Raw genomic sequence first — 72,089 nt, forward strand, 5'->3', positions numbered from 1 at the left:
TAAGAAAGGCCTTGGTCTTCTTATTTGGTTGTTGTAGTATTTGTTACTTCCATAGTTTGATGGTATAAAAAATGGTTCCTTCTTAGCCCAATATATTCCCTCACATGGAGCCACCACTGACAAATACATCCATGGTTTTAACCCATATCAGATCTTTGCAAGTCCAACCAAATTCACCAACTGCATCGTTTCAATGGTTTTTATTTATTTATTTATTTATTTGCATCCATGACTATCAGGCAGTAGGTCCACCATTTTGAAAAAAGAAAAAAAAAACACTATTCTTAGAATGATTGGATAGATATTTCCATTAATGAAGGAGGTTCCAAGTTTGGAACTGCTTTTCTTAATGTAACTATTGAAAGAAAAAAAAATCACCACTTTATCACTCGATAAAAACTAATTAATTCCTTGCAGAAAATTGAATGACATTTTAGAACAATTAGCAACATGGGTTACAACAGGTTTTTGTACAACGGAAGCAATTGCATAGCTTTGGACATTTAGGACAATAGCATTTCCACTTGCAAGAACAGCAGTTTGTGCATGAAGGGGGTCGAAATTTGCAACAGCACGACATCTTTCCGCAGCAACACTGCCATTTTGGAACTTTGCAGCAGCTAAAACATGAACTGCAGTTACAAGAGCTGCAGTCGCACGAAGTGCATTTACATGCATTGCAATCAGATGAGGTGCAGCATTTGTAGGACATGCAGTTGCACGAGCTGCAATCACATAGACTACATTTCCAGCACTCTGGGCATTTCAGATAGCAACAGCACCCAGAATTACGGCAACAGCTGGTGCAGGCCATGTTAAAGCAGGGTAATCCACTGCAAAAAGAATGAAATTCATGTCATTAAGCGAGAGGTATAGGAAAAGTAAAATAATTTGATTCAAACATATACATGCAATTACATGTCCATATAATAACTATAAACATGCAACCAAGCCTTTGGGGATAGAATCTAATTTTCAGGTATATGTATAACGGAGAAAAGCACAAGAAATTGGTACCAAAGCCATTTCCAAAAGCCACATGATTTTTGATTCTTCCTGCTTGTATGGACAAAATATAAAAAAAAAAAAGGGTAAGCTTAAATTATCTTCTAAACCTTACATAATAAAGAAATGACGATAGTTTTAGTAGTTACAGCTGTATAAGAGGATCCGAGTTTGCCATTACAAAATCTGTAACCCTGAGAAAAAAAGAAAAAATAAATAAATATAAAATACATTATCTGGCTACCACACAAGACTATCAATAACTAAGCAAAATATCCAAAATGCATAGATAACCATTCAAGGTAATTGCAAACTGTGCATACTCTTTGCAGTATCTTGAAGCAGGTTGGAAACCTTCAATAGATTTTAACTCCTCCTGTTCAAAAGTGAAACCCTAATTACCAACAATTTAAAGACATTCATAAGAAAATTTTGCCAATATACAAATAGATATTTGGGGTTTATTTACATACCAAGATAAAAATTTATTTGACAAAATGTCATAGGTCTGCTGCAACCCACTATGCTTCTATCAAAAATGAACTAACAATCTAAAACTGCCAGTTTTAAGCTAATTCAAAGATTAACATTGATACATGGGCAACATTTTGGTAGATTAGGGTATTTGATGAATCATCAAACTATTCTGTTTCTAAACAGGGAAATTGATGGCAATCATGTTATGTTTTTATCAAATAACCAATACATAATCCTCTAGATTTATGTGCGGATCCAGAGGCAAGCTCCACCATCCAAGTGGATTGGTGACCTCAACCTGGTAGCTTTCTAAACTTAAACATTCTGCCAACAGTTTAATTTGTCAGGAACAGCAGTCTCCGCCAAAATTTACCATGTTAGAGAAAAAAACATTTTCCTAGCTGAATGAACACAACTACACTAGGTTTGTTTATATTTTTTTTTTCATGTTTTGAATTTAATTTTAATCACTATAACCAAAGATATACAATGCCATTGACTCGCAAAGTGCAACACTTCCTTTTTATGGAACTTGGAAATGAGATTGTTAATTTCTGTGTTGAAATCATAGCAAATTATAACATTTCAAATTCATGTTTTCATCCTAATCAATTCACAACAACAACAATAACATTAAGCAATTTATGCATATACTAATTTAGAGCTAAACAGAAAGCAATCCCGGATTAAAATTTAAAACACACCTCAAGAAAACTAATCTCTCTCTCAAGCATCTGAACTTTAGCCCTTTCCCTTCGCTTCCCATACAAATCCGGATACTTTGGAGGTGATTTCGGAGATGGTGGGTGGAGAGGCTGAACAAAGGAAGAACCACCTGACCTTGCAGCCATTAATTTCCTGGTGCAAACTCAGATTCTCCGGTCACAGCCGGAGAACAAAGAAAATGTCGGCTTTGTTTTTTTTTTTTTTTTTTCACAATATCACCCACCCCCTTTTTCACTCCCCAATAAAACAAAACAAAGTAGTACTAGAAGTAGCAAGTAAAACACAAGAAGGAAAGTAGTCACATTTCTTGTATAGCAAAAGAGTTAAATAAGAGACGACCAAGAAGCGGCAAGTAATGTTGGGTGTGGAAGCTAATACAAAAGAAAGAAAGAAAGAAAGAAAGAAAAAAAGGTTATTTTGTTTGGGGTGTGGCAGTGACAGTGGCAGATGCAGTAATTAACGTTTCTGACAAGGATAGTTACGACCCAGAGCTAAAACGACCAAGCAGAAGCTGTACAAGAAATGAATGTAAATGAAGGCTTATGGTGGTGACCAGGGATTTAAATATTACCGAAATAGCGGCCGTTATATAGCGGTAGCGGCACCGTTCGAAACCGTTACTGCCGAAACCTGCTATACCTGCAATACACAATAAGTAATGTAAAATTCACGACCGCGATACCTGTAATGACCGCAATAGCATCCGTTATGTCCGCAACCGCGATAAACGCAATGCAACCGAAAACGCGACCGCGACCACAATTTAAATCCCTGGTGGTGACTTGTGAGGGTGAATAGAGTTGGCTTTTAAGTTTTAAAAACCCAAACCAAAATATTTAAATTTGCAGAAGAAGAGATTAAATGAGGATTTAAATGGGAGAGATAAAGATAATGAGAGGGTGAAAAGGGAGTCATCATTGTTAGATGAACAAAGATGTGATCTTTCGTCTAGACACAACCTTTGTGCATGGTAATGAATAATAATAGTAAAGGTAAAGACGGCAGTGACAAAAGCCTGCAACTTTTGGTACGAACCCATTTCTTTATAAAAGCTAAAGTTTCAGTCTTTCATTCTCAGATGGATTTGGGGTGGTGAAAATGTGCTTTACCATAACTTAACTTCTGCTAAAAATATTAAAAATAAAGAAATGAGTTAGATTACTTAAAACAATGTCTCAGCTGGTGTAGATAGGTCTGATCGGTCTCTCAAGTGGGTGGGGGGGGGATTGCAGAAGTGCAGAAGGCAGAGAAGCGGAAAGCACGATGTTGTACCTCAGATCGCACGTGACATCTGCGTAGGAGTGAGAAATGAGTTGAAATTCAGTCTTTTTTTAATGTATAAAAGAAGTGTCCTTTTTCGTGCTATTGCATCCTTCAACGGCTAATCAGCCCTTACTTTGGAAAGTAAAATTTAAACTGAGTGGGGAACAAAAACTAATTTACTCCACTATTTAGAAACCTAAAATATTAATATTAATATTTTTTCATTCATCGGAAAGAAAAATTACCTTTTGCTAAAGATGTTGAAATTTGGGAAATTTTACACCTTTCAATTACTTCAATTTAGGGCAGTAAATTCGCTGATTGAAAAGAATATTTAGTATTTTTAAAAAAAATTAAACTAAAAACGAAGATAATCAAATTCAACTCATTTGGATGATTTTAATTCATCGATTTTTTTAAAAAAAATAGATAATTTTTTCACTATTTTTATCAAATATTTATTTTTATATTAAAAAATTATAAAAATTTATAATTAAGAGTAAACTACATCAACTGTTCCTAAATTTTGTTTAAAATTATATTTCAGTCATCCAATTTTAAAAGTTAGATAATAGGCACTAACTTATCAAATCATTATCTTTCTGTCACTCAGCTGTTAACTCTTGTTAAAAAATTAACATTGTACATTAATTTAAAGGGTTAATAGTTAATTTAGTCCTTGAGTTGTAGTTAAAAAATTATTTTGATATTTTTAATATTTTATTAACAATAATTGTAAAAAGTTAAAAAATAATTAAAAAGTTATATAAAAAATCTCAAATCCCTAAATTTTATTTATTTTCTATAATTGATGAACACCTTCAATGACATCAACAACTTCGTATTGTTTTACCAGAAATTGTTTTTTTTTTCCTCTAAGCTTTAAAAGTCAATTTCTCAATGCAATATTTGGATTCCACTATTTGACCGATTATTGTTGCTCAAGTTTGCAAGAAACAAATTTTAGGCTTGCAACACAACTTTCATTATTGAGAATAGTAAAAACTTCTACCATCAATATTTCTCTGCAGGATTTTCCTAATAATTTTCAGTTTTAAAATTTTGGATTTTTAAAATTTATAATACAAAAGTTCTCTTCTTCTTTTCCAAATCATTCTTCTTCCGAGTTTCAAGACATTATTTTATTTTTAATGATCTGAGAAGAGTGAAGCCTATGCCAATCTGCATGAGAAAAGAGAAAAAAAAAAGATGAAAATAAGGAGAGTGCAAAACAACAAATCAAATAAAAAAAAACTAATTGGATCAAAGTGAATGGATATTTAGTGTTTTTTTTTTTATGAAAGTTCAATGACAGCAAGTTTTTATGAGTTTGGATGCGAAAAAACTGATTATAAAATTCTTGATTTTTCTTTGTAATAATTGATTTTTTATATGATTTTTTTATGTATTTTAAAGATTTTTAATTTTTTTTACAATTATTATTAAGAAAGGTCTAAGAATATGAAAATGATTTTTTAACTCTAGCTCAAGGACCAGTTATTAACCTTTTGAATTAAGGTGTAACATTACCTTTTTAATAGAAGTTAACAATTGAGTGACAAAATGTAACAATTTGATAACGTTAATGATTATTATGTAATTTTTGAAAGTTAAGTAATTGAAATATAATTTTAAATAAAGTTTAGGATAATTAATGCAATTTACCCTAAATTTAATTAAATTTGGTTTGAGTGAGGATAATAGCATTTTGTTTTTGAACGGTGATAATAGCATTTTTGTATCTTGTGAATAAAATATTAAATCAAATCAAATAATAATCGAATTGAATCAAACCGTACAATCGAAATATAAAAGGTAAAAAATGGTAATTAATTACGTGCGTTTATTATGAAATATAGTAAATTAAGTGTCTATTTGGATATGTCGATGGAATTTTAGTTTGATTAGTATGGGCATTGTTATTAATACAGGAAGACATGGGCTCATAATAAAAAAGTAGTTGATTTTACTAAACTCCTTTTCATCAAATGTTGGTCCTTAACCGAATTCATCATCATCTGAATTTGAATCTATATCATTAAGATTATCAATATCTCTTTCTTCATATACTTTTCAAAGTGGATCATCCCAAATCCACGTATGAATGAAGTTATGAAGTATGCAACATGCTTGTACAATCAAACTTTATCTTTTATATGTTATATTAAGGTAATGTTGTTAGTATGAGAAATCTTTTTTTAGAACAAAAATATCTTCTCAACCACATTTGAAACTTTAAATGTCTCAAATTGAAGAGTTCTTGAACTATCTCTAGTGCTTGTGTCTAGCTCCATTCACTCAAATGCTATCGTACCTCACGATATGATGCAAGAAAACTTTATATATTTGCATAATTAACATCTATTATACAATATTTGAGTTCACGATATAAATAGTCTATAACTTTAATCATAAAAACTTATATAAACTTAATTTGGAGAAATAATTATGCTAGGTTATAACTTTTGTATAATATATAAAATTAAGTAAAAATAATAATATGACATTTATAATATATAACCTATACAAATATATATATTATAAATAAAATGTCCAACAACTTTCATAACATTTCTTTTAAAGTAATATAAATTATGACAAAAAAATTATAGTTTTTTTAACGAATAAACATCTTATTTTTATAATATACAGCATAGATACATAATAAGTTATGTCTGTACTTTTTTATCATAAATTTATAAATAAATATATCATAACATTTTTATAATATGTAAATTATTTTTTATAATAAAATTTTTGGCCATAACTTTAAAAAATTAAAATTAAAATAATATAATTTTTTATTATAATACACATAAACTATTTTTATAATATAATTTTTTAGGATTTATAATATAACTATTTAAAAAATAATTTTTTTCTTTTTCACAATGATCTCATCACATAAGATGATGGGTTTATTTTATGTATGACACGTGTAATATTTTTTTTAAAAAGAAAATAAAATATAATGTGTCATCCTTATGTGAATTTACAAAATAATTTAAAAGTCACCTTATTTATTTAATATATTATATTTTGATAATAAAACCAATTTTGTGACTATTAAAGGAAGATGAATAAAGTTAGAATAATGATGTAAAGTAAATATTCAAGTATTATTTTTTAGGGTGTGGAAACTGGAAAGTATTCAACTATTTCTTTTGGAGTGAAAGTTTCAGACTTTATGCTTGGGCACAATCACTGAGAAATAATTATTTTTTACATCATGTCCGTTCTTTGCGGTACAATCGCTGAATTTATGTCCTAAAACAGTGCACAGCTTTACATTAACTTTTCAAGTAAGGAAATTAGGAGAAATGAAAGGATTAGCGTGGTGGGCAATATGACACCTAACACAAGAAGCTGATATGATATGATGAGTACGTGGCACATGAAGCTGATGTGGCAGAATATGCTGATGATGTAGTCAAAACATGTGGCAAAAGATCAATGCTGGCATGTGAAGTTGGATACTGACATAGCCATTGCACGTGACTTGAAATGTTTGACGTGGAGTGGAAAAACGCGATCATGAGTGCTTTGGCAAGAATGCTGGCAGGTAATAACATCTGGCTTTCAAGATGACAAACTGTTGGATTATGTTTTTGACATCGATTCTAGGGACGAATTTGAAAATTTTCTAAATGTGAAAGAATTTTCTTTTATAGACATACTCTTCTCTCATGTATTATAATCTGAGGCTATGTTTACCAAGAATCTACACTAACACTATGTTTGATTCATTGAAATGAAATAGAGTTGTAATAGAATATAACTGTAATAGAATAAATTGTAATATAATAGAGTTATAATCAGTAATTCAATTGTTTAGTTGAATAGAATTAAATATTGCTGTAATAATATTTTTGTGTTTGATCGAATGTAATAGAGGTTATAATAGCATAGGAAAAAAGCTTAAATGACCAGAACAACCTTAGCAGAATTTTTTTTAAATAGATGATTATTGTTATTGTTATTAAATTTTAATAAAAATAAAAATAAGAAATTTACTCATATTTTTATATAATTATTATTAAATATAATTTAATAATATATAATTTAATAACATTTTAAATATAATTTTTTAGAATTGAATGACCAAAATATAAACTTACTAATAATTTAATAACTTGAGTGTAATTTACCCACAAAATCTCGCCAAATACCCAAGCCCACCCACCAAAATCCTAAAATGCACCGGGCACCATCACTTTCCTCCCCCATTATTTTTTCCCTTTCACTCAAATTTTCCATCAACAAGAATAAACTAAGGCCCAACAGCCTAATCTAGGAAAAAGCTCTAGAAGGCACTGATGCTTCAACCAATAAAACAAAAGCAGTAAACTCTCCTGAAAAGCAACAATCAATAATTAATTTCCTTCGATTATCTAAATAGTCCCTTACCCAAGCTTCTTCAACCTTTCATTTCTTGCAAAAATGCTCTTTCCAGATCCTACATCCACCCAAAACTCACCTCCCTTAAATCAGGAAACATATGTTTAGAAAGCCTCCCCTTTTGATCCATTTCCACTTCTTCTCTAGTAAAATCAGGAACTCCATCTCGTAGGCATTGATGTATCCCTCGTTTTAATCCTTCAACAACCAACAAATGGGCAACACCATTGCAACATTTTTATTTTATCTAAAATGATAAAATATTTATCCTTCTATTCTTTTTTACTTGTTATGCTTAGAAATTTTGGATCCCAAAATTCCTAAAGAGCAACCATCTGTGGCTTTCTTTTCTGCCTTAAAGACCAAACAGTAACAAATATGAAGAAACAAGCAAGCTACTTACTTAAAAATTTAAGCAGATTTGGTTCCTTTAGGTGTTCTTGTAGATGGGTTGTTGTTCTTTTCTTTGTATTTTTTTTTGAGAGTTTGAGATTGAGATGATTGTCTCTTTTTTTAAAGATAAATGTTATAATTTTTTTTTATTTTTTTCTACTATTGTTTACTTGCTGCAATATTGAAATTAATGTGTTTCTATTTTTGATCTATTTTCTTTGTTTAATTTTGGAGTTTTAGATGATTTTCTTCATGGGTAAATTGGGTAAAAAAAAAGGAAATCTATTACGAGAATTGCCGAATAACCCATTCAAAGGTAGGTGTGTGTAATGGTGATTATGGGACTTTGCCGCTTAGTTCCGAAATGACCATTCGGTTGAATGGTTATTAAGCGAACCAAACGCCTGCCTCACTGTGGCGAGGTGAATACACCTGGAATGGCTTAGCCATTCAGGTGAACCAAACACGGTGTAATTATATCTATCAAATTTTCATAGTTTCTTTTAACTCTTTATCAATTAATGTCTATTTACTTATATACTATTCTTTTTGTTGATTATATTAATAAAGTATAACCCATTTAGTATGAAGCTAAACATTTTTGTTCATTTGTTTACGATATTATTTTATGGTTACAACATGCTCTTTAAATTATTAACAAACTCTAGAGAATTTAAAAGATTCTTACCGATTATACTCTTATCTTTTAGCTATGTTAACTTATAGCTATGTCTTCTATGAATCGAGGTATCTATTACACTATTCTTTACCATATCATTTCATTATTATAAAATTTAAATTTGTTATGCCCTTATTTAGACAAGGACCACATAGTACCACATATAACAACAATTGACCTATAACGACTTCATCATTTGGCCGATCACACAAGTAGGCCTACCTTCTATATTGTCCGCTACATGGTACAAACAAACAAAGAGGTACCTCTATATATGCCCTTAGAGCATGAGAGACAAGACCTCTTATTCTCCAAGAAGAAAACTTAAATATCATTCTCCAGCCTTCTCCTTACTTTATTTTCCTCTTCTCTCTCTCCTCCTTCAAAATCCTACTCCAGCTTTTCGCCTGTCATAGGTGAACCAACCATCCTATCTCCAATACCTTCTCCTCTTTATCTCCTCTCTTGTTGAAACTTTGTATCAACAAAATTATATAATGATGGCAATACGATATAATAATATAATTCGGTAAAACCAATCCTATATCTTTAATTTGGTAAAACATATGATCACACTTTAAAACTACTTGTACAATGAATTAGCCATATATTGTACGGTCTAATGTCATTTATGCAAATAAAAATATTATAATTCTATTTTAACTATTATAGTATGATAATTAATATTTATTTCGATTTTGCCCTTAGTAAACACTATCACAAATCTAAGTCGAATATTTGGGTATCCAACCACCACACCAAATATGCTCAAAGCACTGACTATAAAGTCTATAAAATGTACTCTAGGGTGTGCAAAGCACAAACTATAACCATGTAACACCCCTTACCCGTACCCGAGGCCGGAATAAGGTACGAGGCGTTACCGGACAAACATACAAACATTAAACTAAAATACGGGACATAAAATTTCATTCATATTTCAAAACGTTCATTCACTTACACATAGTCCCTTATTTGAGTCTACGAAGCCCAAAACATACTTTAGAAAGGGTTCGGGACTAAACCGAGAACTTACGAAAATCTTGGAAATTTCATGCTTTAAGGCTCCACATGCCGGTGTCCCAAAGTCGTGTTCCATACACGGCTGAGACACATGGTCGTGTTTCTGCCTGTGTGGAATATACCTAGGCTATTTTCCAAGCTTTGGTCAACTTTAATCTCTTACACACTTATACAAAATCAAAAGCATATAACATAGTATTCATTTAATGATTAAATATTCTCAATTAAACCACAAACATAGCATTTGTATGTCATCATACATGTGTCTCTCATACTCATTTTACCTTGTTTATTATAGTACCACTTATACATTTATACCAAGATTATCATCTTACCAAATATCTTCAGCTTAATCATCAAGCATTCATATTTAAAACTAGATCATATCTTTATAAAATACCACAATTCAGATGCACAAAATAACATGTTTGCCTGAAACAGTGAGACTAGTCATATATATATACATGTCATGATACATATCATTCTCTTTCTGTTTTCTTATAAACACATATCATTTATTTCATTATATCAATATTTCATATACCATAGTTTCCATGTATTCCACATATATTTATTTTCCTCCTCCTCCTCTCCATTCCACATCCTTAATGTATATAGCATTCTTGTAAGTACGATTTCACAATTTACTAATAAATGCTCACATCAAACTATCCACACGAGTCATAGTCACTTACTTATTTATAATTCGAGTTACAGAGCTCCAAATTAAGATCTGTAAATTTCCCCTGAAACTAGACTCACATATCTTTCCACCATAAAATTTTCATAATTTTTGGTTTAGCCAATTAGTACATTTTATCCATTAAAATTTCCCCTATTTCACTTTCTGGTAGTTCTGACCTCTCTTCACTAAAAATTAATTATCTCATAGTACAGAATTTGGATAATATTTTTGTTGATTTATCTTGAAAATAGACTCATTAGGGATTTTAAAAATATAAGTTTAAGCCTCTAATTATTTTATCCAAATTTTTGTGATTTTCCCAAGTCAGAACAGGGGATCACGTAATCATTCTGAACCAGTCTCACAAAAACATAAATATCTCAAAATATAGAACTCCTTTTCTTTCTCTGTTTCTTTTATATGAAAATAGACGCATTAAGCTTTAATTTGATATCTTATTTAGTCTCTGATTCAATTTATACTATTTTTGGTGATTTTTCAAAATCACATCACTGCTACTATCCAAAACAGTTTTATTGCTAATTCACTCTTTCACACTTTCTTTGTATTAACCTCATTTTAACATACATATCACAAATCATTTTCACCACATTTCATACATCACAAGTATAGGCCCATGATCACAAGGTCACCATGAAATCATCCTCATGTATAACTTACTTGTTTATAACCTTACCACATCCTGGTCACTTAATGAACACATCATTCACATAACCAAGTTCCTGCACTTATTCATCACAAAACTCACAAAGCAATACATAGAGAGTCTCCCGTTGAACACTTCGGATCAATCCTCGATACTTGGTGGTTTCAGCACATAGCTCCACCCATCATATAGTTCGGCTCTCTTGTACACAAGGTGAACACTCAGTACCACCCATGTGACCTAGCCAATTTATCTCGTAGCTCTCTTGTCTACATGGTGTCCTTCACCTTGAACCACGCATGCGACCTAGCTACATATATCCCGTAGCTCTCTTGTCTACATGGTGTACACATAGTATCACCCATGCGACCTAGCTACATCATAATGTCTTGTAGCTCTCTTGTACACATGATGTGCACTCAGCACCATACATGTAACCTAGCTACATACTATCTGTATCATCCAATCTTTCCAAAGGTTCAACCGGGATTTCTCTCTCTTTTCCAACAATTTCACTAATCAAGTAATTATCCACAAACATATTTCCAATATAATTATAAAATATCATAATACAAGTAATATTGATGTATTACTTACATATAAACTTACATCTCATTTAATATCAAGGCAATAACATTAAATTACACATTGCCTTATTAAAAATCATATGAACTTACAATTTCCCATAATATCCATAATCATAGAAATCACATTTATGTATGAAAATTCAATGCACTTCATGTACCATAGACATATTTTTAAATCAATTCATAAACTTGGCACCATAATCATTTAATTTAACATAATTCAATTAATTCACTAAATTTAACTTTCAAATATAAATTACAGCATTATTGCTGTATTATTATCATACCAACTTACATACTTTCAACACCTCGGAAATTATAATAAATATATCAATTTTACATTGAAACATGCATAAATTAATGCTTATTATACATATGAACTTACCTCGATACTAAAACGACCATTTTACCAACTTTCCCAATTTTCGATTTTTCTCTCATTCTAGGTTCAAATATCGTTTTCTGGGATCTAAAACATCATATTTTACTTATTTAATTAATGTACTATTCAAAACAGTCCTTAACTCAAGCTTTGGAAAAATTACAATTTTGCCCCTAAACTTTTGCATATTTACACTTTTGCCCCTAGGCTCGGGAATTAAATTTCATCCCTTATTCTTATGTTTTATGACATGTTGATCACTTTTCCATTCTATGGAAACATCAAATTCTGACTCTAACATATACTTATGACTATTAGGTATTTTACCGATTAAGCCCTTTTACTCGTTTTCACTCAAAACAGAGTAGCAAAAGTTGTCTGACATAATTTAAAATCTCATATTCTATCATAAAACAACAAAATACACACATTTCACCTATGGGTATTTTACCAAATATGAACCCTAGCTTAAATTATTGCTAGAATAAGCTTAATCAAATTACCGGGATTCAAAAAACGTAAAGAACTTGAAAAACGGGGTTAGAACGGACTTACTATTGAGCTTGGAAAGCTTGAAAACCCTAGCCATGGCTTCCCCCATGCTAATTTCGGCCTCCATGAAAAAGATGAGTCAATTTTGGCTTTATTTTCCCTTTTTATTTCTTTTAATTACCAAATGACCAAAATGCCCTTCCTTACTAAACTTTCAAAAATTCCATCCATGTCCAATTTTTTTCCATCACTTAGAAATTGGTCAAATTGCTATTTAAGACCTCCCAATTAATATTTCAAAGCAGTTTTATACTAGAAACTTCTAGAATGCAGGTTTTGCAACTTATTCAATTTAGTCCCTAACTTCAAATTGAGCACTTTATGCATGGAATTTCTTCACGAAATTTTCACACAATCATGCAATCATATCATAGACCTCAAAATAATCATAAAGTAATTATTTCTATCTCGTAGTTTGTGGTCCTGAAACCTCTGTTCCAACTAGACCCAATTTTGGGCTATTACAAACCATCCTAATACCAATGCGCAAAGTGAAATTAGTATGGTATTCCCAGGAATGCTACGTAGCCCATATTACAAATCGCAGTAAAGATACAATATTATTATATCCTATGGTATGCCCAATAACTAACTAGTTTCCAAACATGGCTTGTAAGGGATTAAAGAAACTTTAACGATAATTTCATCTCTTTCATGACATGAAACAACTATATTCGCATAAGCTCTTTAATTTAACATCGAAAATCACTCGGTCTTCCTATTTCGAGTGTAACAACTTAATTTTTATTGGTGTTAAAAACGGTGGTTTCAAAACTCTATTTTCGATGTTCGAGCCCGTAAATATTAATATTAATATTTATGGGGTTAATATAGAAATATATTGAATTTCATTGATTTGACAGTTAATTAAGATATAGAGACTAAATTGTAAAAATCTTATCACTATATATTTTTAATTAGTTAAAAGTTTAAAATGGTAAATAAACCATTTTATAATGAATGCTGGTGGATAATAAAGACATCCTCCACTAAGTTGGCTTAATGATGGATTAAATAAAGCTAATCAAGTTTAAATTAATGTAATTGAATGTTGAACTAAGTATATAAGTTAAAATAAAGAAAAAAAAAGTGTCATCTTCTTCCTCATATTGTTCTTGCCAAATTTTGGATGAAAGAAAACCCTTTGGGAGCTTTCAAACTTAGTCCCTCAATTGGTAAGCAATATAAAGTCATTTTCTTGTAATTTTTATGTTCTTGAGATCATGGGAGCATGTATCAATTTATAAAACTGTTAAAGTTTTTAAAAGTTGTCATTGATTAATTCTTGATGAAATTGATGTTAAATGGTTAGAATTTAAGCTTAGATGTGGAAAAGGACTAGATTGTATAGTGTAATTGTTAATTTTTGAACATAAGGACTAAAGTGTTTAAATTTTCAAAATTTGATATGAAAATTATGAATTATAGATGTTATAGGCTCATCTAAAGATTTAATTGAGATCAGTTTCAAAATCAAAGTTCAAAATTGAAAGATATGACAATTTCGATTTTAAGGACTAAATTGAATAAAATACAAAACTTTAAAGGCACTCGAAAGTGAAATTGAACTGATCCATGGATAAAATAGGTTATTATAAACTTTTGGGAATTAATAAATTAAATTAAATTATCGTTTAGATTGGGAATTGAACCAAATTGAAGATAATTGGGGAAAACGCAAAATTATCGATTAGTCATTGCAATTCAACTTGTTTGTTATTTTGACCAAGTAAGTATATATGGTTGATTGTATTTAAATTTTTCTATATTTTAATTATGAATTTGTGTATATTTGATAGTAATTTGAATTGTTTACAATTTGGCACAAAAGGTGAAATATGAATTAAATTGTAAAAAAATGATAAATTGATTATGATGAATTGCAACTTGATATATTTAATGAATTGATAGTAATTATGACTAAAAAGATCATATTTGTGTGAATTTTATTGATTATCGAGATAGAGGATTAAATTGAATAAAATTAAAAATAATATAACTTGGTGAAATGGTAATATTGGCTTGGAATTGAGATGAATCATGCTATGTTATGAATGAAATGATATTTTGATTGAGGAATTGATGATATTGAGATAGATAGAATGAGAATCGAACTTATAATGAAATTGGATTAGTTACCCTATTAACTGTTCGAGTAGAGTTGGATATAATTGGTATGCCATAAGGTCAGAGTACTGAATAAAATCATCATTGCTAGGCAATTTGGGGTGGTAGACATTATGTATTAAAACATCATTTTTAGGCAACTCGGCGTAACAGATTGGTTTATTTGAGAAAACCATTGATGTTAGGCAATTTGATGTGGTATTAAGTATCGATATAGCGTCATTATTATCGAGTAACCCGGGGTGATGGATCCGGGTATCCGTTCGAGTCTAAGTCATGTTAATAGGGATATAAAATGTAAAGTTGATAATGGTATATCAATTGAATTAATACAGTGAAATAATGTTTAAAAGAATAGTTATAATACATGAATTTCGATAGTATACAAAAAATTATGCAAACTGGATATACAAGTCTAGAGGATTGATACGAGAACGTGACGAATCAATCAATTCAATTCAGAAAGTGATATGAATATGATATTGAACTGATTAAATATTGATTAATTATGTGAATGGCATTGCAATGTTGATTATAAGTGAATTACATTATTATATGTTTGAATTACTTTATGATACGGTTATATATTGAACTCACCTTGTTGACATGTGGTTTCCATGTTTAGGCAAACTTGTCAAGCTAGTAGCTTATCATATTAAATTGTAAATTGAGACAAGTTGTTGTTTAATGTCTATGAATTTACTAAGCATTCGATATGCTTACCCCATTATTTTCCCCTTTTTCTTATAGATTTCCTACTTGTGGAACGTGTTAAGTAGATCGTCAAGAAGCTCACACTAACTTGTTGTTGATTCGATAGTCTTTTAAACATTTTAAAGTCCGATTATATGTCATGTACATAGGTGTTTGTATATGTTAACTTGAAACGATGATTTTTGCTTGCAACCTTTATAATGCTTGATTATGGTAAAGTTGGATGAGTGATTTGTTGGATCCGTGCCCTAAGTGTAGTATTTTCATCTAAGTATACTTACAATTTTTTTGAACAGATTGATTAATAAAAATTATTCATGAACTACCTTAATAATATGTATATTTTACTCACATGGTTTTTGCACGCAAAGTAAAACGGAAGCAACTGTTGCTTACTAGTTGTCTAATGTTTAATTAATACTAAGTGATATTACATGGTCGAATTGTAATACGAAAAGATAGCTTTTATTAGTAGAAGAATCTAAACATGTCCTAGTTTAATCAGAAATGAGCAAACCAATTGAAAGACTAAAATATCATATATCAAGTCCAATTAGGAAGATGTTTTATATTGGGCATCGGAGCGAATGACTCATAGAAGATAGAGACATGGATGTCACTGATTGGATTGACAATACATCAGACAGAACCCAATTAGAATAGATTCTGAATCCGTTTATAGATTTATTCACTTGTGACATTCATAGTGTGACATACCTAAATCCTGAGTGGATGACGGACTATATATGTGTGGCTCGAATGTAAGTAAAAGCCTGAGTTTGAATAGATAAGGAACTGAAAGCTACTGTGTTGGGTGTATGACTTTTGGAGTATGTAGTGTCATTCACAATAGTGGAATTCGTAGCCCAAGACATAGGTAAATGATATCCTTTTATTGATATTGCATGGTTGATGAAAAGTAAATGAGGCCACAGGTCGTTCGTCTTTGTGATGAATGAGTTGATTACTATTTGATAGTAATTGACTTCTAATGAAGGAAAATGTAACGGTTACCATGAGATAAAATAAGATTAGGTTGGGAGAGCATATATTATCCCTAAGAGATCAATGATATCCTATGAGGGTAACACACTTATGACAAGGTCATTGGATGAACGCTGAGTAGTTGTTTTCATAATGGTATGTCATTAGGGAGAGTTTAGTCACGATACTATTGTGGAATGACTTTTGTGACTAAATGAATTTATATTTAATAGGTAAAAAATTGAAACTTAATTATAAATCATTTGAGCCTTAATTACATATGTTCAATCGGTCTCTCCGCTAGCTCGTTGAAACTAGAAATGAATTGCATGTTTAAATAAAAATGAACAGAATAAATAGAAAAGGAGAAATGTTAAACATTCAGGAATGATTATGTTTTCTCCGAAATGAAATCATTTGGAAATGAATGTAGGTTTTCAAAAATGGAAATGGAAATGAAAATGAAAATGAATATAAAAATGAGAAATGATTCATTTGCAAATGTATATGGATTACTAAAAAATGATTGGAAGAATGAGTTTTTACTTTTTAGCAGTTTTAAAGCCCAAAAATGAAAATAAACCATTCGTTCACAGTGAACAAGTTGAGTTGTGAAATATTAAATATTTTTTCTTAGAAATTTTACCAAGGGTAAAATCGTCATAATTTTATCGAAGGTGAAATTAAGATGAAGAAATTATTTAATTGAAAAATTAATGTTTATTTTAGAAAATATAAAATATGTATTAGGTTGGATTAAAGATCTAGAAAGCATATATAATTGGACCCAATACAATGAAATACCAAAATCCCCATCATAATACATATGAGGGAAAGCACACCCTATTAGCCCTCTCTCTCTCCTAGTTGGACTAGGAAGTTGTATTTCTATTCGAAATAAACATCTACAATTCAACAAGGGTTCTGTCTTCTCTTCCTATAAATAGATGACATCAGCAGAGTTATTTAAACAACAATGAGAGATTACTCTATCAAAAAACAGAGAGAATTTATTCTCAGCTATTAAATATATTTTAAAGAATAATAATTCTACCAGTTTTTATTAAAAAAGAGAGAATTTTTGTTTTCACCCTAAAAAAAAAAAGAAAACTTTTTCTAGTTTTGTGTTTTGATTCAATTGATTCGAGCCTACACTTGAAGCAGTTCGTAGTACGAGAATAGCGAAGAAAATCGTTTGGTTGAAAGTTGGAAAACATCAAGGATCCGTTTATCCAAAAACACAGGTATGATTACGGTCTAAAGTTTATTGCTATAAATATCACAAACTGGGTCAGATTTCAAATTTTTAATTTTTCGTTGTGCAAGAAAATCATTTCAAACAAGATTTTTTTCCAACATGATTATAGTTGAAAAAGTTGAAATAGTGTGTTTAAAAGTATTATAGCTTAAGTAAGGTTGGCTTTTGAACGAATGACTAGTTGATTTAAAATGCATATGGTTGAATGTGATTAGGTTGGTATGATGTTTCCATCAGCATATGAATGTCTTATGGAATAACATGATTCAAAATGGTTAGGCATAATTAAATTTGAAAAATGAATGACTTAGTTGGTATGCTTGAATAACATTGAAATGGATAAGTATGATTGATGAATTTGAATTGAATATCTTATAAGAAAGTTAAGTTGAATGTTTAAGCTTATTTGGTACGGTTTGGATATGTTTTCGAACCATTTGAAATTGATGTTTGATGTATAAAATGTTAGGTGTGATGGAAGCATTAAAATTGGTATAAAATGACTTAAATTGTACCAAAAACAGAGTCCATGTCACGACATTGAGCAATGGTCGTTGCTATCAGCTTTGGGCTTCAGGCCACGGTATGACAAGAAACCCTGTTGCCACAACGAGACCAAATCAGTATGTCACGTTACGACGAGGAAATCCTTATGCCATGACATTGGTATGCTTGAATAACATTGAAATGGATAAGTATGATTGATGAATTTGAATTGAATATCTTATAAGAAAGTTAAGTTGAATGTTTAAGCTTATTTGGTACGGTTTGGATATGTTTTCAAACCATTTGAAATTGATGTTTGATGTATGAAATGTTAGGTGTGATGGAAGCATTGAAATTGGTATAAAATAACTTAAATTGTACCAAAAACAGAGTCCACGTCACGACATTGAGCAATGGTCGTTGCTATCAGCTTTGGGCTTCAGGCCACGGTATGACAAGAAACCCTGTTGCCACAACGAGACCAAATTAGTATGTCACGTTACGACGAGGAAATCCTTATGCCGTGACATTGGTATGCTTGAATAACATTGAAATGGATAAGTATGATTGATGAATTTGAATTGAATATCTTATAAGAAAGTTAAGTTGAATGTTTAAGCTTATTTGGTACGGTTTGGATATGTTTTCAAACCATTTGAAATTGATGTTTGATGTATAAAATGTTAGGTGTGATGGAAGCATTGAAATTGGTATAAAATGACTTAAATTGTACCAAAAACAGAGTCCACGTCACGACATTGAGCAATGGTCGTCACTATCAGCTTTGGGCTTCAAGCCACGGTATGACAAGAAACCCTGTTGCCACAACGAGACCAAATCAGTATGTCACGTTACGACGAGAAAATCCTTATGCCGTGACATTGACCCAAAATTTTGAAACTTTACAATTTAGTCCTATTTCATGCTCGGGCCATCAAAAGAGCTTTCGTAAGCTCGATTGAGACTCAGAAAAGATTGTATATCATAATGTGAATGTGTTTATTATATGATTGGATAATTGAATGAGTATTTTGCTACATAATTAATGGTATGTGGTCCGACAATGAATGTGGCATCATGTAACTCGAACCCAATGATCAGGTCAGGCGAGGGGTGTTACATTAAGTGATCATGGTGGGTAAGGGCAATTCACACTAATTGGGGTGTGGAGAGTCATTACTAGTGGAGGGACTGTAACACCCATTGCCTAAACCAATCATTGAGTTAGAGCTACAAGATGTCACATCCATTGTCAGAGCTACTTCCATCAAAATACAGTAAATATATCAATCAAATAAACATTTATAACTTAAACTCATTCACAATATGATACTCAAACTTTTCTGAGTCTAAATCAAGCTTACGAAAGCTTTTTTATTGACTCGAGCATGAAGAAGGACCAATTATTCTCAAAGTTTTGAAAATTTAGGGTCGATGTTATGACGTCACTTTCTCCATGTTGTGGCGTTGCCAAAACAGTATGTCACATCACGATGTCGGACCACTTGTGATCGAGACGAGAGACCTATTTGGTGCAAAAATAGGCTATTTGGTGTTTTTTCCAAACCCACTTTGTAAATAAGTCAAAAGAATGCACTTAAAAAAATTCATATATATTCAAAACATATCAAATTCAAACAAATCATAACATACAAACATCCACCTAAACATCCAAACTAATCTGCCACATTTGGCACCAATACATCTCAACCTACTAACACCATTGCAAGCCATTCCAACATTCATTTCCTTAAGGCAGTTCATGCTCAATAATATATCTCTAAGTGCCAAACATATATTGTAACACCCCGTACCCGAGACCGTTTTCGGAGTCGAATACGAGGTATTTACGGACTTATTTCATTGTAAAACACAGTTCATTTAAAATTTCCAGACAAGCTGGCTAACTGCGTCACTGTCACCTTAAAAATCATATCTCGAGTTCCAAAACTTGAAAACCAATTCCGTAAATTTTTCCTGAAACTAGACTCATATTTCCATCTACAATTTTTTTTCTAGAATTTTTGGTCGGGCCAATTAGTACAGTTTATTAGTTAAAGTCTCCCCTATTTTAGGGTTCGACTACTCTGACCTTAATGCATTACGACTTAGATAACTCTCTGTACAGGGCTTCAATACTTATGCTGTTTGTTTCTAAAGAAACTAGACTCGAAAAGGAATCTATACATATATTCTAAGACTTCTAATTATCTCTGGTTAATTTATAATTAATTTCCAAAGTCGGAACAGGGAATCCAGAAACCGTTCTGGCCCTGTTTCACGAAAACTTAAATATCTCTTAACATACGACTCATATGATTGTTTCGTTTCTTCCACATGAAAGTAGATTCATCAAGGTTCGATTACATAATTTATTCACTATTTAATTCCATTCCTAATATTTTTAGTTATTTTTCAAATCCACACCACTGCTGCTGTCAGCATCTGTTTTTAAGGTAAACTTTACCTATTTCATGGTTTTCCATGAATCAACTAGAGTTTGTCATACATAGCATCAAAATAATCATAATTAACCATTCCCAATGGCTAATCGTTACCAAAAATTTCCATACCTCTCAATGAACAACATACAAAACGATTATAATGCTATGCTCAAAGTGTATATAAGCCATTTTCGCATGGCTATCCAAATTTATACAAAACCAAAGGGTACATGACCAACAACAAAAAGGGTAGTCCTATACATGCCATTTTCAAAGTTCAACCAAAAGTGTACCAAAAGGGCTTTGATAGTGTGGACGACTTCGACTTTGACAATCCCGAGTCCGATAGCTGACGAACCAAAATCTATAAAACAGAGATTCAAAGAACGGAGTAAGCATTGAATGCTTAGTAAGTTTTGAGCAATGAAATTTGGCACAACTGAAGTATAGCATTCATATAACTAAACGGATAATTTCATATACACATATTCTCAAAAATCAGTCCTACTTCACATTTCCAACCCTTATATTCATACATAAGGGATCAACTTAACCAAAGGCCGGAAGCTCATTAATCGACTGAGCGAATAATATTTAAACAAAATCACTACTCCAATGCATATACGAAACGTAGCTCATCGTTGGGATTTTACGAGCGTATTAATTGAAATTATTACAGCAAGATCGCTCATTCCCAAACCAAGTACCTTCGGGGTTTAGCCGGATATAGCTACTCGCTCAAATGCCTTCGGGACTTAGCCCGGTTATAGTAACTCGCACAATTGCCTTCGGGACTTAGCCCGGTTATAGTAACTCGCACAGGACTTAGCCCGGTTATAGTAACTTGCACAAATGCCTTCGGGCTTAGCCCGGAATTAGTCACTAGCACAAATGCCTTCGGGACTTAGCCCGGTTATCATCTGAATATTCATGCACATATCGAGGAATCATGACACATCTATATTTCAATTTCATAACTAGAATTCAAACACAAGTCACTTATCAAGCATTATCATTTTCGGCTCAATAGCTACATACAAGAGCATGATTTTGATTTACTTATAACATGATCTAATCGAATCATAATCTAAGCTCCATTACTCAAAGACTTACCTCGGATGTGGTCGAACGATTTCGGCGGCTATTCGATCACTTTTTCCTTTCCCTTATCCAACTTTGGTCCTCTAAGCTCTTGAGCTAATTCAAACAAATTTAACTTATTAAAGTCTCATTATGCTAGCTTATGGCCGAATATGACAATGAATTTGATAGGTCATATGGCCACCTTTAGCTCAAATACAAAATGGTCATGCGCATTTTTAATCACATTAAGCACTTTAATACCATTAATCTAACATTTCCTCATGTGCACCTTTATGACCGAATACACATATCATTAACCCAATATCAAATAACTAAGCACTTTAACAAATTCTCTTTAACTATACACACATTCGGCAATGACAAAGACCATTTAGCAAACCTTTAAACTTCTACTTCTCACCTCATGCCGAACCATCAAAATGAACTAATTATAATTACATAGGTACTACCAAAGCCGAAACCTATGCATACTATTATTCCTTATGCCCAAACCAAAGACCACATTCGGCACTTTCATCCACCATTCTACCAAGCATGTAATATTCAAACACAACCAAACTCACATTCGGCCCTAGCTCATAACAAGGTAGCCGATTCTTTTCCCTTAGTATCTAGTGCTCACCTATGATTCTTTTTATAGTTCAAACACTCATCTATCATCATTCACCTAACTTAACATGAAACAACAAAACTCACCATTTCTCATCCAAATAACATGAACAACAACCATTTGTTGAACATTTTCTCATGACCGACTTGCTCATGTTACCAACAAGATTCCAAATTTGAACATGGGCTAACTAAGGGACTTAGTAACTAGCTTAATACATTCAACAATTTCAAAAGCTACCATGAATTACATACCTTATTCAAGACTAGGAGGAGTGGCCGAATATTTTACTTCCCTTTCCCCCTTCTTCTTGGCATTTTCGGCCAAGGATGTTAGAAGATGAACATTTTTTTCTTTTTTTTTTCTTCCTTCAATTCACGGCATGGAGGGGGGGCATGGATGAGACAACTTTGTTTTCATCACCCCTCTCTTTTCATTACTTTATTACTAACCTCTTATTTTATTCTTTCTAACATAACACACTAACACAACATGTTTACAACATGTTTCACCCCATAGCATGGCCGGCCACTAGCTCTAATTTTGAGTAATTTGACATGCAAACCCATCATTTTCATAACATGCATTAATAGGCCACTTTACATTTGCCTAGCACATTTCTAGATTTTCTCACATAAGTCCTATTTAATAAAATTCACTTACAATTAACAAAATTCAAACATGAAATTTTCACACATGCATATATACATATAATAAGCATCAACTATGACGGTTAATTATTTTTATGACTCGGTTTAGTGGTCCCGAAACCACTTTCCGACTAGGGTCAATTTAGGGCTGTCACATATATAACACAACATGCTACCAAAATATGCATATATATATGTACACAACTTGAAATATATATCACAAGCTCATTATAAATTATGGATTTAAACTAAACTTAACATTATAAAGCAACATAACAATTCCTAGGCCACATATAATCAAGCTCAAAACAAACAAAAGACTACCAAATTGAGAGAAAAATAGTGTGAACTTTGGTATGATCCAATCAACATGCTCCACAATCAACAACTATAGAAGAAAGAAGACAACGATAAGCATAATGAATACCTCATAAGTTTATTCAAAACACAACTTAACTTTTCCTAAATTTATATAAATTTAATCAATAGAAACACAAAGATGCATAACATGATATTAAATGGCATCTTTAACAGAGGTGAATCTAGGGGGCTGGTAGGGGGCCCCGGCCCCCTCTAAAATAGAAAATTGCTATTTAGGCCTTTTAAAAATTTTTAAAAATTTAATTTAGTAAAGGCAAATTTGTACTTTGTCGCTCTAATGTAAAAAATTGATTTGATCCTTTAAAATTTATAAAGATTTAGACTATTAAAAATTAAAATTTCATTTTGGCCCTTCCTAAAATTTTGTTTTTTTAGTTTGACTCCTGATCCCTAAGCATTCTTGTACAAATTCACAAAACAACCACAAGTTAGTACATTTGCATAATAAAATCAAAATGCTCAAATCACATATACATACCACCATACAATTAGTTCTATGTTATTCCAACTTATATATTTTATAATCGTATCAACTAAATTCATAATCAATCTTACCAATCATGTCTCTTCTGATTTATTTCCATTTTCGCCTATATGACAATAGTAAACTAACTTTGAGAACACGGGATCGATTTGCTCACACAAGATGTAAGTTTCATGTCTACTCACACAACCTATAGGTCGGGATTATTGATATAAATGTTATTCGAAGCTGCTTGCACAAGATGTAGAGAATCCACAACATATGCTAAATCTTAGCCATCGATAACTAAGCCATCGATAACTAAGCTCTTGACTAGCACCCAAACTATATCATTTTGGTCTGATCGCACAAGTTGTAGGTCAGGATTTTTCATATATAAGTGTTATTCAATGCTACTCGCACAAGTGGTTGAGTATCCACAACATATGCTACATTTTAGCCATTGATAACTAAGCCCATGACTAGCACCTAATTCCTATACTAACCGTAATGGTTTGTCATTAGTACCTTAGTTATTTACTAAATGCATCTGAGCCTTATTCTATACTTGTGCCATTTTAATATCTGTAACATCATTATATATATATACAATTTCATATTATTCAATCATATATATAATTTTCACACTCTTTCGATGTTATATACTTATTAAAACTGTCCTATTTTCATACTTTACAATTTAGTCCATATAATGTCAAAAGTAACTATATTTAATTCCAATTAAATATATAAGCAAGTGATAAGTGTCAAAAGTAGCATATTTTAATCCCGTTATTAATGCGTTTTTGGATGATTAATCAATGCAAAATGGTGAATTTTATGTTTCTAATCATTTAAATTATTTAAATTTATGTTTTTATACTTAAGAAAGAATTTGGGAGCAAAATGAGTGAAAATGGAGCGAAAATCAGAAAATTGGAGCAAATTTCAAAAGCCACATGAGCTGGGCACACATCCTTGTAAGCCACACGAGTGTGTGCCAGACCATGTCAATTTCGTTATTCACAACCCAAATACATGAAAAAAATACAATTTTTAGGTTTTTTGGGCATTCGAAAACTTATAAGTACCAAATATAAGAAGTGAGGAAAAGAACCGTTAGAAAATATTGAAAAAATAACTTGGAAAGCACCATTGAAGTAGGCCCTGAAGCAGAATTCCACCAAGATTGAAGATTTCCTTTTGATTTCTTTGAAGTTTATTATGAGTTTCTCTATTTCATGTGGTTATACTGTCTTTGAGATGTTTTGATTCGCGATTATGAACTAATTTTCTAAATACCTAGGGGAGATAAACCCTATGATGAATTCTGTCTTTTGATTTCTGTTTTACGCAATAAATACTTGAATCCTTTTTTCAGTTATGTGTGCTAAATTCTTGATTTAATATTTCAGATTATTATTTCATGTTTGATGTGCTTAATTCAGAGGAGGAATAGATCTAACATAATTGAGTGAAGTTACATGTAATCCTAGAAATAAGATGACATAAATCTACCGGATTAGAGTCAAATGTAATAGGGGAATCCATAGATCGAGTTAATGCGATAATAGAAGTTTTAATTAATAAAGAAATTTCAATTAATCAACTTAGAGTCAATTGCTATCAGTCTTGAAGAGAGATATTAGCATAATTTAGGGATTTTTGTGGATTAAGATATTAAGTGAATAAATTGTTTAATTCAGATTGATAATGAAAGATGCAGTCTAAGTGGATTCTTTCCTGGATATTGTTTTGCTCCTTAGTTGTTAATCGATTATTTTCTTGATTTGTTCTTTGTCGTGTTCTTAGTTAATTAATTTAGCTAATTTTAGTATTAATCAATCATTCCAATTTATCGGTTAAATAATAGAAAGACGGTAATTACTAGTACTTTTAGTCTTCGTGGGAACGATATCTTGCTCACCGTAGCTATACTATTTATCGATAAGTGCACTTGTCTTTGTCATATTTTTAGTTGGTTTCGTGGACATCAGCAAGAATATATATTATGTAAGTAATAGAAATCAACATAATAAGTTCCATATGAACTTACTTGACAAAAACAACAACAAACACGATGTCGAGGAGTAATTCGTAACTTTCCATTTTCACGAATATCCTCCAATTGGTTCAATTCTTGATCTATATGATAATTCATTTCAATTTATCAATTCCAAATACTTTATAAAATTCTACTTTATGCATATGACAGTTTAATTTTATTATTCAAATGTTCCCTAAAATTTTTCATTTTATTCAATTTAGTCCCTAAAATTGAAATTGCTATAATTTTCTTTGATTTAGAAACTTATCCCAATTCCATCCTCCTACAACCCTCTATTATAAAAAATTGAAGAAGTTTCATACTAATTTTGAAATATTTACACTTTAGTCCCTAAGTTCAAAACTAACAATTTTCACTTTACAAATTAGTCATTTTTCATATTTAAGCTTAAAATCTAGAAATTTAGTACCAAAAGTTTCAAGAAGTCAACAATGGCAACTTTTGAAAATTTTAACAATTTTGTAAAATAGTACACATGTCAGCTAAATCAAGCTCTTGAGATATCAAAAACATAAAAATTATAAAAAAAACATGCTTCAAATCACCTACCAATTGAAGGAAATAAAATTTGGAAACTTGGAATCCTTGTTTTTCTTTTCTTTCATGAATGGGAGAAGATGAGCATGAAAATTTTTACATTTTCTTTTTATTTTTCCTATATATACTTGATTAAAAACTAATTAACTTTACTTAACTTAATTAAACATACATTACTTAATCTTAATTATAAACAAATCAAACAAAGGGGATTCCATCATGGAATCCCACTATCTACTATTATCAATTGGTTTAATATCTCCATTTGTCCATTAACAATTTAAAAATTTATAGCGATTGAACTTTTACCACTTTTACGATTTAGTCTTTATACCTTAATTAACTACCCTATTGAAAAAATTAAATGATCAAACATTAATTGAAATTTATATTAACCTCATAAACATTAAATAATAATATTTACAAGCTCAATCATCGAAAATACAATTCTAAAACCTCCATTTTCGATACCATTGAAAAACATGTTATTATAGGGGCAAAAAGGTAATCTAATAGAATTTGGGTAGACTAAGGTCAAGTATCTAGGTTTACCTTTACATATTGTGGGGTATTTATAAGAGATAAGGAAGGCTCATCATGGGCCCCTATCCATCAAGCTTAAGCATCATAGTAGGGTGATGAGTGTCAACCTAGAGTATTGTTGGACTTGACTTGAAAGGACCAGATGGAGGGAGACATTGGATGTGATGGTTTGATGAGTGTATGTAGGGGTCTTCTTAATATATCTTCTTTGGAGTGAGTCCTAGAAAGGTGGAGCTTGAGCAAAGGTGAAAAGTGGTTTTAATGACAAAGCTTGCGGGACGTGATCATCATGGGGTTGCATTATCATGATCCAAGTTAAGTTGTCTAAATTGGACCTCTTGGATTTGGGTTTTAAATTAGTAGGTCTTTCATACTTAATTTGAGATGAATATGAAGGTATAATATAATTTTTAAAGGATTGATAGCTTTTGAAAAGTAGTAGTTTTTAAAGAGAGTGAGAAAGTCCTTTGCATGATGAGGAAAGTTTTTATAAAAATAAAATCTATTAAAATTTTAATTACAGTGTCCTGATATATAACCATTGTTTAATAAAATATGAGACAATTTTAGTAAAAAAATCTCATCAATTTCTCTTAATTTCAAAATTGAGTAAATTAGTCTATTTCAAAAAATTGGAGTAATATAATCCCTGTCAAATTTGAAAGTAACTAATGACAATTAATAATGGGTTAATGTATTCCGTCAATTTTACATAATTTTGATTGGTATAGTAACAAATTTAGCCTTTGATGTTTACAGATTTTGTCATTTTTGCCTTAATTCCAAAAATTTCAACACATTCACCCTCAACATTTACACAAATATTGCGGGATAAATTTGTTAAATTAGGACCAAATTGACAGAATGTGTAAACTTTGAGGGTTAAATTTATTATTATACCAATCAAAATCATGTACAATTGATGGAAAACATTAACGTTACGATTAATTGTCCTTAGTTACACACTTTTGAAATTAATGGAAATTAAATTAATTTAATTTTTCAGAGAGAACAATTTACTCAATTTTAAAATTAAGAGGGAGTGGAGAGATCTTTTTACGGACATTTTTATCCGTTAGTATAGATAGATTATTGTTGAATCGATAAGTCCAAAGTATTCGGCCTGCTCCTTGTTTGGGCTATTGCCCATAGGCTGCCTCTGATCTGATCATATTCAGCGGCAGCTGGACACTGTTTTGGTCTGTGTGCTCTTTTTACTGCTAAACCATCAAAGGACTCTTAAGGGTTCAATGAACTCAAAAGGTCGTCAATTTGACCATTCAAAACCATGTTTTTAAAACAAATTTATAACTAGCCTTAATGTTGGCAGATTACATAAAAATCAGAATTTATGCTCCAAATGCTCATTTTGTTTTCCAAACCCTTTAGTTTGAAGGTATCAAATTCTAATCTTTGTGCCAAATCACGTTGAATATTAGTCAGCTCCATAGCTTAGAAGCCAAGTTATAACAAACATCATCACTAAAATTCTAACCGGAGTCAGTAGCAACAAGTCAATCTTTTCTCGGTCTAATTGTGCTTCCACTCCCTATACTCTTTAAACTTTCCAAATCTAGTCTCTATGCTTTAGGTTCATTAAAAAAATTAAATTCCTTCTATTAAAATTAAATATATTTTATCTATTGGACTTTAATTTTTAAATTAGATACTTGAATATTAAAATGTCACATATTTGAATTTAACTTAAGTTATTAAAATTTCTTTTAACTTTTAGACCAAACCAGTAGATGGAGTACATTCAAAAGCCAAAGATCTAAATATAATAAGGCTCCAAAGTGAAATTTCTAAAAGTTAAAAGAAAATTAACACTTTTGGGTTGAAAAGTTAACTATTTGGCTTGAAGAAAACCAATGCTAAACGCACCCTAAAAGCATATGGATGAAAGTTTGTAAAGATCAAAAAAAGTACAGGGACTTGGGGGCATAATTAACCCTTTATCTGAACTGTATCAAAGTAACAAGAAATTGGTGGCTTTGAAGCGATTGACAAAACCATTTATTGCCACGTATGCGGATTAGCATCTTTTACAGACCATTTTTTATAGTCTAATATTTATTCTCATGCATATGCAATATTATAGTGAGCCAAACGTTATTCTAAACCAACTTCAAAAAGGAGACCTTTAAATTAGTTGACAGAAATAATGGTCCCATAAAGCTCCTCTTCATCAATAATTGAAGACTTCGTTAAAAGATTTTAGCATTCAAGAGATCTGGCCAACCACCTGCCAAATTTTTCAAAAACCCTTTTTGAAATTCTTCACTCTTGACTCAAATTACATGCAAAACGATTCCTTCATGTAGAAAAAAGAACAATATAAATATATATAACAAAACGTGCTCCACAATGTTTGCCAATACGTATTCTTACATCTATATATATATTATACGTATAGCAATAGTCAAACAACTTTGCCTAATCTTTCAAAATAGAGAAAAAAAAAACCATTTTTACATGTATATAAGCACGGATTGTCTCAGACTCGAGTAACATCAACTTAGCCTAATCCTTGAGAGATAGAAAGAGAGAAATCCATGGCCGGGAAAGCCAATACAATGCCGGTTATCAGTAAGCTGTATTGTTCTTCATCTCAGGTGGTGCTTGCAGTTAGGAGGAGGCCGCATGTGGTGAACGGAGGCGGGTTCGTGGTGATGGATTGTAGCCAGATGGTTGTTTTCAGGGTCGACGGTTGTGGGGTTCTGGGTACTAAAGGGGAGCTGGTCTTGAGAGATGGAAATGGGGATGCTTTGCTTCTCATACGTCGAAAGGTAAAAATTGTATATTTTTTGTTAACTTTAAAACATGGATTTGAAGTTCCTTTGTATACCATCAAATTATGATAAATTCTTCAAGGCATGATCTATAGTGTGTGTGCATGCATATGAATGAATCAGTTTAAATGAATGAGCCTTGAATTTCCTCGAGTGTTTTGTATAAAAACAACTTGCATTTGCATGTTAGATGGAAAGATAAAAAGGAACATGATATGCAAAAGGATAAAGCAGGATAACATGGAATAGAAAACTGGTCATCATGATTATAACTGTGTCCTAAAGTAGTCTCCAATAGGGATGGCAAATTGGTTCAAGTAACTTTGTACAATAGAGAAGCTGGTGGGATGAGATTTATCCATGTATTAAAACTATTAAGTACCGCTAGGGGAGAAATCAGAAAACTTTTTAATGGCTGAAATTAAATTATAATTTTTATGATAATAAAAATGTAATTTCATTATTTTAATAGTTTACGTTTTTATATTTTTAAAAAAGTAAATTAAATTTTTATATTTTTAGAAGGGCAAAGTATAATTTTAACTTTACTAATTTAAAATTTTAAAATTTTAGGTGTCTAGTACATGCCAGCCCTCTATTTACACGGTGTGCATTGCGATTATATTAACAAACTAAAATCATATTTTGTCTCTCATTAAGTCCCCAGGTGATGATTCTTTCTAGGCTAATTGTGCCCGAAGTCCCTGTATCTTCTTTCTTTTTGATACATTATAACTTGCGGGAAGGAATTTTATGAGCAGGGTTGAAAGTGGCAACATAGAGCTTGATTTAGGTTGTTGGCTAATCCCTCTACTTTTAGTTTGAAGAATTGGTTCCCTTTACTTGTGTAATTTTAAAATCAAAGTCCAATTGATAACATTGTTAATTTTCGTTAAATTTGAATATGTAACATTATAATATTAGAAAAAGGTTTAATTTAAAAATTAAAATCCAATTGATTTGAAAAGAAGTCAATTAACAGTGTTATCAATAGGAATTTGATTTTTAACTTAAAACAAATAGAGAGATTGAATTCCTAGAATTAAAAACAGGGGAATAAGCTTGAAAAGTATAGAGACTGGGGACAGAATTGAACTTTTATTTTCAAATTTTTTAGCACTATGATGCATAGTGATTTTTTATAACCGAGTAGACATGGGATATATACCCACAAGCATAGGCAGGCAGGCAGATAAGCACAAACTGTATTGCTATGGGCTAAATTAGAGCCTAATTGTTGTTGATTCCTATATTCCAGGGAGGGATGGTTGAGGCACTAAGCATACATAAAAAATGGAAAGGCTACAGTTTCGACTACGAAGGATCACAAAAGTTGGTTTTCACTTTAAAGGAGCCGGCCCGTTCATGCCTAGCCAATAACAATGCCATCAGAATCTCCACTGAACCAAAAAGCAGCAGCAAGCAGTGTTAGTATGAAATCAATGGTTATTTCCCTGACAGAAAATGCAGCATCATTGATTCCACAGGCAACGTTGTCGCTCAGGTAGTATACTTCATTTAATATAACATGGTATCAAGTTTAGTTTTGTTCTAAATCATAAGTTTACGTACAGGTTGGAGTAAAGAAGGAAGTAGAGGAGTTGATGGCAAGTAAAGATGTTTATCAAGTAGTGGTAAGACCTGGGATTGATCAAGCTTTTGTTTTTGGAGTCATTGCTGTTCTTGATTACATTTACGGTGAATCTACCAGGTGCTGATTGAGGAATTTCTGTAAACCCCCAAACTAGAAGTTAATTTTGTTTGTTTGGGTTCCATTTGGATGACTAGATTTGGAATGAATTAAGCTGCAAATTCGTCTTTATTTTAGGATCTGTAATCCTTAGCATGTATATAAAACAATAACTTTAGAATAATATTAAAGATTTGTGGCTATCTTTTCTGTTTGTTTTTCTCCGCTTATATTAGTAGAGCCTAGGAATGCACCAACAATAAATTTAATGAAGAATCCTATGCTATTCGCTTATTCCCCAACAAACTTGACAAAGAAGTAATAAAAATGAAGAACTAGATGAATGTTGATGATGTAGGGTTGGATGGTAAATGGCTTCATCTTTGAACGGAAACAATTCTGTCTCTCTTTACATTCCAAATTTAATCAAAAAAAAAAAAAAATTGGGATTCCATCAAATTTTGAAAATGTAAAGGAGTGAAAGCTAAACTTTCTGATGGAAAAAGAAGCTTCCTTTTAGAACATAAGACAGATGTTTATGAAATTCTCACAGAAAGCAAATAGCAAATGAATACCCTTGATTCCTTCCATCAATCAAACGCAAACTTCCTTTTTTTTCTCAAACAAGAAAACCCAAAGAAGAATATCTCCTCAACAAAATCAATGGAGTTCATGAACAAGGTAATCAGATCGGCGAAATTTACAAGGATAATTGATTTATAACAAGGCAAAACACAATTACTATACGATTCAAGAACAGGGAACTCTGGTAGAGAACACAAATTACAGAAAAATACTATGCTAGCTTTTTGGGACAAAAAAGCGGGGGCAGCGTTAAGCGCAGGCGCAAACGTTCTCCGCCACCACGGTCTCGTCATCGGCGGACCTGAAAACCAAGTACCCAACAGCCAGTCCCAAAACAATAGCCAAGAAAATGCCTCCGTTGAAAGTCATGATGGCCAACATCAGGAGATACCCTATAGCCGAATTGATCCCGAAGAGCAAGGCCGTCGCGAATTTAGCGGAGCGGCGGTATTTGGGGAGGAGAGGAACGGAAGCGCCGGCAGAGGAAGGCGGGGATGGGTTGGAGGAAGCAAGAGATCTGAAACGGAGGCGTCGATCTTCCATGTACTGGTAAAAGGAAGAGAAGAGAAAACAAGCGAGCAAAGTGAGGAGGTAACTCAGCCATGAATCAGTCTTCCAGAAATCGATGAGCAGAGTCACGTCCTTTCCCCAGTACAAGGTCATGTGCATCATCTTCTTCGATTGAATGAACCCTCAAACACACACACAAAAAGGAAAAATGGAAAGCAGTTTTTTTAATTGTCGGGTTAAGACAGAAAATCTTAAAAAAGAATTTGACAGATTGCTTTGGTTTTATCAGGAAATCCCAATTTTGGGAACCAATCCAGTTCTGGGATTTGGAGTATGGACTTACGATTATGCCCTTAATAGGATGTGCTTGGCCTTGGGGAAATGGAATAACTGTTGAAAAGAATGGAGCTGCAAGTGGCCCTGAGACCGATTCAATTCTCATCTAACAAATGCAAGAGACAATTGATTGAAATTTATAATTAGATTAAAATTGGAATCCAACATCTAAAGATATGCATAGCATTTGGAATAAAGAGAGTGCAACTTACGTAACTCTTTAAAACCAATGCCACGCTATACAAGTACACGAGGCGAAGCAAAAGTTATCCCCTACTGACTGAACTTTGTTGTTAGGTTTAGCATTAAAAGTCAATGAAGATACTTTCCCAGTCATAAATTTGTCAACCTAAACCTATAGGTAAAACACCATTGGATGTGCTCACCCCAACAATGAAAAATGTCAAGTTGTGATCCCTAGTGTCTTGATTGGGCACAGATCCTTGGGTTTTTTCAGGACAACACAATGAGAGGCCAAAATCTAGAAATCCCATTGTACAAAACAAATTACTATCTCTAGGAATTATGTACAAAGAAGGTTAGTTATATCACACACCAAACACTAATGAGATACCCAAACTAGCAAGGGTATTGAATTAGATCCTCCCCAACATCCTAACATTGTAATTTTCACACAAGTGAAGCATTTAACATCAAATCACCCAATGAGTTGCCCTATGCAAACATTGTCCTAACCAGGATTGATGGGTTAATCCCAAATATCACACCTAATGCCACCAACAAAGAAACAAGTTTATTTGCAACAATATAAAGCCAGACCATTTCGTAAAAGTTTTATCAAAAAACCCAAGGAAGCTAAAGTCAAAGAGGTGGTTGGTCACATGCAGTATGTATTGATGCAGGAACTCCTAACATACCTCCAAATGTAACATCAATGAAGTATAAAAGTTCGTTACTCCAATGAATTGCATCATCTTGAATCTTCCATAAAAAGTTAGAAAAATTAGTGTAAATGTAGCACTAGCTACAACATGCCCATTTGACATTTTTTCCTATTCTAGGAATTGTCATTTGTCAATGTGATGGTCGTGAAACTAACTAAAAATTCGACTAAGGCAAGCGCACCTATCGAACAGTAGTATAGTTATGGTCAGACCGGGAATATCGTATCCATGAGGACTAAAAGTACTAGTAATTACTATCTTTTTATTATCTAACCTAAGAATTAAATAATGCTTTTAAACTAAAACTAATTATCTAATTAACTAAGATTACGACAGAGATTAAAGTTAGAAAATACTTTTTAGAAGACCGATGAAGAAGACAATACCCAAGGAAAAATCCACCTAGACTTCACTTATTACTTCTGAATTAGACGATTTATTCACTTGACTTAATCCGTAGAAATCCCTAGTTTATTTTATTATCTTTCTCGAGACTAAAAACAACTGACTCTAGGTTGATTAATCGAAATCTCTTTCTAATTAAAACCTCTATTGTCACATTAACTCGATCTATGGATTCCCTTATTAGATTTGACTCTAATTCGGTAGATTTATGTCGTCCTATCTCTAGGATTGCATGCAGCTCCACTCAATTATGAATGATCTACTCCTAAACAGAGACTTTTGCTCCACTGAATAAGGACATCAAAAACCTGAATTAATATCCTAGAATATTAAAGTAAGAATTAGACTCACAATTAAGAATAAAAACAAGTATTTATCATATAATTCAAATAGTAATAAGATCCGTCCTAGGTTTCATCTCCCTTAGGTATTTAGGGAGTTTAGTTCATAATAATGGAAAACATCTCAAGATTGGAAAAATAACAAAACATAAAAAACCCAAAGAACTTCTAAGGAAATTGAATGGAGATCTTCAGTCTTGAAGTAGATCTTGCTTCTGAGCTGATTCCGATGGCTATCCTTGAGTATTTTCTACCTTCTACTCTACGTGCCCCTTTTTTAATCCTCTTCTAGGGTGTTTATATAGACTTTAGAATGCTTTAAAACCCTCAAAATTAGCCTTTTTCGAGTAGAATTAGAGTTGGACTCGATAGGGACACGGCCATGTGCCACGCTCGTGTGAAGGTCCTCAGGCCGTGTGCAATTCTGACTTGGTTTTTAGTCAAAACAGCCATGACACACGGGCGTGTGGCCTGCCCGTGTGATGTGAAAATGCCTAGGTCATGTGAAACACTGAATTAGGTCCAATTTGTCTGTTTTTGTCCTGTTTCATGCTCTTTTTGCTATCCTAAGCTCTTCTGAATATAAAACATAAAATTAAAGGATTAGGAGCATCAAATTCAATAAATCTTATGCTAAATCATCCAAAAATATACCAAGCATTGGATAAAAATATGTATATATTATGGTTTATCAAATATCCCCACACTTAAGCATTTGCTTGTCCTCAAGCAAAATCCTTAACTCTCAATTAAAATAAATTCTTTTCAACTTATAATTCTCATCAATACTGTATCGAAGTAAACCACAAGTAATTATATATTAATAATTCGATTAAAAGAACATCAAAGTTTCAAACAATCCAAGTTGAGCATTTTAATCATAAAATCATAGGTATCCCCCTTTATCTAAGTAATCACCTCTAATTCCAAATTGTCAAGAGTTGGCATCCTCACTAAAGATTCACTCAAATCACTCGAAGTGTTTAAAGTTCAATACTTAAGAACTCAATAGTAAAAAATGAAAAGCTATTACCATAAGCTTGTATGAAAATCAAATCTCCACCACTACAAATGAGATGATACACGAATCAAAAGGTCTTTAACAGGGTTGTAATGGGGCTTGGGTTAAAGGTGTCGATAAAGGCTGAAAAGGGGGGGGTTAGAATCGAGATTAGTTTAATAAATTACCAGACTTAGAAAAATAAAGCTAATTACTGAATTACAACCAAGTGCGAAAACCATTCGGAACTAAGGAAGTGAGCTTTTTCTCACTATAATAACGTTAACTTATCCAAGCTCTTTATAATATGAAAATAAATATACTTTTTTTAATAAGAACAAGTATGGAAAGTATATAATAATGAATAATTCAGCAACTAAAATGAACGAAAATAGTTAAGTAACTAATCAAATCAACTCTCGATAAAAATGGAGTCAATAAAAAGGAAAATTCTTAACGGATCAAAAAAGGTTAATTGCGGGTTAGCATTAAGGGGAAGATCAAGAAACAATGATTAATGCTCAAAGGGATTCACTAGGGGTCAATTATGTGGGTAGGCTTTTTATGGGGTAAATGGGTTAAAACCTAAGTGCTTTTATCATCTCAGTATATCAACTCAAAGGTGTGGTCTTGACATGTATAATAAATGCAAGTTCTAGAATAGCAAATCAATGTTGACACACTCATAAAAAAATCAGTGACCAAGAAAGATATATGCTCTAAAAGGCTCAAAATCTCATGAAAATTATGGGTATTTGATGTCAATCTTGTATACTCAAAACTTCAAGATAATACCTCAATTTAGGGAAACAAACTAGCAATTTTAATTCTTAAAAGTCAACTTATCATACTTGATTCTCTAATGCCTTTAAAGTTTGAACAATCAATGCACAATTCCCTATGATTAAATTCAAAACATATTAATAAAAATTATAAATCAATCAGGATTCACTTTAATAATAGTATGAGGAAATTATTTGAGAACGAGATAAAAATTCAGGGATTTTCTAATAAACATATAAATAACCTCTCCACACTTAAGATGTACATTGTCCTCAATGTACAAAGATAGATAATAATAATATGAGCATAATATCAAAAGAGAGGGAGAGAAGCGAAACTGCCATGAATTTTTTGATGAAATCCTTGTTATATTGAAAGCTAGAGTTGCAGATAAGGCTAATGAAAGGCATGATTCTAAGATACGAATAAGAAAATAAACACAATTATGGAAGCGAATTAAGGGATTACTTGATAATAACCATAAAGATAAACATAATTCAAAATATAAAACATATGTCTTAAGAAAATAAATAAATAAAATAAAAATAAAAATAAATGAAATAAATGGACTCAAAAGTCCTTATCAAAAGATGGATCCTGAGGTGGTGGTGGTGGAGGTGAGATGTGGAAATGCTGGCAAATCTGTTGCAGAGTCGCCTCGATGTTGTTGAACCTCGCAAAACACTATTGCTCGAAATGAGTGAGTCACTCGGATATATCAGTCAAAGTGGTAGCAAGAGGTTAATAACTCGGTAGTAGTGGTGGTGGTTGTGGGTCCACGTGAGGGGGAGGGACTTGCGGTGGCGGCTAGTTGGGAAAATTTAGAGAAGAAGACAAAAAATAAAATTTTAGGTTTTTTTGGGGGTAAATGGGACACGGTAGTGTGAAGCCTGTGTTGGGCCACAGAGCCGTGTCATACACCCGTGTGGCTCAGGCTTAGCCCGTGTTTATCGTGAAAATTAAATGCTCATTCATCACACGGCCTGTGACATGCCAGTGTTGTCCTGCCGCGTGGTTCACACGGCCGTGTGCTATGTCCTTCGCTTCTCCCACACCCGTGTGGCATCCCACACACCCATGTGTCAGAACACACGGCCCTGTGGTTCACCCGTGTATCTCTCTGACCTGTTTAAAATTTGAAAATTTAGCTCCAGTTTTCACACGGCCTAGAACACGCCCATATGTCCAGGCCGTGTGGTCCACACGACTGTGAGAGCTCGAGTTTATGGTCATGTGTATGTCAATACTTGAGAATTTTTAGCCCTGTTTCCACACGGCCAAGGACACGCCCGTGTGTCCAAGCCGTGTGGGTCACTATACCTTTAAAAAAACACAGAAAATAGATAAAATAAACGGGTTAGTGGTGTTAGTGTTCAGATTGCCTCTCGAGAAGCGCTTATTTATAGTCTAAGCTCGACTTACCTCATATTTGTACGGTCACGGTGGTTCGAGGAGTTGAAACTCCTCATTCCTACTATTAATCTTATCAAAATAAGGTTTTAGACGATTACTATTTACCTTAAAAGTGCCGAATTTGGAATGAGTTACCTTGACTGTACCGTATAGGATAACGTTAAGTACTGAAAAAGGGATTGCTCCATTAGGATCAGCAGTGGCAATACGAGGGTCTGCTTCATCTAACAATACTTTCTCTCCAACCTTAAGTTGATTCGATTCACCTTTGAGTTCATCATGACACTGCTTTGGTTCATTATGTATCCCCAGTTTCTCTTTAACTGTTGTTCACCATTTATCTAGTTCATCGATTTGTAATGTTTGTTCATCATGGATGATCCCATTGTTGGTAATAGATCGTGGCTCGTTTATGCTTTTTCGAAGTGTTCCCTGTAAAGAAGGTTGAACCACATGATTAGTCTCATTAACATGTTTTATAGAATCATCTTCATGACTTGATGTCTTGACCAAATCACGAGCTTGGAGCGTGATCGTATCTTCTCCTACATAGAGTGTGAGTTCACCTGTACCAATATCAATGATAGTTCTAACAGTTGCTAAAAAGGGGCGTCCTAAAATTAAAGGGACATAACTATCCTCTTCCATGTCTAGAACAACAAAGTCAATTGGGAATATAAATTTATCAATTTTTACGAGCACATTTTCAACAACAACCCTAGGAAATCTAATGGTTTTATCTGCTAATCGAATGCTCATCTTAGTTTGTTTGGGTTACCAAGACCTATTTATGTAAACATTTTATAGGGCATAAAATTAATGCTTGCCGCTAAATCAGCGAAAGCATTGTTAACATTCAAACTATAATTAAGTAAGGAATCGTAAAACTCCCTGGATCTTTCAACTTGTTGGGTAGCTTATTCTATAAAATGGATGAGCAAACTACATTTAATTCCACATGTGACACATCATCCAACTTTCGTTTATTAGCCAAGAGCTCCTTTAAAACTGTGTTTGGCATCTGCGAAAGAGCCTCAATAAATGGTAAGTTAATATGTAATTTTTTTAATAATTTAAGGAATTTACCAAATTTTTCATCCGTGTGGTCTTTCCTTGTTGCATTGGGGTATGGCACACGAGGTTTATACTCTTTGCTTACATCAGCCTTATTGTTATCTACCAAATTGTCTTACCTCGATTTCGATTCATCTTCAACTAACATTTCATCATTGTGCACAATAATGGCATGAAGTTGCTCCATTGGGTTAGTTTTAGTGTTACTTGATAGGCCACCTTGTGGTCGTTCAGAGATCAACTTAGCAAGCTGTCCTATTTGAGTTTCGAGCCCTTGAATCGATGCTTGCTGATTTTTAAGCGCTGTTTCAGTATTCTGAAAACAAGTTTCTGACACCGAGATGAATTTTGTAAGCATCTCTTCAAGGTTCGTTTCTTCTCTTGTTGGTAAGGTGGTTGTTGAAAACCTGGAGGATGTTGTGGCCTTTGATTTCCTTGACCACCCCATGAGAAATTGGGATGGTTCCTCTAACCTGCATTATAAGTGTTACTATACGGGTTATTTTGAGTTCTAGAATTATTACCCATATAGTGGACTTGTTCCTCCTCGGTGCTAGGGTTTAAGGATGGATAATCTGTATTGTGCATTCCTACCCCATTTGAATCACACCTCATCACTGGATATACCTGAGTAGAACCATACAAACCATCATTCTTTTTATTTAAAAGTTCTACCTGGTTAGATAGTATAGTGACTACGTCAAGGTTGAAAACACCAGCTGCTTTTGTCGGCTTTCATCTCATGACATGCCACTGATAATTATTCAGTTACATCTCTTCTATGAAATAATAAGCCTATTCAGTTGTTTTATTATTGATAGTTCCACCAGCAGCTGCGTCAATCATTTGTCTAGTCGAGGGATTCAAACCGTTGTGGAAAGTTTGAACTTGTAGCCAAAGAGGCAACCCATGGTGAGGGCACCTTCTCAATAAGTCTCTGTATTGCTCCCATGCGTCATAAAGAGTTTCTAAATCCATCTGCACAAAAGAAGAGATATCATTCCTTAGTTTAGCCATTTTAGCCGGCGGAAAATATTTAAGTAAAATTTTTTTAGTCATTTGTTCCCAAGTGGTGATTGACCCTTGTGGTAACGAGTTCAACCACTATTTAGCCTTATTCCTTAATGAAAAGGGAAACAACCGAAGGTGAATGGCATCGTCAGAAACACCATTAATCTTAAAGGTGTCGCAGAATTCCAGGAAATTTGCTAAATGAGTGTTTGGATCCTCATTCTACAAACCTTCAAACTGAACAAATTGTTGTATCATTTGAATCGTGTTAGGTTTCAGTTCAAAATTATTTGCAGCAACAGCAGGTCTGACTATACTAGATTTAGTTCCTGTTAAAGTAGGTTTAGCATAATCATACATAGTGCGAGGAGCGGGATTCTGATCTACTGGATTTGCAGCAACCACAGGAGGTAGCGGATTATTCTGATTTTCGACCATCTCCTCGGTAGTAGTGTGAATATCGCCCTCTCGCTCTTCCTCTATGTATTGTAGGTTTCGACTTATTTCTCTTCGGTTTCTACGAGCTGTGCTCTCGATCTCACTATCAAAAAGCAAAGGTCCTGACGGGTTTCTTCTAGTCATAAACTATAAAAACCTGCCAGAAGTAGCTAAAAGAAAATTTAGTAATTAAAACAAAAAAAATAAATTGTAATAAAAAAATGGCTAAAGTAATAAAAATTAAACGTTCTTAATATCTTAATCACTAGCAACGGTGCCAAAAACTTGATGGTTGTGAAACTAAATAAAAGTTCGACTAAGGCAAGCGCACCTATCGAACAGTAGTATAGTTATGGTGAGGCTGGAAATATCATATCCACAAGGACTAAAAGTACTAGTAATTACTATCTTTTTATTATCTAACCTAAGAATTAAAGAATGTTTTTAAACTAAAACTAATTATCTAATTAACTAAGATTACGACATAGATTAAAGTTGGAAAACACTTTTTAGAAGATCGATGAAAAAGATAATACCCAAGGAAGAATCCACCTAGACTTCACTTATTACTTCTGAATTAGACGATTTGTTCACTTGAATTAATCCGTAAAAATCCCTAGTTTATTTTATTATCTCTCTAGAGACTAAAAACAACTGACTCTAGGTTGATTAATCGAAATCTCTTTCTAATTAAAACCTCTATTGTTGCATTAACTCGATCTATGGATTCCCTTATTAGATTTGACTCTAATCCGGCAGATTTATGTCGTCCTATCTCTAGAATTGCATGCAACTCCACTCAATTATGAATGACCTACTCCTAAACAGGGACTTTTTCTCCACTGAATAAGCACATCAAAAGCCTGAATTAATATCCTGGAATATTAAAGCAAGAATTAGACTCACAATTAAGAATAAGAACAAGTATTTATCATATAATTCAAATAGTAATAAGATCTATTCTAGGTTTGATCTCACTTAGATATTTAGGGAGTTTAGTTCATAATAATAGAAAACATCTCAAGATTGAAAAAATAACAAAACATAAAGAACCCAAAGAACTTCTAAGGAAATTGAATGGAGATCTTCAGTCTTGAAGTAAATCCTGCTTCTGAGCTGATTCTGATGACTATCCTTGAGTATTTTCTGCCTTCTACTCTGCGTGCCCCCTTTTTAATCCTCTTCTAGGGTGTTTATATAGACTTCAGAATGCTTCAGAACCCTCAAAATCAGCCTTTTCCGAGTAGAATTAGACTTGGATTTTACAGGGACACGACCGTGTGCCACGCCCGTGTGAAGGTCCTCAGGCCGTGTGCAATTCTAAATTGGTTTTTAGTCGACACGGCCATGACACACGGGCGTGTGGTTTACTCGTGTGAAAATGCCTAGGCCGTGTGGAAAACTGAATTAGGCCCAATTTGTCCCTTTTTGGCCCCGTTTCATGCTCTTTTTGCTATCCTAAGCTCTCCTGAGTATAAAACATGAAATTAAAGGATTAGGAGCATCAAATTCACTAAATCTTATGCTAAATCATCCAAAAATATGCCAAGCATGGGATAAAAATGTGTATATATTATGGTTTATCACAATGGTCTTGGAACAATCACTCTAGGAATGAAAAAAACTGATAACAAGAAAAGAAAGATTGTTCTTTCAGTATTTCCTCATCATTTTAATCTCATATAGGTTTTGTATAATGTAGAGGGTTCTTTGATGGAGAGAAGAGACATTGCAAACAAGTGAATGTGATGTATCGAAAGAAGGCAGAGAGGATGACTAAAGCAAATCCAGTAACACTGAGCGCTTCGATAAATGGTGGTTGGTAAAGTGGAGAAAAGAACATGTGGCTGACGATAAGGCTAAACAAAGAAAATAGGTTAAGAGAATTTTAGAGAGAGCTTTGAGAGTTAGAATGCCAAAGTGCCAAAAGTTCTTTCACTAGTTTTGAAAGGCTCCTATTTATAGTGTTTCAAGAATAAGACTTACAAAGCTAGCAATTAACGAGAATAATAACCCATATTTTTTAGTAACAAACGCATTAATAGTTTATTATTATATTATTATTATGAAAGGATTTTGTTGTTGATGCTAATAATAAGTAGTGAACAAAATTTCACTATGTTTTGAGAAGAAAGGAGAAACACTCAATATTACAAGAAGAGGTTAAGAGGAAAACCTCTGAACTACCTCTATATTTGATCCATCAAACTAAGCTCTCCGAAACATCCCAAAAAGTGAAGATAACCCAAGAGCCTTATCATATTCCAGGGTAACTTCAACTTCTTTTACTTTGGTGAAGTGGTACCATATGAAACATCTTTCGTGGAACATCTCTTAAAAAATAAGATGATGTGTGACACCTCACACTAGACCTGGTCATCAAATGCGAATATGAGACGTCACATTACGTTACCGAAGCAACTTTGACTAACTCGACCCAATATTACAAAGTTTAACACGTAATTATCATACAATTCAAATCAATCGACGTTCATAATCTTTCAAATAAACATATTATAGATGTCTACCAACTTTATTTAATAAGTCTTAGAATTGTTCGAGATAAAAAACAGAGACAAAACCTGATTTCAAACTGAAATTTCAACAGAGTGTCTCAAGATAGGGCATTCATTTCTCAAGACCTATTGATTTTTATTCTTGCTTCGATGTTGGAATATCTCAAGGCATTTAAGCTTATATCTTGAGACTTGATCACTTATGTCTCGGGACCTATCTCGAGACATAGTTCCCTTACTTTAGACTCTAACTTCGATGCATCAAGATAAAATAGTTATTATCTCGATACCTAAAACAAAGCAAAATTATCTTAAGTTCGATGTTTACTTGTCTCGAGACAAATGATTGTTGGGAAATATGCCCATATTGTAGTAAACATGTAATTGTTTTCTATGTATTTGAACGATGAATATATAAAGTTAATTTCACATTTCACTATTATGTCTTTTGTGTTTTTATCGTTCATGTTTTACATGCATATGAAATTGTAACAAGAAAATATTAGCTCATTAATTGTCTAAGTTCAAATTGATGATAAGTGGCACTGTAACAACGTTTACATTGCAAGAAAGACAATTTACTTTAGTAGATAATCTAAGCGAGTCCATAATCTCGTAAAAGAACCAAAGTGAGCATTTGATTCAAATATTTAGAAGGATTATTATGTCATTTACAATTCCAATTTGGGAGATGACTAGTCTTGGCTATTGGAGTAGTTGACTCTACGGGTAGAAGCATAAATTATTCATTGAAAGGATGATACATTGGATTGGACCCAAGATGAATTAATTCTGAATCCTTTTGTGAATTAATTTACTTGTGATGTTCATGGTGTGATATACCCAAATTTTGATTTAGTCACTGACCATACGTATGTAACTCATGTGCTTTGATATGAGTAGAGGTTTATGCTCTAAAGATGATCAAGCCTATAGTCAGTATGTTGGGTACATGACTTGTGTATGACATGACTTTATTAGTAGCAATGGAATTCATAGCTCGATTAAAGATTTAACAATACCCTCTTATTGTTATTGTATGGATTGATAAATATGAATGTGGTCACAGGTTGCTTATTCTTGAACAAACAATTTATCATAGTTATTTGTTGACAGTGATCATATTAATCATTAAGAAAATACAATAGTGACAATGACATAAAACAAGATTGTATTGAGTGAATTGATTTAACTTAGAGGAATCAAGGATATCATATGAGTTCAACACACACATGACTAGGTCATTGGACAAAGTAGTTGGATGAATTATTTTCCTAAAGAGTATACAATAAGGAGTTTTCAATCATGGTACTTCTTGTGGACTGACTCCATGATTAAGTAATATCGAATTATCAGAATGATGCTTTTAGACATAATTGTAATTACTCTAGTCTAATTGTATATGTCTAATTGATCTCTCTGTTAGCTCAACAAAAGCTCGACAAATTGCATTTGAATCAGAAGAAAATTCTACGACTTTGGAAATAATTTAATTAATTCAATTTATTCGATGTGGAATTAAATTAGGCGGTCGTGAGAATTGTTCAACTAGAATTTGATTAAAAAATTTTCTTAAAAAATTAAGTTGGAAAATCTAAGTGATTTTTGAGAAAATTAATTTTGATCAAGTAAAGTTAAATTAATCAAATTAATTAAATTAATATGATATTTTTAGAAATTAATTTTCAAGTCAAACAATTGACTCAATTGGTAGTTAAACTTGAAAATTGGACCTGAGATCGAAAATTGGGACCAAGAACCCAAAATCAAGATCGAGACCCAAAAACTAGTCGAACAATGCCTTGTATTTGAAACTGAGCTAACAATCTAGCCAATGGCTCGACCGGATCGAACCTGTAGCAGCCGAACATGCTCGAGGTGTCGTAAGGTGTTGTGCCTGCACCATAGTGCACTGCGGTGCCGAGACTACAACAGCGACATTTCAGTGGCCGATGGATGGTCGATGGCGGTGGTTCTTCGGTGGTTGAGCAGTAAAAGAATTGCACTTCTACTTGGACTCTACTAGATAATTTGATTTTAGATTAGCTATTCCAAAAATAATATTATTTTAATAAATTTAATGTTAAATTAAATTATACTTATCATGATAGTATTTTTTTAAAATTTAATATTAATGTGATTTTCTTAATATTAAATTAAATAAAATATTTATTTTGTAGATAAGTATTCTATTAATTTGATAGATTTAATATTAAATTTAATCTAATATTTGTCTTGATAAGTATTTTATTAATTTAATATTAAAGTGATTAAGTTTAATCATAGTTGAACTCTCTAAACTGTCCCTATATCGATCATTATTTTACACACATTCAAGAGAAAGTTGTAGAGAGAATTTTCTGAAGAAATTATTTTAGAAAATTTATATATATATTTTATTTACAACTTAACCCTAAAATTTAGAGAAATTGCGAAAGTACACCACTAGTAATTTTGTGGAAAAAATTTTAATTCGAAGTGAGCCAACACTCGACAGACGTGAGCTTGAAGATAGCAAATAAGACCACTCGATCGAAGCATTCATCCTAGATGAATCGAAAAGGTATAATTTTGATTAAGTATTTATTACTTTAGATATTACAACCAAGTTCTTGTTTTGAAAAAAAAAATTAACTTTGATTTCTCCATAAATCTATTTTCCGTTACGTTTTCCAAACCTGATTTTCCAACAAGGATCACTTATCTCAAGATATGACAACGTCTGTCTCGAGACATGCTCAACATGTCTCAATTCCTAAACCTAGAAATGCACAATTTAGTTAATTTTGTTCATAGTGACTCGAGACCAAATGGTCAAATTACCTATGTTTCACTTAGTAACTTGTTAAAAAGGTCTCTAACACATTTATATCTTATTCCAACCGTGATACCAATTTCATCAATCATCAAATTTATCTCCCTGAACACATTCAACACATATGACTACCATTCAATTCATTGTATCATCATATAGATAGACAATAATAAGATAGGCTAAAACATACATATAAACATTTTAAAAAACTAAATTCAACTTTAGGACATTCAAATGTCCATTAAGTACCAAAGCAAATCAAAAGACCCAAAAATGAAAATTATCATATGATACAATCTAGGTACATGCCTTTAAACTTTTACAAGCCAAAGAACATACAAACTTGGTCTGAGCTTAGCTGTTGAGTCTTGGATGCTTTGCAAGTCCTTTAATCTATCAAAACCTGTTAGGACCTGTACACGAAAATAAACAAATTCGTACATTTAGTATTTTATACTCAGTGGTGCAAATATAATACGAATTCAAGATATAATAAAGTAAACAAATAACAAACATATATGTATAGCATTGATAAAAATATCTTCGTTGAATTTTTCATCAATAAACCAATATATATAAATATCAAGCCAAGTGGAGTTACATCATCATTTGTTTTCATATCAATGTACCAATGAATCATGCTACCCTCAGGGTATTATGGCCTACACTATCCATTGTTTTCACATGTATAGCTAGCTACATTTTATTCATTCATATGTCTTCCAATATCATACTTTATTTCATTGGTGCACCCTCACAGAATACATATCTTTTCTTATATTCATTATTCAATATCCATTTCAATAGATCATAGTTTCATATCATTGTAAAATTGTACAAGTAACATATCAAATCAGCATCAAATTCTCATTTCTTATTCTATTTGCCCTTATTAACCTATTGTAGTCCCTAGAATGGATACACAAATCTATATGTTAATATAAGTCCATAACCTTTTGGGAATTGGGGCTACTCAACCTGTATGTCAATATATGTCCACGACTCTTTGGGAATTGAGACTACCCACAACCCTCTAGGAATTGGGGTTGCTCACGATCCTCTAAGAATTGGAGCTAAAACAAAGTCATTAATATCTATGACCCTATGGCATGCCAACTATGCCTCTACTATGTTTAACATCGTTTAACAATACATTTTTATCATTTGTTACTATCACTACTCAATATGACGTATTCGTCATCATATCACGAATCAATATTCTATTTCATAGTATCATCAATGTACCATATATTACATGCCAATAATATATATTCATATTATCATGATATCATGCTAATAATATGTATTTGTCATCATATCATGTCCTCCATTTTCGCCTTTTATCCTTGACAATTTGGCTTCGTCTCAAATACGTTCAATAATTCGTTTACAGAAATGCTATTAGTTCACATTCAATAAGGCATAGTCAACAACCATGAATAATTACATGCTTTTACAATGAAGTCCCTTTTTAACCTTAGTATCTGAAATGCTCGTATCTTGATATATACTCGATTGAATTAAAACTTGATGTCATATTTATTCTTTAGGGATCTTAAACTATCTATCCACATCTTTAATAGTTAACAACTTATATTGTATTCATTTTGATCTATAATACTAAAAAATTGTTTCCTTTACAATCTGTAACACCCTTTACTCGTATTCAATGCCGGAATAGGGTATGAGGCATTACCAGACTTACAAAACAAGTAATCACACAATTCTGCGTCATAAATTTGAGTCCAAATTAAAACCATTTACATTCATTCATAGAGTCCCTAATACGAGCCTATGAGACCCAAAACATGCTTTGGAAGTAGTTCGGGACTAAATTGAGAACTTTAAAAATTTTTACCGAACTTATAAAATTTTTGCTATGTACAGGGGTCACACGCCCGTGTGGTTTGGGACACGCCCTGTGGATAGGCTGTATGGTCACACACACCCGTGTCCCTAACCCGTGTAACTCTCTGACTTGTAAGCCATGAACAAATTGGAGTCACACGGCCTAGTCACACGCTCATACGACTGAGACACACGCTCGTGTCTCTGCTCGTGTGCTCAATTCTGAGCATTCTGTTTCCCATTTTAAGGATGCAGGGGAGACATGGCCGGGCCATATGCCCATGCGTCAGGCAGTGTGTGACACACGCCTGTGTGCTTGCCCGTGTGGAAAAAATTAAGCCATTTCCTAGCCTCATTTGTCGCCCAAATTTACCATTTCCCTGCACTAAAACATACCAAACACAATCCAACCATTTTAAACATCCATCTCAAGCAAATTTCATCATATACATGGCATTCCAACAGATGCATACATGTTTATAATTTTACCATATACTAAACTATTTGTTAGACACACTTAAACAACTACTTAATATATGTGAAGGTAGCATAGCATGACATTACAAGTGTATCAAAATAACCATTTCTAGCCATTCCAATGGCTAGGTTACAAACATCATTATCAAGCCACAATGGCCAATTAAGCTTATACATGCCATTATACCAAAAGGAGATTTCTATATTTACCAAAATGAGATATTGGATAGTGTGATGATTGCTCTAATCGACTTCCAACCTTCGCGAGCTTTGAGCACTATAAAACAGGTAAAATTAAACGGAGTAAGCATTTTATGCTTAGTAAGTTCATATAACAAAAAATAAACTTATCGATCACATTTATTAAAACAAGAATACATATTACACATTCCATCAATTTTGGGTAAGTTACCTAAATACACAATCACTTATTCAAAAAAGTTAGTCACATAATTTCATAAGAATATCAAGTAAAACATAAATGAGCTCATCACATTACAAGTTCCATAAATTTTCACTTTTTCATGTTTTAAGATTCCTTTTCTATTGAACTATCGAAATCTCAATGGATGTTTGGGTGATATACACATGTGAGAAAGTACCCATTAGGGTACATAATAAGAAGGCACACTCTTAAGTCGCACATTTTACAATAGGATTACCAGTCCAGGCTAAATCCTATCAGTAGTATTTGCTCCAAAGAGCTTAATGTGGATTACATGTCCGGGCTAAATCCAATTTATAACCTAAACTCAAGAGGGCTTACATTAGAATTACCTGTCCGAGCTAAATTCTATTTGCAACTTATGCATTATTATACCTAAGCCATCGAGATTCAACATCCAACCGGAACATGATAATTTATCCATACTACACAACCTAAAACTATATCATTATGTATATATTATCTCATACATATCAACACCATTTTACAATTCAAATCAAGAATATTAACATACATTTTTAAGTTATACGAACTTACCTTGAAAATGGTTTGTATTTGAATATCAACTAATCCGAAACCTTTTGCTTTCCCCGATCTAGTTCTGTTGTTGGTCTATCCGGATCTATATGGATAATTTTAACTATTAATCTATCACATTTCAACTACATTTGCATTCTATTACGTCCTAGACAAAATTACTATTTTGTCCCTATTCTTTTCAAAAATTTTGATTTTATCCCTAGGCTCGTAAAATGAAATTCATGAAATTTGACCCTCTTTCCAAGCCTAGCCGAAATTTAATAACAATTTTTACAGCACATACATTCCACAAATTTCAACATTTTCCATGGGTTTTACTACTTTTTCATTTTAGTCCCTAAATCAATTTTTATCAAAAATTACTTTGTGAAAGTTGTTTATCTATGAATAACCTTTCATTTTTTACCATAAATTTCTAATTTTTAGCATATTCATCCATGACCCAAATTCTAAACCTTGATAACTTTTCAAATTAATCTCATAAATAGAGAGATTAGACTATCCCGATTCCAAAAATATAAAATTCATTAAAAACGGGACTTGATTGCATACCTTATTGAGCTTGAAAAGTTTTCATCCTTTCTCCTAGGGTTTCCATAGAAATTTTGGGGATGAAGATGAATATAAAAGATGATAATTCTTTTTAATTATTTGTCATCTTTTAATTTTAGTGATTTCCAATTTAGTCCTTAGCCATTTCTAATTTTTCCATGGATAAGTCATTAAAATCTCTATTAATTCTTCATCAATGTCTAATTACCAAATAAGGACATTAAGTTTTGAATTCCATAGCTATTTGATACCTATAGCTACTAGAATCTAACTTTTTCATTTTATGCAATTTAGTCCTTTACCTAATTGACTACACAATCGATAAAATTTCCGCATCAAAATTTTCATGTGATCTTCCTATCATGATTCTGACCATAAAATAATATAAAATAAAATAAAATATATTTTTATCATTGACTCGAATTTGTGGTCTTGAAACCATTATTTCGATTTCACTAAAATTTGGACTGTTACACAATCACTAAATTTTAGCTCAATCACAACCTCACCCATTTCAATTCAAACATGAATAACATATAATCTAAAATTAACAACTAATCTTCATGATTTCTAACAAAATTTCTCTAAATTCTTTACCATGGAAACTTTGTTAAGCCTTATCAATTCCACAATCTAATACTTGGGTCAAGATTATCAACATCACTAATTAAGATTTCCATGAAATTTCAAGTAAAAACTTACCTTTCTTGCAAATTGGATGAACAACAATGGTGAGAAAACCTTTGAAAATTTCCTTTTTTTCTTCTTTGCTATACACGAAATAGAGAAATAAACTAGCTTAATGTTTCCTTTCTCTTCCCACTAACCTATATATATTAACTTTTTTTATTTTTTTATTTCTTAATGTATATATATATATCAATCCCCATAATTAAACACTAATAATCTTAATGGAAATCTACAGTGGTGGTTATCAAATAAGGCCATATCAAATTGCTACTTAAGCCCCTATCTATTTATGACCTCATTTTTTAATTTCTTCAATTTAATCTTTATACTATTTAATATTCTATTTAATTAATTATTAAATAATTTATTTTATAATCCAATTAATAATTTTTATTTTCTAATTCCTGTGCTTGCTTCGTAACTGCTCGATTAATAATTTATTTTTTTCCAGATAGTCCACTTTAATAAATTTGATCCCTAAACTGACTTTTTCAATGTCGACGAAGATTGGGTTGTTACATGATGGTTGTTCTTGGATGAGAGTTGTTCCTGAATATTGATTACTTAGACTTGTTCCAAACATGAGTTATTCTCAACATAGTTGTTCTCAATGTAGAGGTCGTTCCTAACAAGAGTTGTTTTGTGGTGATGCTTTTATTGATAGAGCTTGTTCTAAATGATAACTCTTCTGAAAAATACATAACTTTTATAAGTCCTTGAATATTTATGGTAGAAGTCCTTGAATAAGTGATTTATAAATAAATAGTAGTATAAGAAATTGTGATCGTTTTTAGAGAAAACCATCGGACATGAAAACACAGAGGATTCTTAGTAGGAATATGTGGATAAGTTAAAAATTCGATATCGAGTTCAGGGATTAAATTGAATAAGTTAGAAAAGTATAGAGACTAAAGTGCAATTATCCTATTTTATTTTGATGGAAATGACTTAACGTCAATTTTACCATTACTTAAAAAAAATCAATGGTTTCATGATGGCTATTAATTGAATTTTTAGTAAGTAATAATATTTTAATAATTAAAATTATAATATATAAAAAAGAGAAAAAGATAACATCTTTCTCTCTTTTTCACGTCAAACAAAGAGGGAAAGAAAAAAAAATTTGCTTCCATTATTTTCCTTCAAATTCAAGTATAATGTATGATTTTTTTTCATTTTTTTTTAGATTTTAATCTTTGAAGTTTGCTTTACATATATATATACCAATAGTTTTTTTTTTATCAAGTATTTTGAAAGTTGTCATTAAAGGATATTGATGGAAGATTAGAAAACTTAAGTGAAGTAGGTATATTTTTGGATAGGAAATGATTAGAAGATGAATTCTAGCTTGTTGGAAGTGTGAAAAAGAAATAAAAATGGATGGAAAGTTTACTTAATATATTTGGCCAAGTTAAAGAGGAAGTAGAGAACATTAGCCACTTTATGTAATATTGTGCTAAATGATAGCTTGTAAAGTAGTGAGTACTCTAGTGAAGACGAAATTGAAAATGGATAATCGAATCGAAAGATATGCGAATTTCAGACTAGAAAACTTAAGTTGCCAATAGGAATAATCATGCATATTTAAGTTTGTTTTTATTAGTTTAGTTTTAAAAGGGATAAATGATGTTGTTTCGTATTGAATTGCTCCTATTGTAGCTAAAAACGAAGCGAACACCTTGAAGGAGAAAGACGAAGAAAAGGAGTAAAGCGATTAAAACTTCGATTTGTTGTCAATATCTTATTTTCATTACATAAAACTTTAGAATATATAGTTTATTATGACTAGTTATATTAATTTTATTTTATTTTTATGATTTTTGGATGAGTTTGAATAATTTAGTTAATATTTATAAAATTATGTTTCGAGATGAATACTATGTTTTTCATATGATCAAATTAGAAAATTTCTGGTTATGATTTAGATTTGAATATTATGATTTTAGATGATTGAGCAAGAAAATGATTAATATGTTTTGAATTGGAAGCCTAATTTTACATTAGGCGATATGTGATTTGAACATGAAACGGAATTGAAAAGAGAATTATATGAAAATGGAATTGAAATGCATCATGAAATTTGGTTTTTGTCCCGTTTCACTAAGTTAGACTAAATCAGATATAGTTGGCATGCCATAGAGTCTTTATATTAGAGAATTTAGATCTCTCAAATTCCCAGAGGGTCGAGGAAGAAAATGTCAAGTTAGTCAATTGTTATTATTGTTAGCCCCAATTCCCAGAGGGTTGTGGGCAGTCCCAATTCCCAAAGGGTCGTGGACTACTCTAATAGCCATCGTTGCCGAACAACTCGGGGTGGCAGATTTGTGTATCTGGCTATGAGTCTAAACTTTAGTACGGGGTCTAAATTAAAAGAAAAGTAAAAACAAAACTTGAATTTATTTGAATTTCCATATTGTGCAAATTAAATTAATTACGCGATTTTGATTTTAATTAAAAAGCTTACTTTCTTTATTCGATTAGTCAATATCAAAATATTAAGGTTTATTAATGTTAAAATTTTCTTTTATTGTGATGTTATTAATGATATTTATAATCATGTTTTAGTTTATTTCTATCAATTAATTTGTGTCTAATACTTATGTAATGATTTATATGATATTAGCACCACTGAGCATAAAAATTGCTCAGCATACGGTTTGTCTATTTTTCCGTACACAGGTAATTAGGTTGGCTAGATCGTTCCAGCAGTATCCGAAGAATTGAAGTTCAGCTCAAACAATGTTGGTGAAAAGTTTACTTTATAGTTGATGTAAATGGCATGTACCTGGACTTGTATATTTATAATATAATGTCATAAACTGAAATTAAATATTTTCATTATGTTTTTTTTACTAGTACTTTATAACTAATGTTTTGATAAAATAGTAAAGCTAAAAATCTAGTTTATTGATATGTTTTGAGAAATCGTAGTGCTGGGAATTGATTTGGGAGATAATTTGAATGTGGATATTTTGTGAAAATCTAAATTTTGCAGCGGGTTTTACGTAAAATAGGCAGAAATGCTGCCAAATTTTTTATAAAATAATTTTACCACGTTTCCTTTTCAAAAAAAAATAGAAAATGTGTTGCTTTGGCAATGAAATGTAACATTTTATATTCGGATCCAACAACTGGGTCGGGTATAAGGTGTCACAAGAGTTGTTCCAAACATTAGATGTTCTCAACTAGAGTTGTTATCAAATGATAGTTACACTGGATAATAGTTGTTCTAAACTAAAGCCCTATTTTGAACATAGATGTTCCAACCATAGTTATTCTCAAGCAATGGTTGAAAGAGTTTTAGAAAATAACTTTTGAAAGTTAATGCCGAAGTGCCAAAAGGCCCCTTACTAGTGGATTTTAGAAAATTGGAGTTACAAAGCTAATTAATTAATATGAATAATGAAAATAAAGTTTAGTTACAATGGCATTAATGGTTAAGAAGGGATGGTGAGGGTTTTGTTGGTGATGGTGATGATAAATAGTGAAGAAGAGTCTACTATGTATCTAGAAAAAATAGAGAAGCACCTAATGTTACAAAAAAGTGTTAAGTGAAAACCTTTTAACTACCTCTATATTTTATCTACCAAATCAAGCTCTCTGAAACATCTTAAAAGTGAAAATAACCCAAAAACGCTACCATATTGCAGGGTTACTTCCATTTCTTTTACTTTGGTGAAGTAGTACCATGTGAAACACCTTCCACAAAACATCTTTTGTAATGAAAGACGGGGAGGGGGTTGTTCCTGAACATGGGTTATTCTGACTTGTTCCAAACATGAGTTGTTATTAATATAGAGATTGTTTCAAACAAAAATTGTTTTGCGGTGATGCTTTTCTTGGGAAAGCTTATTTTGAGTAATGACTTTTTTGGAAAAACACAATTGTTCTTAATATAAGTTTTTCCAAACAACGATTATTCTAAACATAGCTATTCTTGAAACGCCATTATTCTAAACAAGAGTTGTTCCAAACTTTAGATGTTCTCAATAAGAGTTGTTCTCAAATTATAGTTGGTCTGAACTAAAGTCATGCTTTGAACACAGTTGTTTTAGATATAGCTATTATCAAACAAAACTTGTTCTGAACAACTATTTGAATAATAATTTTTCTTTTGGAAGAGATATTTAGTGAAGCAACATTGCTACTTGTTTCAAACTTGATAACACAATTTCTTGAAATTAATATTGTTCTCAGTGCAAGAGGACATGGGTTCGAGTGCGTTGAAATGCATTATCTAAATGCAACACCCCAAACCTAAACTAGAAGTTATTACCAAATCTGGAGAAATTACATCAACTCGTTTAGTAAACTGATTTCAGTAAATATTTAGCAATACAACTTTCGCAAACAGTCATTAGAAAGTTATTTGTTCGCTTCAAAAAATACTTAAGAAATTACTTAATTTGCAGTAGAAAACCTTTTCTAAAGTTTTAGTCTTGAAAATCGAAGCCTGTTTTGTTGACTTAAGTGATTTTGTAGCCTCGCGTTAGAAAATATCAATTACTAATGAATTAAGCAAAACCTAGGATGAATTCAAAAATAGATTCCAAACCCAAAAGATCAAAATTAATTATTACAAAATTCACCATATTTACATTAACTGCAAAAAAAAACAATTCGAGCTCCCACACGTCGTCCAGTCCTAAATCAAAGGTTTATGCTAACAAACAAAGATGAAAGAAAGGGGTGAGCTATGAAGCTCAGTGTATAACTAAACTCAAATAGAGATCAAACAAAACACAATATACAAGTAAGAGAACACAGAGAATTTGATATCATTCTTATAACCAGAGTGGAACAAATCAGAGTATCATAGAGATTTTTATAACAATCATATAGCAGAGTAGAAGATGTATAGTTATGCCAATGCGATGTTTTTCAAAAAATCAGAATGAAGATTATCAGAAAACATCATACCCAACTCCACTACACACCAAAATAGAGTTCCCCAGAACTCAGCCAACCAAATCACACCAACAGATAATTATGGACAGTGCCACCAGAATTGCATACAAGCTGCTAGACAGAATTGTGGATTAACCACTAGATAATACAGATCATTAAACTACCAGAAACTTCCTCTGTTCACATCATCACGAACCCCATAGAATGTGTCATGGAATGCATATTCAGAATCAGAATGATAAGCATGTAGGGCATGCGTCGTACAATAACAAAAACATAAGGCATGGGATTCCACTCTTTAAAAGACTGATTGATCAAATCTTAATGAATCATATCAGATTTGCCATGAAGTCACATGCATGATTATATATCAGAATCAATATCAGACACAACAACATATTTGGATATCACATGTTCTCATCCAACTCAGTAACATAGAAACAAATAATCAAAATTAATAAAGCACAGATCCTACCTGAATAAATCACATACCTTAAACACGTCCCAAACAAAAGCACATTATATGTTAACATATCATACATATTTAGCTTATATCATATCAAACGTACATACAGATAATGAACTATACATCAACCAATCATCGAATACCAAGTTTTATGGCATGTTTTAGATCATACTGGCCATACAGTAGGCCTAAGTTTGATTCGAATGACGATTACGACCCTAAGAAAAAAATCCTACTTTTTGGTCCACACGCTCATGTGGATTCAAACGGCCTGGGTGGCTAGCCCGTGTGGTCTACATGGCCTAGCACACACCCATGTCTCTGACCTGTGTGACTCTAATTCTAAAATAGTGAGTTACACGGCTTGGATATACACACATGTCTCTAGCCCATGTGACTTTAATTCTAAAATAGTGAGTTACATGGCCTACCGCACTGCCTAGCACACAACCATGTGGCATTAAGAACCATGGATCCCAACTTTCGACATTCACAGAAATTTGGGTTTCCGTTACACACTTGATACGGATTTGATGCAGAAGCAACAAAGATGAATTCCCAGCCCTAAAATGATAATCAATCCTCAATCAAATGATTTTCGTAACCATTTCAATAACTAACATATTTACTACCAAAGTTTCATCGAAACCTTTTAACACAAATCCCAAATTGAACTTAAATGCTTACCTTCACTTGCATCCAGCAATACAAGTACTTAAATTGGTAGAGAATCTTGATATGCAATCTTTTCACCTAAGAAAGAGAACCAAGTGAACCCTTAAAAATGAATTTGGACAAAATGAGTAGAACAATTTTAGTTTTAATAAATAACAAATGAGAACGAACATTAGCAGAAATTCGATAACAAGCTTACACCGTTAACCTTTCTGTCGAAACAACGAATTATGCAATCTCTTCTACAAAACCAGTTGTGGAGTTATCAAAAAGAAAAAGAAAAAGAACCAAAAGAGGAAGAAGAAGAACAGATGTTCCCTAAAAATAGTTTTTAAAAAGGAGTTTAGTTATTGTAAAATAAAATAACTAAATAAGCTAGAACAACTTCACAAAGTAACGTAAAAAAAAAAGAACACTTTTCTTATTGCTTTTGTAGGAACTCAAGCACAAGAGTATAGAGTACACAAAAGCTTAACCATTGAACCACTAGGCTCATTGTTGACATCAGTTCAAAAATAAAATTTATGTCAGATGATCAAGGATAGAGGTTAAGACAAAAATAAAAAAAAATTCAAAGAAGGGATTTGAGCACAAGACCTAAACCAAATGAATTTGCTTTGCAAAATTTTTAAAATCCTAACTCAAAATTAAGACATAACCACTCTTGGTTTGGTTAACCCAGTTTCTTCTAACCCGATTTTTGGGATGTTACAACTCTCTCCTCCTTAAAAGAATTGTCCTCGAAATTCTCACAGTCTCACCAGTCACTAGCATACAAAATCTAAAATATTTTCATTCATACAAATCATCACGCTACCGCTGCGCAACTCTGATTTCAATGCACATTCCCACAATGTTTCTAACAGACTTTCTATTAACTAACTTGGATTATCAGAAGAACTCATTAAAAATATCACTAATGATTCCTCCACCCTTGATTCTCACAAACACAATTGAAAATGTCACTTACCACAAACATATAGATACAAACAATTATTATCAAAGAAGGGAACAATTGAATCAGATCGTAAAAATACTTGTATCCTTATTAGACACATCCTCACGCATCATGACCACAAGAACTGTAACAGTCTAATTTTCAGTGGTGTCGGAACAGTGATTTGAGATCACTAAATCTGAGGAATGAGTTAAAAAATTTAATAAATTAATACCTACGAGGCAAGTGTGAATATAGAAGTATTTTTGAATTAGTGAAGTGAGTGATTTAAAAGAATTAATTAGGTAAATTAGGTTGAGAATGAGGTATCGAGACCTCAACTTCATAAACCGAGCCATAAATATTTTTAGAAATATTTATGGAGTGTTAGTGAGGTAGTATTAAAATTTCGTCAAAAAATTTTGACGTTTGGGTGGTTAATTAAATAAAATGACTAAATTGAAAAAGGTGTAAAAGTTGCAAAAAGATTAAATAGCTCAATTGTCAAGTGAGGAAGGACCTAAAGTGAAAATAGCCCAAAGGAGATATTTTGTGCGGCAATAGCTGAGAAAAATCAGGAAAAGGGGTGAAATAAGGGCAAAATTGGAAAATTGCCAAAATTAGCTAAATAAAAATGGGACCAAATTGGAATATCTAGAATTCTCTTCATTTTTCTTTATTTTCATCAGCTTAAAAACAGCCATGGAAGAGAGTTCAAGCTGGTTTTCATTCTCTAGCTACATGTAAGTTTAATTCTAGCTTTCTCCTAGAAATTTCTATGTTTTTGGACTTTACAATTAGGTCCAACTTACTATCTAATTAGTTTTTGATTTCATGGTTAATTTTTAAAGTTTTTATGGATGAGTGCTGGAAGAATATGATGGATAAACATAGAATTGAAGCTTTAATTTAGATATACGATAATTTTATCAAGTAAAATTGATGGAAATTGATTTTAGGACCTAATTGTGAAAATGTTTGGAATTAAAGTCTAGTACTGAAATTATGATTTCCAAAGGTTGTAAAGTAGTTTAAAGTGATAGAATAAAGTATTAATTGAGAAAAATCAGCTCAATTGAGAGGCTAATTGAGTAGGAACGAAATTGTTATTTATTAAAAGCTTAGGGGAAAAATGGTAATAAACAGTTTGCACTAAAACAATTTTGGACAGCAGCAGTAGATAAAATTTGAAAAATTACCATAAATTGTATAAATTTGATTAGAAGATGAAAAAACTATGAAATTAAAGCTTATTGAGTCTAGTTTTTCATAGAAGAAATGGTGTAAGCAATGGATTTGTAAATCATAAGATATAATGAATTTTGAGACAAGGTCAGAATGAATTCGGGTTCCCCTGCTCTGACTTTGAAAAATCATAAAAAAATTAAGAAAAATAATTAGGGGTCTAGAATCCTGAATGAGTCTATTTTCAATAGAAACAAACTGGAACATCATTAGAATCCTGTACGAGGAGATAATTAATTTTTAGTGAAGAAGGGTCGGAACTAGAAGACAACAGAACAGGGGTGACTTTAAAGAATAAACTGTACTTATTGGTTAAAGCAAAAATTCTAAAAATTTTATAGTAAAAAGAGATGTGAGTTTAGTTTCAGGGAAAACTAGCAGATCTTAATTTGGAGTTCCGTAGCTCTGGATATAAAAAATTTAGTGACTATGACACGGATGGATAGCTTGAATATTCACATAAGTAATTAGTGAAAATTATGGATAAGCTTACTTACAAGTGTGTTATTTATACCAAGGATATGGATGGAGAGAATGAGGAGGAAAATATATATATATGAATGACTTGTGTTTAAATTGATCACATGCCCGTTTATAATCGACAAATGTTGAATTAGAAATGATATAATGTTTTATTTGGAATATTTATTATGAAATTATAATTATCGTTATAATACAAAAATCAAACTTGTGAGTTTGTATAACTAAATTTTAGTGACCATTTGTTAATTTTATGAATTTCATGATGTGTTATTTCATATGTATTGATGATAAAATCGTGAATAATGTAATAGCATGAAAATTGAATAAATGATCAAATTGAGCACTTCAGTTTAGTGACAAGACGAATTGACGGAAAAGACAATGGTTGATCCATGGCAAAGTGTGAAACGTAGGTGTGGTATCATCCATACCGAGTTGTGAAACGTAGGTATGGTATTAACCATACCAAGTTGTGAAACGTAGGTATGGTATCATCCATACCGAGTTGTGAAACGTAGGTATGGTATTATCCATACTGAGTTAAGAACGTAGGTATGACATTTCCCATACCGAGTTGTGAAATGTAGATATGGTATTTCAATAAGGAAAACCATACTGAGTTGTGAATCGTGGCACTGAGCAACGACGTATGAATATGGAATATGTTTGACAAATGTGTTCATTTATAATTATGGAATTATGTACCTTATGTGTGCTATTTGCATAAATATGATATTTCAAATACTTTGGTGAGTAAAGCTTAAATATGGATCAGTATGAAACCGAGACAAGTTGTTATGAAAATATATTTAAATTATCTATAAGTGTGTTGTACTCTTCGATAATGCCTCGTTCTCTTTTTCGGTGACGAATACGGGTAGGGGGTGTTACAAGAACTCATTATGCTAATCTATAGTTTCATAAATTTACGACTTAATTTAAGTTTATGAAAAATCCTAAGTCTAAAGTTTTAACAAAGGTTTTCACAGAATTTTCATAGTTTTAGCAAGGACAGAGTAACAACAGCATTACGGTTTGTGTTGGTAAATTTAATATAGCTAAAGTAGAGATACTTACAGGATCAGTGTTGGAGTCTTAGATTTTCTGTTTATATACTTGAAAATACTCAAACTCTGAACACACACTTTTCATAGCCTTTAAATCTCAAAGTCATTCAGAAGTTCCACTTAAAATATTTTTAGGAAAAGTTTGAACCTGAAAATTGTAACCTGAGTTTTTCAAATGTAGCTCTGACACCACTAAATGCAACATCCCAAACCCAGCCTAAAAGCTCTTACCAAATTTGGAGAAATTACGTCGACTCATTTGGTAAACTAATTTCAGTAAATATTTAGCAAATACGACTTTCGCAAACAATCGTTAGAAAGTTATTTGTTCACTTCCAGAAACACTTAAGAAATTACTTAATTTGTAGCAGAAAACCTTTTTTGGAGTTTTAGTTTTAAAAACTGAAGTTCGTTTTGCCGACTTAAGTGATTTCGTAGCCTCGCGTTAAAAAATATTAGTTATTGACAAATTAAGTAAAATACCAGAACGAATTCAAAAACAGATTCCAATCCCAAAAGATCAAAACAAATAATTACAGGATTCACCATTTTTACATTAAGTGCAAAAAATAATCCGAGCTCCCACATGCCATTTGGTCCTAAGTTAACGGTTTACATGAGCAAAAAAGATAAAATAAAGAGGTGATCTATGAAGCTCAGTGTATAACTAAACTCAAGAAGAGATAAAACAAAACACAATATAAAAGTTAGAGAACGTAGAGAATTTCATATCAATCATATAACCGGAGCGGAATAAATAAGAATATCATAGAGATTTTCATAACAATCATATAATAGTGCAGAAGATGTATGATTATGCCAATGCGATGTTTTTCAGAAAATCAGAATGCAAATTATCAAAAAATGTCCTACCCAACTCCGCTACACACCAAAAGAGAGTTCCCCAGAACTCATCTAACCAAATCACACCAACAGATTATTATGGACAGTGCCACCAGAATTGCAGACAAGTTGCCAGATAGAATTATGGATTAACCACCAAATAATACAGATCATTAAACTCTCAGAAACTTTCTTGGTTCACAAAATCCCGAACCCCATGGAATGTGTCATGGCATGCATATTCATAATCAGAATGATAACCATGTAGGACATGCTGTTGTACAATAATAGAAACAAAAGGCATGGGATTCTACGCTTTGCAGGACAGATTGATCAAATCTTAATGAATCACATTATATTTACCATGAAGTCACATGCATGGTTACATATCAGAATCAGTATTAGACACAACAACATATTCGGATATCGCATGTTCTCATCCAACTCAGTAACATAGAAACGAATCATCAAAGTCAACAAAGCACGGATCATACCTGAATAAATTACATACTTTAAACATGTCCCAAACAGAAGCACATTATATGCTAACATATCATACTTACTTAGCTTATACCATATCAGACGCACATATAGATAACGTATTATACATCAAATGATCATCAAATACCAAGTTTTATAGCTTGTTTTAGATCATACGGGCCATACAGTAGGCCTACGTTCAATTCAAATGATGATTGTGACCCTAGAGAAAATCCTACATTTTGGTCTATACGCCTGTATGGATTCACACGGCCTGGGAGTGTAACAGCCCGTTTTTGGTCAAATCAGAACAGTGGTTTTGAAACCATAAATCTGAGATCAAAAAATTATCTTAATATTATTTTAAGTGTTTAAACATGTATGTGTGAAAGTTTCGTGAAGTAATTTTATCGTTTTAATGCTTAATTCAGTAAAAAAGACTAAATCGCGTAAAGTGTAAAAGTGGAGTTCTATTAGCTAAAAGTATCTAATAGCTATAGAACTTTAAAGTAAAGGTCCTTATGTTGTAATTAGACCATTAATAGCACGAGAGAACATATATGGACATCTATTAAAGTGTTTTGATGATTATTAATTAAGGTTAAAAATGTAAATTAATAAATAAAAGTTAATAAAATAAAACAAAGCCAAAATTTGCTTCATCTTCATGCTTATTGCCAAATTTGAAGGAGGAAGAAAGCCATTTTAGGATTTAAACATTCGGCTACTACAAGGTTCAATTGTAAGTCTGTTTTTGACCCGTTTTTCATTATTTATATGTTTTTGTGATCGTTGCAACTGGTACTAGCTAGCTTAGGGACTATTTTGCAAAAATGTTAAAGGTTTTGAAAGTTACCATTAATGAAAATATGTGTTCTTTGATGTTTGATGATGAAATATGACATCTTATTGTTAGATTTACATATTTTGTAAAGTGATTTTGAGTAAAAATGCAAATAGGGATTAAATTGATAAACATTGAAACTTTGTGGTTAAAATATGAAATAAATGAAAAATATCGACTGTTAGGGGTATAATGGTAAATTTTCTAAGCATGGGTGTTTTGAAATTTGTGTGAATTTGTGATTTTGTGTAATAATGTGTAAAATAGCTCAAATGTATATTTTGGATTGAATTAAATAAATAGATGATTAAATAAGTTAATTTTGAATATATTTAGATCAAGAAAAGCGGAATTCGAATCTAGATCAAGAGAAAACTAAAATCGTAACACCCTTTACCCGTATTCGACACCGGAATAGGGTACGAGACATTACCAGACTTAAACATATGCATTCATACAAAACTGAGACATGAATTTCTGTCCAAATTGAAAACTTTTCATTTACATTGATATCGTCTCTATTATGGGCCTATGAGGCCCAAACATACATCTGAAGTGATTCGGGACTAAACTGAGAACTTTCGGAACTTTTACAACACTTAGAAAATTTTTGTGTTTTGGAAAGTTACACGCCCGTGTGGGTAGGCTGTGTGATCACACACGCCCGTGTGGCTTGGGACACGCCCGTGTCCTCTGCCCGTGTAACTCTCAGTTTATGACGTCATCAGAAAAATGAGGTCACACGGCCACAGCACACGCCTAAGTGCTTAGGTCGTGTGGCGAATTAAATGCTCGAAATAAAGTGCATACTTCACACGGCCAGGGCTCACACCCATGTCCCAAGGTTGTGTCCTCCACACGGCTAAGACACACGACCGTGTCTTTGCCTGTGTTTTTACTACTAGGCATTCTCTTTTGCATTAATTAGGGTACAGGGAACACATTGCCAGACCACACGCCCATGAGGCAGACCGTGTGTCACACACGGCCTGGACATATGCCCGTGTGTCTACCCATGTAGTCAATTTTTGAGGCTATATTCCAAGCCAATTGCCACCCTTAATTGTACATACACAAACATGACTTCCATGGCACCTCACATGACATAATTTCATGTACTTAAACCTTCATAAACATAGTTCATGCGTGACAACTTCTCATCACATTGTACTTGATTAAGACTCCATATCATGGAAAAACCAATTTTACCAACACGTAAGTATACAAATAAACAATATTTCCTGGATTGCATGCATGCATGCATTATCATATTAACTTATTCACAAACTAAACTACCATCATCATTCAATCATCAATAACCATGAGCCATATCATAGTGGCATTGGCACATACATGCATAAATGAATTGGTTTACAACCCAATATTCATTATGAGCCACATCACATGGCCTTATGCAAAATGAATCAAATATCATCATAAGCTAATACATTTGGCTAAATCAATGTGACATATAACAAAAAACCAAGTCCCTATACATGCCATACTCAAAATACTTAAATTCACTATACCTAAAAGATTAAGTTGATAGTGTGAATCGAGCTCCGATGTCCTTCGATCCCTGAGCTAGCTTGGCAACACTATAAGGAAATGGAAAAGAAAGGAAGTAAGCATAAAGCTTAATAAGCTTCATGTAAATAATAAGAAAGAAAAATATGAATTTTCATACACACACATAACTTAATTCATCTCATTCTCATTAATCATTGTAGTCATATCCTATCTCATTCAATTTAGATAATGTTCAATAAAGCTGAAGATCATAATTCCTTCAACCTCACCTTACCGAAGTTTTATCACTTAGTAATCTCAATAACTATGATCTTGGCATACATACCTGTACCCTTTCAACATGATCATACCTCGTCATTTTTTTTGACAAATCCTTAGACTACCCGTTGAATCACTTGGAATACTAAAGATACTCGAGACTTTCATACACACAATAAGATACCAATGCCATGCCCCAAACGTGGTCTTACAGAGGATTTCACATCGAAGCCATATCCCAGATATGGTCTTATACGAAATCTCATTTCAATGCCATGTCCCAAACATGGTCTTACACGAAATCTCATATCAACACCATATCCCAGATATGGTCTTACATGATAACATATACCGATGTTGGTGCCATATCCCAGATATGGTCTTATACGAGATCTCATCAACCCAAATGTCATGATATTTGTACCCTAAGTATTCCTAAGGTTCAACCGGCTTTCATCACCTCAAATCTTTGTCGAACATCATCAATAATATTCAAAAATACAAAAATACAATTCATGCAACATTAAATGTTAAATACATAATGAAATGCTGTATCAATTACACATAAACTTACCTCAGTACAAAAATGTAGCTAACTATTCGATTTAGTCCACAACCTTGTTCTTCCCTCGGTTTAGGTCAGGATTTCATTTTTCTTGATCTGTAATAACAACTTCACTTATTTAATTATCACATTATTCAGATCAGTCCATAAATTATACTTTAGAAAAATTACAGTTTTGCCCCTAAACTTTTGCATATTTACATTTTTCCCCTAAGCTCGTAAAATGAAATGTGTCTAATTTATTTGTTACCCAAGCCTATCTAATTCATATTCCCTCCTATAACAGCCCAAAATTTTCATCAAAACACATTTTTAACACCTATTTTTACATGTTTTACAAACAAGTCCTTTTAGGTGTTTTCATGAAAAATCACTTAGAAAAATATGCTTATCTAACACCAAACTTCCATATTCCTCTATTAATCATCAAAATACATGCATGACACACATGTTTAAATTTTTGAACATAAACCCTAGTTCAAATAAAGGGTAGAAATGGCTAAATCATGCTTCAATGATTTAAAAAATGCAAAGAATATTAAAAACAGAGCTATGATTGACTTTCTTTCTAGCTTAAAAAGTTGAAGAAACCCTAGCGATGGTGACTCTTCAAATTTGGTACAAGCATGGAATAGATGAATAGATTTTGACTTTATTTTCCCTTTTAATTCATTTATTTACAAAATAACCAAAATGCCCTTAATACCTTTCTTTCTAATTTTTCCTATTCATGCCCATTTTTGTCCAAAAATATAGAAATTGGTCAAATTTCTATTTAAGACGTAATTAATAATCCATGACAAATTTCATGCTTAAAGCTTCTGGAACTCTTATTTGCGTACTATTCAATTTAGTCCTAAAAGCCAAATTGGACACCTTACACATAAAATTCTTCATGAAATTTTCACACAATTATGCAAACACATCATAAACCTCAAAATAATCATAAAATAATTATTTTCATTTTGAATTTGTGGTCTTGAAATCACTATTCCGACTAGACCCTAGTTCAAGATGTTACAACTCTCATTCTTTAGGGATTTTCGTCCCCAAAAATCTTACCGGTAAAAAGATTTGGATACTGGCTTCTCATTGTTTCCTCGGGTTCCCATGTGGCCTCTTCAACCCTATGTCGTTGCCATAACACTTTGAAAAGGGCAATACTTTCCATGGATTCTTTCCAACTCAAGCGGTAAAGCCAACCGATATGCTACTGGCCCTATCCTTTCGGTAATCTCATATGGTCTAATAAAGCGTGGACTCAACTTGCCTTTCCGACCAAATCTGAGAACTTTCTTCCATGGAAATACTTTCAAAAATACCTTATCACCGACCTGAAACTTGATCTCTTTCCGTTTCAAATCTGCGTAGGATTTCTGTCTATCCTAAGTGATTTCCAAACAATCACGTATTACCTTTACTTTTTTTTCGATTTCTTTGACTAAATCAACTTTGTGAATCTGATTCTCTCTGAGTTCGGTCCAATCATAAGGCGCCATTTTCAAAATCGACTGAAAACTGTTGTTGTAGGAAAATTCTACCAACAGTGAATACTTTTCCTAACTACCTTGAAACTCAAGAACATAACATCATATATCTTCAAGAATCTGAATTACTCTTTTGGATTGACCGTCAGCTTGAGGATAGAAAGTGGTACTAAAATTCAACTTTGTACCTAAAGCTTCTTGTAGCTTTTTCCAAAACCGCGATATGAATCTTGGGTCCCTATTCGAAATAATCGACAAAAGTACTCCATGAAATCTCACAATTTCAGAAACATATAACTTAGCTTATCGAGTGAGTAATCGGTACGTACCAGAATAAAGTGAGCTGATTTCGTTAATCGATCAACAACGACCCAAACAACATCTTTCTTTCTCAATGACAACGGCAGTCCCGTCACAAAATCTATAGTAATCCGGTCCCATTTCCACTCGGGAACCATCACAGGCTGAAGTAAACCCAAAGGTACTTGGTGCTTGGCTTTCACTTGTTGACAAATTAAGCATTTCGAAGCAAACTCTGAAATGTCTCTTTTCTACAACCTCCTCAAGTCATTATACATCTTGGTACTACCCGGATGGATTGACATACAACTGCTATGTGCCTCATGAAGAATTTTCCCAATAAGCTCGTCATCTCTAGGTACACAAACCCTATCCTGGAACATCAAACAACTATTGGAACCAATCTGAAAATCTGATTCAACACTCGACTCACATTGAGCTCTCTTGGTTTGCAAATCACTGTCACCTTTTTGAGCTTCACAGATCTTTTGGAGAAACGTCGGTCTAGCTCTCTGCTCTACTAGCATCGAACCATCATCAGACACAGTCAACTGAGTATTCATAGCTTTCAAGGCAAAAATGGATTTCCTACTCAAGGCATTGACAACCACGTTCGCCTTACCCGTGTGATAGTCAATCACCAACTCATAATCTTTTATCAACTCTAACCACCTCCGTTGCTGTAAATTCAAATCTTTTTGAGTCATCAAGTACTTTAGACTTTTGTGGTCGGTGAATACCCGACACTTCCCACCATACAAGTGATGTTTCCAAATCTTTAATGCAAACACAATGGCGGCTAGTTCTAGATTATGTGACAGATAATTTTTCTCGTGTGGTTTCAATTGCCTCGAAGCATAGGCTATCACCTTGCCTTCTTGTATAAGCACACAACCCAATCCATTTAAGGATGCATCACTATAAACCATAAATTATTTTCCCAGCTTAAGTTGCACTAATACCGGAGCCTCAGTCAACAATGCTTTTAATTTCTCAAAACTCTGTTGGCACTTTTCTGACCATTCGAACTTGATATCTTTTTGCAAAAATTTTGTCATCGGAGAGGCAATCATAGAAAATCCTTTAACGAATGTTCGGTAATAGCCGGTTAAGCCCAAAAAGCTTCTAACCTCAGATATGTTCCTCGACGATTTCCAATCAATAATAGCTGAAACCTTACTCGGATCAACTCGAATCCCATCACCCGACACAATATGCCCCAAAATCTGACTTCTCTAAGCTAGAATTCACTTTTTCTAAACTTAGCATACAACTGTTTATCTCTCAAAGTTAGCAAAACAGCCATCAAATGATCGACATGTTCAGATTCGTCACGAGAATAAATCAGGATATCATCAATAAACACCACAACAAATTTATCCAAATAATGTCAGAAAATTCAATTCATTAAATCCATGAAAATCGCAGGATCATTCGTTAGACCAAAAGGCATTACCAAAAATTCATAGTGACTATACCTCGTCTGAAATGCGATTTTTGGCACGTCTAAGTCCTTAACTCTTAACCGATAATAACCGGACCTCAAATCTATCTTGAAAAATACTGTAGCTCCCTTCAGTTGATCAAATAAATCATCTATCCTCAGCAAGGGGTACTTATTCTTTATAGTCACCTTGTTAAGTTGTCGGTAATCAATACATAGCCTCATCGAACCATCTTTCTTTTTCACAAATAAAACTGGTGCACCCCACGGTGAATAACTAGGTCTCGCGAAACCTTTATCCGCCAATTCTTGCAATTGGGTTTTCAACTCCTTTAAATCTGTCAGAGCTATCCTATACGGAGCAATAGAAATAGGTGTCGTACCTGGAACTAGATTAATGCTGAATAGATTAATGCTGAATTCCACTTCTCTAATCGGAGGCAATCTAGACAAATCTTCTGGAAACATGTTTGAATACTCGCATACTACCGGTATTGATTCAATCTTTAACTCTAACTCTTTTGTATTCAACACAAAAGCAAGATAAGCTTCGTAACCCTTCCTTACACACTTCTGAGCAGTCATAGAAGAAATCACTACGGGTAAGCTATACGACTCATTTGATTCAACCCGGAGAATATCACCATTTTCACATTTCAATTCAATAAATTTCCTTCCACAATTTACTACTACATCATAAGCAGTTAACCAGTCCATACCAAGAATTACGTCAAACTCATCAAATGACAAAAGCATAAGGTTAGCCAGAGAACAATGTCCTCTAATCATTAAGGGACATTTCTTGCATACCTTATCAACTAAAACATGTTTGCCTAACGGGTTTGACACTTTAATCATAAATTCCGTAGACTCAACAGGCATATTCATGCTAGATACTAATTTCATGCACACATACGAATGAGTAGAACCAGGGTCAATCAAGGCAATAACAATAGTATCATAGATAGAAAATGTACCTATAATCACATCTAGGGATGAATCCTCTTCGCGAGCGCGAATAGCGTACATCCTTGCAGGAGCTCTGCCCTCGGGTCTCACAGCAGACTCCTTAGGGGCACTCTTACTGCTCGCTCTATTACCCGAATTCTTCTGCGGTCTACCTCGACTAGTAGTGTTACCCGATCTTGTACTTTGATATCTCTCTTTTTCTATCATCTCGGGGCACTCTCTAATAAAGTGGTCTGTGGAACCACACTTGAAACAGGTCTTGGCACTCCCTCGACACTCACCAGGGTGACATTTACCACATTGTAGACGTTCCGGTCTACTTGGTCGAGCATTACCAACACTAGAAATCGAGGTAGTCTGTGTCTTAGTACCCAAATACTATTTTTCTCTATTTCTATTCGAAGACCCAACAGCAGCAGAGGAGCGAGAATAAAAATCTCTTGACTTCTTCGATGTGGATTGAAACGATTTGCTCATAGGCCTTTTCCTTGAATCTCTAGCCTCAGACTCGGCCTTTCTCTTCTCTTTGGCCAATTCATCGGCTTTACAAGCACTTTCAACGAGTACAATGAACTCTTTCAGCTTAAGCATACCAACAAACATTCGAATGTCTTCGTTTAACCCGTCCTCAAACCTCTTGCACATAATGGCTTCGGTCTAGTCACATTCCGGAACGTATTTGCTGAGTCACACAAACTCACGCTTGTATTCAGTTACGATCATTCTACCTTGCTTCAAATCAAGAAACTCTTTTCTTTTCTGATCCATAAATCTCTGACTAAAATACATTTTCCGAAACTCCTCTTGAAAAAATTCTCATGTTACCCTCTCCTTCGGTACTATCGAGACAAAGTCTTCCACCAGTGGTAAGTCAAATCTCTAAACAGTGATACAACACATTTCATGCATTATTTTGGTGTCAATGACAATTCCTCAAAAACCTAGATGGTGTTTTCAAGCCAAAACTCTACTCGTTTCAAATCATCATCAATGCTAGCTCGGAACTCTTCAGCTCATTGCTTTCGAATTTTATCCACTGGAAGTCCATTCAGTCTCATAAAATCCATACCACGGGGTGCCACTGAGATAGGCTAGGGAATAGGTAGGGGTAGAGGGGGTTGAGCATTCGGGTTCGCTCGAACTGTAACATCCCAAATTAGGGCCTAGCTGGAATAGTGGTTTCGAGACCATAAATTCGACGTAAGAAATTTTATTTTTATTATATTTTTATGGTCTACAATTTCAGAGAATACTTTCGTGAAAATCTCGTTTGAAAATTTTGACGTTTGGGCACTCAATTTAGTCAAAAGGACTAAATTGTAAAAAGTACAAAAGTTGAGTTCTACATGTTAAAGGTGTCTAATTGTTATGAAATTTTAAATTGGAGGTCCTTAAATGGAAATTAGAACATTGGTTAATTTTTGGACAAAAATAGACATGAAATGGGTGAAATTAGATGTGTGCATGGGCCAGGCTACTCGGCCTGGCCCGAAGGCCCGCCCGAAATGTGGGAGGGTCTGGGCAAAAATATAGGCCCGAAAATGGGCTTGAAAAAAAAATTAAGGCCTGTTTAAAAAATGGGCCAGCCTCGGGTAAGGTATTTTTGGCCCGGACTCGGCCCTGCTCGGCCCGAATTTACTAAATGAAAAAAAACTATTTTTTTAATATTATTTTCTTATTATTTTCTCCCTATTTTGCTACTATTTTAGTATTATGTTGCTACTATTTTGTTGTTATTGTTTGGATATTATATAAAACTTATTTTATTGTTAATTTTTTTTATTATTTTAAAGAAGTTTGCTAATTTTAGTGGAATTAGTGGAAATTGGGGGCTGCTATAGTTATGAAAATAATTCAGCTAGGCTTAAATGCAAGGAAATTGAATAAAAAATTATTTTACAAGCCTAGGGGGCAAAATGTAAATAAATGAAAGTTTAGGGGTAAAATTGTAAATTGTAAAAGTATGATTTTTGGGTAAATTTGAATAATGTGAATAATAAATGAACTATATTTGAAATGTTAGATCAAGAAAACTGAGATTCGGGCTTAAATCGGGAAAGTTTGAGATTGTGGACTAAATTGGAATAGTTGGCCGTAATTGCTTTTGAGGTAAATTCGTGTGATAATAATAATGTAATGTTATACTTGAATTGTAATGTTAAATTACTATTACATGAGTTGTATGAATTGCTACACAGTTGTACTCGACGAGGATTCGACAAGTAAGTTCGTGTAACTCGAATGTATATTTTTAATATTTAAAATGTATGCTCTTTGATGTTATGAAATTTTGATATTCATGGTATAATAATTCATGTTATATGAATGTAATGATAAAAAAAATGACTAAAAGTCCCAGTTGAATGAAAAGGATGTTCGATGGATTTCCCTAAAAAGGAATTGACGGTAAAAGGATCTAGCCCGGACGGATGTTCTTTAGGTGATCTAGCCTTCCGAAGAATGCGTTTAAATGGATTTAGCTCGGACGGGTAAACCGAACTAGGACCTAAATTTATCCTGGACTAGTAATTCAAATCCGAGCTCATTAGAGTAATTGTCGTTGCAAGGGATTTAGCCTGGATTGGTAATCCCGACATTGCTCTATGAGTTTATACTACGGGGGATTTAACCTGGACTGGTAATCCCACTGTAAGGATTGAGGTTCGCGGGAGTGTGCTCGCTGAAAAGGTCACTAATAAGAATTGACGATAAATGATTTAGTACGCTATAAGTGTACTATGGAATATCCACCGAGAATCCAAGGAAATTCAACGGGATTAATATGAGAAATGGAATTGGAATGCTTGTAATGATGAGATCATCTAAGACTATTATTATCGTGTATTGTTATGTGACTAACTTGTATGGTTAAGTATGCCATGAGAATTAACGACGTTTATATTAAGCTCTATTGTTTAATCGAGTATGGGATCCATTAAATGGTGAGTTCATGATTAGTTGAAAATGATCTTATGATAGTGATCATTATATTGCACTAAAATAGTTTTGGATAACAGCAGTCGTCTGACTTTGAAAATCCACCAAAAATGGTGGAAATTGAATTATAAGTTGAATTAAATATGAAATTAAATCTTATTGAGTTTAGTTTCATATAAAGGAAACGTTGTAAGAAAAATAATTTCATATTATGAGATATTTAAATTTTTGTGAGACAGAGTCAGAATGAGTTCGGAATCCCCAGTTCTGACTTAGGAA

The 72,089-nt window shown here is 32.7% G+C and overlaps 3 protein-coding genes and 1 non-coding gene across 7 annotated transcripts; 2 read left to right on the forward strand and 2 right to left on the reverse strand.

Annotated features, from left to right (window-relative positions):
• Nucleotides 1-366: 366 nt before the first annotated feature.
• On the reverse strand, nucleotides 367-3,523 carry LOC107951078 (guanine nucleotide-binding protein subunit gamma 3). Of its 4 annotated transcripts, none has more exons than XM_041115304.1 (7): nucleotides 3,371-3,523; nucleotides 2,780-2,847; nucleotides 2,187-2,317; nucleotides 1,329-1,381; nucleotides 1,155-1,199; nucleotides 1,018-1,056; nucleotides 367-833 (listed from the first exon to the last, which is right to left on the reverse strand). In XM_041115304.1, exons 3-7 carry the CDS (start codon nucleotides 2,214-2,216, stop codon nucleotides 443-445), a joined length of 558 nt encoding a protein of 185 aa, XP_040971238.1. In that variant the 5' UTR covers nucleotides 2,217-2,317; nucleotides 2,780-2,847; nucleotides 3,371-3,523; the 3' UTR covers nucleotides 367-442. The 4 variants fall into 4 exon arrangements, with proteins under 4 accessions (XP_040971238.1, XP_040971237.1, XP_016741478.1 ...); XM_041115303.1 differs by having other exon boundaries at nucleotides 1,018-1,059; nucleotides 3,371-3,386; XM_016885989.2 differs by lacking the exon at nucleotides 3,371-3,523 and having other exon boundaries at nucleotides 2,187-3,338.
• A 26,053-nt stretch (nucleotides 3,524-29,576) lies between these two features.
• Nucleotides 29,577-31,891, forward strand: LOC107951079 (protein LURP-one-related 6). Its single transcript, XM_041115305.1, has 3 exons — nucleotides 29,577-29,995; nucleotides 31,257-31,502; nucleotides 31,573-31,891. Exons 1-2 carry the CDS (start codon nucleotides 29,762-29,764, stop codon nucleotides 31,428-31,430), a joined length of 408 nt encoding a protein of 135 aa, XP_040971239.1. The 5' UTR covers nucleotides 29,577-29,761; the 3' UTR covers nucleotides 31,431-31,502; nucleotides 31,573-31,891.
• Nucleotides 31,892-32,278: 387 nt separating this feature from the next.
• Nucleotides 32,279-33,443, reverse strand: LOC107951080 (copper transporter 5). Its single transcript, XM_016885990.2, has 2 exons — nucleotides 33,332-33,443; nucleotides 32,279-33,225 (listed from the first exon to the last, which is right to left on the reverse strand). Exon 2 carries the CDS (start codon nucleotides 32,943-32,945, stop codon nucleotides 32,523-32,525), a length of 423 nt encoding a protein of 140 aa, XP_016741479.1. The 5' UTR covers nucleotides 32,946-33,225; nucleotides 33,332-33,443; the 3' UTR covers nucleotides 32,279-32,522.
• Nucleotides 33,444-39,944: 6,501 nt separating this feature from the next.
• On the forward strand, nucleotides 39,945-40,051 carry LOC121230981 (small nucleolar RNA R71). Its single transcript, XR_005929051.1, has one exon. It is a non-coding gene; the product is annotated as a small nucleolar RNA R71 (small nucleolar RNA).
• Nucleotides 40,052-72,089: the final 32,038 nt, after the last annotated feature.

This window comes from Gossypium hirsutum, chromosome A06 (assembly GCF_007990345.1).
Source record: "Gossypium hirsutum isolate 1008001.06 chromosome A06, Gossypium_hirsutum_v2.1, whole genome shotgun sequence".
Classification (NCBI taxonomy): Eukaryota; Viridiplantae; Streptophyta; class Magnoliopsida; order Malvales; family Malvaceae; genus Gossypium; species Gossypium hirsutum.

What these genes read in the sequence shown, in the direction of transcription:
- LOC107951080 (XM_016885990.2), bottom strand. Translation starts at nt 32,945, where the DNA reads ATGATGCACATGACCTTGTACTGGGGAAAGGACGTGACTCTGCTCATC.
- LOC107951078 (XM_016885987.2), bottom strand. Translation starts at nt 2,333, where the DNA reads ATGGCTGCAAGGTCAGGTGGTTCTTCCTTTGTTCAGCCTCTCCACCCA. An exon ending in GAGAGATTAGTTTTCTTGAG is followed by an intron (nt 1,382 to 2,186) that starts GTGTGTTTTAAA and finishes ACTTTTGAACAG; the next exon opens with GAGGAGTTAAAATCTATTGA. An exon ending in GCTTCAAGATACTGCAAAGA is followed by an intron (nt 1,200 to 1,328) that starts GTATGCACAGTT and finishes TTTTTTTCTCAG; the next exon opens with GGTTACAGATTTTGTAATGG.
- LOC107951079 (XM_041115305.1), top strand. Translation starts at nt 29,762, where the DNA reads ATGGCCGGGAAAGCCAATACAATGCCGGTTATCAGTAAGCTGTATTGT. An exon ending in TGCTTCTCATACGTCGAAAG is followed by an intron (nt 29,996 to 31,256) that starts GTAAAAATTGTA and finishes CCTATATTCCAG; the next exon opens with GGAGGGATGGTTGAGGCACT.